Here is a 72,089-nt window from a genome sequence, read left to right on the forward strand (position 1 = left end):
TAGCAGCTTATTAATGAAGAAGCCTGGGACCGGGGGCCAAAAGCTTTGGTTTCCAGTACTGGTTCTACCACAGTCATGCCATGTAATTATAAGGGGGTTTCTTAAACTCTCTGGTTCCTAAGAATGCCCACTTACCAAACACGGTTGCTAGGATGCCCGGGAAGTCAGAGCTTACTGCCAACATTAGAGGGGTTCTGTGTAAGGTAATGACAGCGCAGAGCACAGAGTGGGGGCTGGCGTCCGGTGCGAGAGGAACGTCGTCTGGCCAAGGTCACTGTGCCTGGGCGCTGGGATATGTGAACATCGGCCTAGCAGGAGGCCGTGGAAATTTTCACAAACCAAAATTGGCCTTTGGAACTGAACTGAAAAGCTGTGAACACAGGATGTTGCTGAAAATGGTGCTGGGCAGGGCTGCTACCTGAGGTTTTGGCAGGCTTCACCCCCCTGCCAGTTGATTGCAGAAGGATGTTGGACCATCAGGAAGTAGGGATTTGAAATGATCCCACAGGAAGTGTGAATAGCAACAGAAGCAACAAACAGAGTGAGCTAGGCCAGGTCTGCCGGGGGGATTGGGTGGGGAGACAAGCGAGTTCCCACTCTCTTCAATACTTGAGGAACTCCTAAGGAGGAGCCCATCTGGGATTCAAAGATGGCTTTGTGGTTGGTTCCTCCTCCCCCTCTCCTCTCCTCCATTAACACCTCCTGGAGCAGCTGGAGGGGACAACTCATTTATGGCTCAGGACCCTGGCAGGCCTCCATGTCACAGTTTGTAAAGGACACCTGCTATAGTTTTGGATGCCCAGCACCCACTCCTGTTTTTTTCTGGTAAGATCACGTGGATTCTTTTTTGGGGAATTTCCTCTCCCCGTGGTGTATAATCTTGGTGGAACTGCCAATACAGGTATGCTGCCCTCCTCTGGCCAATTAAAGTCCCCCTCGTGGATTCGGAGTTGAGTTATCAGTAAGAATGGAACCAAGTCTGTGGGAGAGGATCTGACTCCAGGCCCTCTGCCCCGGTTTGTTAACTCTTCTTCTATTTTGTGAGCCCCTGAGATCATCCCAATAAATTCAGTTTTGCTTAGCTGGGGTCTATTTCCATTTCAAAGAACAGACATAGAGCGTGGCAGTGGCTCTTGCTTGGGGCAGTCTTCATGAGGACACACGCCTGGGGAGTACAAAGAGCCCAGCCTCCGTCATCTACCATCAGCCATCCCACTCCAACTCTAACCATCTGGCCACAGGCAAGCTACTAAATCCATCTGAACCTCAGCTTCTTCTGTAGGATGGAAATACTATTACTCTGTAGAACTATTAGGATTAAATGTATTTATTCACTCGTTCATTTAATACTTACTCATAGCCACCATTTTCTTTATATTCTGTGAGGATCCAGAATAGAGAAGTGAACACAACAGTTGTAACACAGTCCCTGTCTTCAGGGAACACACACTTCTAATGGGAAGAGAGACAGTGAACTTGGGTTTACAAGTCTGATGATGTTACTGTATATGGTACAAGGCACTATGGGAGTGGTTAATAAGGGGATTCAAAGAATCCATTAGAAGGCCACATGGAAAAGCCATCGTAAATGTGACTTCCTTTCCCCTTTCTTTCTCCTGTTTTCTTCTTCATCGTGATAACTTCACCACTGAATGATCTTTGTCATGTTCTTGCAGTAGAATTAGGACACTCCAGAGAAGTCCTGATTGGATTCTGCATATTGCGTCTGTGGCAGAAGTTGGAAGCCACTCACCCCAACAGATGGGCTTACCTAGGCATAAAGGGAGGCCTAGGTTAGGAGGATGGGGAGGGATAGGAAGGCACTTACACCTTAGAATTGACTGCTTCTGAGGCCACAAGTTCTGGTAGGAGTGAAGGTGAAAGAGGCGTGTGCCTGAAGGTGATATGGACAAGACAAGAGCGGGCAACTGCCCTGACCTACTAGGTACCTACTTTCTAGCATCACAAAGTCTCAAAATACATACATTTGTTAGAAATGATTCATAAAATGTTAGCACGAGGAAAGCCCTTAGAGAATATCTAGAAAGCCCCTTCCCTGGCAGATGAGGAAGCCAGTGCTCATAGGGATTAAGTTGTTTTATGTGTCCTCAGTGTGTAACCTTGGGACACCTTTGCTAGGCAGTGAAAGAGACTGCTTCCTTGTTCCTGTGGACAAGTCTGGTGAATGTGTTTTCTGACGAATAGTCTAGGTTAACCTCCCAAAGGGCAGGGACAAAGGGAACGAGGCTCTGGGCTATGTGCTGGGGAGGGACAAAGACAGCAAGACACAAGTCCTTTAGTGTTCTTCTGACATAGGTGGGGAATTGAGATACCCAGAGTGCCATATAATCACACAGAGCAGCAGTCCATGGGAACGGCCTGCTGGCTATGGTCACACAGATGTTCTCGTGCCATTCCCCTCTTGACATCTATGAAACTCTTCTCGTCATTTCTGCCCACTTTTCTCCCACGTCTCCTACTGGGGGTACCTTCTCCTCAGACACCTGTATCTGTTAATAGTGATACTATCTTCCAGTCACAAAGGCTTGAAATATTGGAGGTAGTTTTTACTCCTTTCTTCCCCTCTCCTCACATCCGGTTAGTCACCAGGTCCTGTTGATCTGATCCTTAAATGCTACCTCGTCCTGTCCAAAGACATCAGAATAGTATTTCTAATAATCATGTCCCTGCTCAAAGTCCGTCAGGGTGCTGCAGAAGAATTCGTGGAATGAACCCCAGCTCCTTAGCTGATAATGTCTGTGGTGCCTCATGATCTAGTCCCAGCTTCCATTTCCTCCTTCAAGTCTCCTACGAAATGTATCAGCCATGGCTGTTTGCTTTTTGGGGGTTTTTTGTATTGTAATTCTTTGACATCTGGGCCTTGATGACCCTGGAGGGACTGCCCCTCCTAGGGCCAGCCAATTCCTAGAGACAGTAAACGACTAGCCCCAGAATGCACCTTTCAAAGGCAAACTGGGGGCGCCTGGCTGGCTCGGTTGGTGGAACTCGAGGCTCTTGATCTTGGGGTCATGAGTTGGAACCCCACGTTGGATGTAGAGTTTATTTTTAAAAAAATAAGGTAAACCAGCATGCCGGCTGGCTCAGTCAGTAGAGCATGCAACTCTTGATCTTGGGGTTGTGAGTTCAAGCATCACATTGGGCTTAGAGCTTACTTTAAGAAAAAAAAAAAAAGGCATGGGGCGCCTGGGTGGCGCAGTCGTTAAGCGTCTGCCTTCGGCTCAGGGCGTGATCCCGGCGTTCTGGGATCGAGCCCCACATCAGGCTCCTCTGCTATGAGCCTGCTTCTTCCTCTCCCACTCCCCCTGCTTGTGTTCCCTCTCTCACTGGCTGTCTCTCTCTCTGTCAAATAAATAAATAAAATCTTTTTAAAAAAAAAAAAAAGGCAAACCAACCAGTCCAGAGCCCACACCCCAACCACCACCTCTCTCTGTCTCTCACCCTCAAGGCTACTATTCCCCTGCCTGAAACACTCCAAGGCCTATGCCCCTGAGCCCACTAAAATTGTTCCAACTAGCCAGCTCTAAACTTGCTTACCCTGTCTTGCCCGTTCCTCCCCGTGGAAACCACAGTAAAGGCTCTTGCCCATGTTTTGCCCTCCTCCTTCCGCTTGCTGACTGACCTCGATGCTTCCCCACGAGGCCCCCTGTGGCGTGGTGTGCCCTTTCTCCTGGCATTGTGAGAATAACTATCTTTTCAAGGGCAGCCTTCTCCTGATCTTCGGTTGGCCTTGCCATACCTAAATAATAATAAAACTTACACCTTAAAACAAGGAATCCATGCTCCAGAGGAGCTCTCTGCTTCCCAAACGGGCTCCTCCTGCTTTCCGACATACATGGCTTTGCCTGTCCTATTTGTCACTGTCAGAATGAATTCCCCCCGCCATTCCTATGTCTTACAGTTCCATCCTTGCTTCAGTGTACTCTCACCAGCATTGGTCTGGATCACTGGTGAGGAAAGACGAATGTGTGAGTTTGAGAAAGTGCATGACTTGTACTACAACACACAGCCAGTGGAAGGCAGTGGCAGGCCTCAAAGCCCAGCAGGCTTTCTCTGTGCCCTTTCCCATCACTGCATTGGCTCAGGTCCTTTGAGTATGTGCAGTGGAAACTAACCCTAGCCTACTTGTGCACAAAAGGGATTTCCTGGAAGGATACTGGGACAGCTTACATAATGGAAGGAGCTGAAAGATCAGCTTGCAGGTGAAGTGTGATCAAGGGCAGACCTGCGAATATAAGTTTGAATCTTCCCGTAAGATCCCAGTCCTTAATAGGACTCAGCTCAATCCCTTAAAGTTTCAAATATCTGGGAGTAAAAATTTGAGGGACCCTATGTTGTCTGGTGTTAGCCCTGGATCAAATGTGGGGTGTGTTTGGGAGGGGGCAGGGTAACAACACTGATATGATCACTGGGGACCACTCCTGTGTATTGGAGAGGTCCCCAAAAGAAAAGGGAGCTGTTGAGATTTGAGCATATACACCAACTTGAGTCTCCTACAGCCATCTTCCTAGTATTTTAAATACTAAGTTCCTCAAATCAAACTGGGTAATGGAAGGCTTGGATGAAAACAGCTCCAAAGCCACTTAAGAGTAGTCACTGAATGCTGCTCAGTGTAAAGCACTGTGTGAGACCCTGGGTGGGGAAAATGGTGAGGGTGGAATGTGAAAATAAATAAGATATGGCTCCAGGATAAGATAGGCAAATAAACCAGGACAGTGCAAGGCAGGATAAGGGCAGGTCAACGCAAGGCTCTAAAAGAGGGAGAAAGTCCTAGGAGATTCTGCAATATGGAGAGATTCCCTAAAATTTATATGCAGAGGAAAACCAAACAACTAAAGTTCAGATTTTCCTTCCTGTTACAACTTTATCACATGCTGGAGAAACTCCGCGCGGAAAGAAACACAGCGTTCTTCTTTCCACCTATTGCAGCCCGGCCGCCAATCCAAACATCTGGCACACCTGAAACGTGCACTTAGGGAAGCATCAGGTTCGGGGGCTCCTGTGCCACTGCCAAGCCTCAGCTTCGCTGGCCGCGTTATCTGGGAAGGAAAAAAGGCATCGCCAGAGGAGCCCTGCGTAGACTCCTAGCAAGACTGCAGATGCTTGTTCCATCAGGGAGACACGTCAGAAAACCTGTGAGCACGGACAGGGAGAAAGCCCTCTCGCATTCTCACTGCTGGGGTTCAGGGACAGAGCCCTTTGCTGATAACATCTCTGTGCAAGGAGAGTTTGCCATAACATTTCATAACTCAAGAGCCACAGGCCCAAGGCCACGTTGTTGCAACATATCTGGATCCCTCTCACATTGCGGTGGTGAGAGAGTGAGAAGAATGTAAACATCTTGGTCCCATCGGGATCATCAGAACAACCTGGCTTTCCTGAGCGCACCAGGTGCACCTCATGACTCCTGGGGTCAGGGCAAATCGGTTTAGGATCTGCTGTAGGGTGGGGAGCGCCACGGCTGCTGCACTTAGGACCAGGCCTTTGGCTTTTCTCGAGTCCGTGGCTGCAGGAGGAGGCAGGGGCCCTGGAAGCACAGGAAGGGAAGGCTGAAGAAGCAGGTGAGTGGGGAGCCGGTGGCAGGGAGAGGGTGCCTGTTTGGGAGCAGGGGACATTGTCTGGCCGGCCTGCACCTCGGACGTGGGGGCGAGGAAGCAAAACAGAATCGGTGTTACTGCCAGCAGAGAGGCCATCGGGTGAGGGAGACGAGGAGCCGCTGGGACTGCGGCAGGCACGCGACGTGCCAGGCACTGCTGCATTTTCTTCCCCTGGGGAACTTACTAGAAACAGAGAAGCGCCAGCGCTTGTACTTGGAGACTTACAGAAATATATCCGACATCTCCTCACCCTTAATCCACACATAAGCTTCATCTCTCGAACGTGGCTTTATTTTAGCCGGGTGTGCCGTCCCCACCCTCGGTCATAGAGCTGCGCAGGCTTTTGTTTGGAGGCTGAACACACACACTCACTCACTCACTCTTCATTCACTCACTCTGTTATAGGAAAAAAAGCCCAGTATAACTAGTAGCCCGGCTACCAGGTCTCCTCTGCTTCACTGAGCTCCTCAAAGAACAGTTTGCTTCACTGTAGTCCTACTGTGTGCATATGTGTATATTAAAGCTGTGTATGCTCATTTTCCAACAAGTATTTCTTGAGGCCTCACTGTATGCCAGGCACTGAAGATACAGTGGTGCATAATGTAGGCACGGCTCCTGTCAGGAAGTTTGAAACCCAGTAGATGCTACAGATGAGAGACCGATGACCTAAGCTGTAAGTGCCACATAGAAACGACTGGAGGCTACAGGGTGCTGTGGAAGTAGTCGTTCCGTACCATAGGGGTTTTTAAACATTTTTTAAAATTTAAATTCAATTAATATATAGTATATTGGTTTCAGAGGTAGAGGTCAGTGATTCATCCGTTGCAGATAACACCTGGTGCTCATTACAGCAGGCGCCCTCCTTAATTCCCATCACCCAGTTATCCCATTCCCCCACCCCTCTCCCCTCCAGCAACCCAGTTTGTCTCCTAGGATTAAGAATCTCTTATGGCTTGTCTCCCTCTCTGGTTTCATCTTGTTTTATTTTTTCCTCTCTTCTCCTGTGACCCTCTGTTTTGTTTCTTAAATTCCATGCATGAGTGAGAACCATAGGGTTTTGACTATCCACTTGTCCAAAGCACTGTTCTAGACTCTAGAGGAAAAGATGATACTTAAATAAATTGGGAGGCCTGTTTGAGGAGGCAACATTTGAAGGATACAACCAATGAGCAGGACCAGAGGACCAGGGCAGAAGGGTAGGAGGCACGGAACTCAAAAAGAGAGGTCGAAGGCTTCCTAAAGGTAGCGATGTCTGAGCTAAGCCCTGAAGGATGAACGGGAGTTATTCCGGTGACTGAGGCCAGGGTTTAGTGAAGTATTCCAGGCAAAGGAAGGAGGATATGAAAAAGCCCAGTGGAGAAAGAGTAGAACATACGAGAAATTTGTGCCTGGAAAAGGTGAGGGTGTGGTAGGTGATCACTAGCCACCCCACCCCCACCCCACTCCCCTTTGCCTGGCAAAATTTTTTTATTATATAAGAGCCATTATTTTTGCGTATGTTCTTTTCTGTTTTAATAGCCTTACTGATACACTAGTCCAAACATATCTGGACAGCTAATAGAACATGCCAAAGGAACTCCTGCCATCTGGTGGATAGACAGAACATCACCATGCATAGAAAATAAGTATTACTAGTGTCAGGCTCACAGCATTCCAGATTATAGCAATTTTCCACTTAATGGTTTAAAAGCCCTAATAGGAGCTTAAAAAAATGGTTAAGGAAGAAATACATAAGAATATTCTTAGGCCAGTCTCCTGTAGTGGGGGAAATGTAAGGGGAAGAAGGGAAAGGAAACAATTATGTACTGTGTCAACATTATACTTAGGGAGCACGCTCTCTCTTATTCCTCCAAACGATGAAGTAGGTATATAAACCCCATTTTAGAGCTAAGCAAACCAAGGCTCAAAGTACAGGGAAGAGCCAGCCTTGGCTGACTCCTTTGTTATGCTGCCTCTAGGCATGGTTTATTTTTAATCTGTAACAGGTGAGTAAAGGGGCATTGGTTCCCAGTTGTTACATCTATATTTTTAATCTCAATGAAAATATTTAAGGCCCTGTTTGGTGTTTAAAAGACGTTGGAAGACTGTCCATTTTACTCAATAATATATACATCAGTTGGTTCACAAAGCAGAAGAGAGCCTCAAATGCCACATTAATGTGGACATATTTTATTTTATTTTTTTAAGACTATTCATTTGAGAGGGAGAGCACAAGCAGGGGGAGAGGCAGAGGGAGAGGGAGAAGCAGATTCCCCACTGAGCAGGGAGCCCGATGTGGGACTCGATCCCAAAACCTGGAGATCATGACCTTAGCTGAAGGAAGATGCTTAACCATCTGAGCCACCCAGGTGCCGCCAGACATATTTTTAAAGCTAAAACACTAAAACACATTTCTAAAATTTTCACACTACTTCTAGTTGAAAGACATTCTTAAAAATGCAATTTGGATGCAGAAATTTTGGAATTCATAGAACACATCAAGGACTGACATTTTTGGACCTGAAGCAGTCTCAGGAAAATCCGAGATGAACAGGGTCCTACAAGTATGAAAATGAATCATTTTAGCAAAGTATAATCAAGTGAGTACATAATGCTTTCCCATAGTACTTTATGCATACTTACAAGTCCTTAAAACAAATCGATTAGATTGTTATGGTGCCTGGCACATTGTAAGAGGTAAAAACACAACTGTAATAGTTATGAAATTTTTGCTCACTTGCCTCTTATACAAGGATGTGAAAAGTTATTACAGACAGAATGTCCACCAGCTGTTGTCTCTCCACTGAGGTCAAAGCAATGGGAATGAAACACCAGCAAAATGGAGTGGAGGGAAATTAGAACTGATAGGGCTAGGAGGGGGTGGGGCGTTGGGAAATCAGGAGAGGGAAAACAGTGTAATCTTGTAGATGTTTAAGAATAAAAGGGCTGGGGCGCCTGGGTGGCTCAGTTGGTTAAGCATCAGACTTGATTTTGGCCCAGGTCATGATCTTGGGGTCCTGGGATCCCAGCCCTGCGTGGGGCTCTGCAGGGACTCTGTTTCTCCCCTTTCCCCTCCCCCTGCTCATACTCCCTCTCTCTCTCCCTCAAATAAATGAATAAAATCTTTTACAAAGAACTAAAGGGGCTGTCCTTAGGCTGGGATTGTCCTGAAGGGGTTTGGAAATACCTCCTGGTGTCAGGTTCCTAGTCAATCCCCTTGTTTTGACAGTGTACTTGATTCTCTAATGTGGTAAGAAATATGGGGGGATGTAAAAGTCTCTACCTTCCAGAAATTTATCATCTGGTTATAGGAAATCAAGGAAATGATCATTTGGATTGATCAGGAATGGTTTTGTGGAGGGAGGAATGTGACTTCTTACAGCCTACTAAGAACACATCTGGGATAGGCAGAGAGGAGGGAGAGGCATTGCAGGTTATGGCAACTGAAAGTCCAAAGACCCCTTGGGAGGGCTCTTCGGAACCTGAAGTCTGACATCAAAATATTGCTATCATTTAAATTACATATTTGTTGGGGGTGGGCACAGTCTGCTGAAAAGATTATGTAAAAAGGAATGAGGCATTTCATTTTTATGTCACTCCCTATCAAATAAATTGTACCAAACTTAGGAAAATAGGCACCCGTATTAAGAGAGGTTTTTGGCTTAATAACTTGCCAAAGAAGCAAATGAAAGATAACTTAAATATATTCAATTAACAAATATTTATTGAACACTTGCTCAATGAATGCCAGGCCTGGCTGTCACACTGCATAGGGAGAAATATGATACTTCCTCAAAACACAACCAAGAGATGTAAGATGCTGGTGTTTTACACGTAAAAGTGATAATGAGTTTCAATTTTATGAGTACACATTTCGTATGGCCGTTTATCTGTGGAGTTTCAAAATAAGAAATTAAAATGACAGGACACTCACAGACCGCCAGGCATTCATTTCACAAACCTTGGGGGGAAAAGTGTAAAGGAGCATTACGAATACTTGTCCAAAGATTACTCACATACATACATATACATACAGTGGGGCTGGTTTTGTTTTTAATCAGAATATTTGAGCGTAGGAAGACCAGCAACATGCCAGAAAAAATAAAGAAACTTCTACTGGGTGAAAAAGTATTAAACGTATCTAGAAAACTTTGGAGGTGGCTAGATTCCCCAACCCCCTGCTCCTTTTGCTTATGGCCGGAGCTAAAATAACAAAGTGAGGCTACACAGCCATACAGCTGCTTCTGATTTACTGTCTTCATCTTGTCGGAGTTGGAGTCCTTTCTAATCTTCAGAGAAGTTACGGAAGGAATTTATACAAAGGGTGAATACATAATTAAATATACACCTATAAAATCACATCATCAATAGAATGTAGGTAAGAAATATATACAAAAATTCTGTTAGAAAGAAATTATCAGGTGCCGGGGCGCCTGGGTGGCTCAGTCAGTTGAGCAACGAACTCTTATTGTGGCTTAGGTCATGATCTCAGGGTCGTGAGATAGAGCCCGGCGTTGGGGTTCTGCGCTCAGCGTGGAGTCCGCTTGGGTTTCTCTGCCTCTGCCCTCCCCCAGGTCACGCATGCACTCTAAAATAAATCTTAAAAAAAAATTATCAGGTGGCTCTTCTATTTTCTGATTTGTGCCATTCATTTCCCAGCTGATAGGTTAGTGATTTCAGGATCTCAAAGGCCATCCCTTGGTTCATCTCAGTTTCCTACTTGAGGGAGTGACACTTGCCTTCTCTAAATCTAGAATTAGAGATGAATCTAGAAGTTATTCTCTATTTTTTACTTCATAAGATAGTATTAAATTTCCTAGTGCTAAACTGTTACTTTCCTTGAACACTTGCTTCAGTAGGGTCCAAGATGGATCCACTTAGGGCTGGGATGGTGTGTTAAATTTAAAAGGGCATTTTGCACATGATGCACCTTCAATCAGAATCCTAAACCATTTACAACTGTTTTCCAGTCATCTTCCTTATAAAAGCTATGTACACACTCCCCCAATAAGATTTTTGCTTAACCTTTTGAATTATTTACCAGACCTTATTTTTTTAAGATTTTATTTGTAAGACATTAATTTTTTAAAAGCATTCAAAACAGAGTCAAGGGCAATTTATTCTTTTAATTCATTTTCTTCTATTGAGAAAAAATTTACCAGGTCACATTAAGCTTGCACTATTTTGCCATCACTTTTGACTTCATTTTTATAATTTTCTCACCCAACCTGCAATTGCTTTCCTGAGATCAGAGCCTTTTCATTTCAGATATCTAAAATGTCATTATTTAGTAAATACTTGCCTTACCACTGACCTTTGTGGTTACTTTGTCGGAGATCTTGCTGTAATTTGACACAACATTAACTACTTCTGATTACTTATCTACTACATGGGTGATAATATCCACCTTTCAAGAAAGGAAGACAGTTCAAACACAAAATTTGACGAAATTACGAAATGGCAACCTCAGTTCTAAGAACAAAGGAAAAAATCTGAATGGGGAGTTGACATTTCTGCCTCGTGTTGGGTAGTGTTCTTTAAAGACCACAGACAGCACGCACCACGTAGGCGGAAACAATACATCTGCAGATGCTGGCAGACAGCGTTACCCGCCAAATTTGGCCACAGTTTCTTAAGATAAATAACTTTTCGGTGACGCGCAGGGCTGAAATTACATAAACAGCAGAAATTACTAAGACCTAAGCCTACATGTCTTGTGGGTTTCAAGATTTTACGCAATCAATATTCTGACATCTGTAACACCATTTTGTTCCTAAAATGCCGATGCCAGAAACATGAGATTAACATCACTTGATGACTTTTGCTCAGATTTTGAAACAAACGAAGTTTAATTCTTTGGAATAATCATTCTTGAGCCGCATTTTTATTTAGGTCATTAAGACAACCATAATCATCTCCATATAAGGAAAAGTTTCATTAAAAATGCTACAGAGCTACAGCCTGTTTCGAAAACCAATACTTGTAGCTTGTTATATTAATAGTTCTAAACGTCTAAGGCTTAGTAAATGAAAACACCCTTAACAGTTTTATCTCAAGAGTCTGAGCAATAAGAATTTTAAAAAGCTGACAATGAAAAATAGCTGAATATTCTGGGAACTTCCATAATAATAGGAAATGGCATTAACTAGTTACCTTCTTAATCTTTCCCTAAAAATGACCATTTTGGCTAATTAAAATCTTTTAGGCTGATATATGGCATTATAAAATGCTGTTTAGAAGGATGAAAAGCTTGAAGAATATGTGTATGGAAGCTCCTTTCTAATTTCTACCTATGTAGCCCCCAACATTCTCTAATGGGACTGAAATGCCCTGAGAACTAATTTACAACCCTGGATGGCTTTTAAAACACTGGCTCCCTTTAGCACCCACCTCCCCTTGCATATCAGCCAAGTTCTCTTCTGACAGTGATATTAATAAAAACTTTAAACTCAACAACCCTGAATATTAAACTTTCTTAGAGAACATCTCCTGCCCTGCACTTTTGGTAGTTAAATTTTTCTTCCTGTTAATTTTCTTAGAATATGTTAATTGTGAAATACATTGATTGTGAAATCACACCAAGAAAATTTTTTTTAGCTAAGTAGACTTCTTTCTGATTACTGAGATGACTTACTGCTTTTACTGTTTGTTACAAATTTCCCATAGATGAGATCAATGAGCTCCTTTTCTATAACAAAAATCTACTTCAGTCTTTCACATATTAGTTGAGCCAGGTCAATTTTTGTTAATCTACTGCCTACTATTTGCTGGAGCGAGCACTCATCAATCTCAGAAGGAAAATATTTCCAGTGATCAATACTTTTTTTTTCTTAAAGAGTATTTTTCAAATGAGTAGTCAGACATAAAAAAAATATAAAAGAATAACTTTATTAACAAATTTAAGAACATTCAAGTTTTGTTTTTAAAGATTACAGTATGAAAAGACAGCACACCAGTGGTCATGGTTTATGTACGTACTATACTTACCAAAGAGAGTGGGTAGACATACTGACTTGAATGCACAAAATAACAAAATGTATGTTCTATATCCCTAGGCTGTTTTTTTTTTTTTTTAAGATTTTATTTATTTATTCGACAGAGATAGAGACAGCCAGCGAGAGAGGGAACACAAGCAGGGGGAGTGGGAGAGGAAGAAGCAGGCTCACAGCAGAGGAGCCTGATGTGGGGCTCGATCCCAGAACGCCGGGATCACGCCCTAAGCCGAAGGCAGACGCTTAACCACTGTGCCACCCAGGCGCCCCCCCAGGCTGTTTCTATCCTCTGTCTCTACTAAATGGGAAACTTCTCAGCAGACCCATACCCGCAGACGTTTTTCCCACAGAGAGTCTGATATTCTGTCAATGACATCCATCATTTTGGAAGGTAGTAACACGTAAGTCTCCACCTCTGGTCCTCTTCTACTCTGACCACTTAGCTCTCTTCCCAACGCACCCAAGACTCTAGTAGTCAACCTTCTTTGAGCAGGACCAAATTAGCTGTAACAGGACGTAGAGATGCTGATGACTCTACCCAGAGGAAAAAAATCTCCAATACTATTCTTAAGGCTGTATTTATTTCTCCTCTTAGCAGCTACCTAATTACACCTACAATGGTGAGAAAAAGAAAAACATTTTGGACTATCAGTATTCACCTTGGCTCTGCAGCTTCCCTGTAAACAACCAATGTATGCAGTGAGTTCCCAACTGTAAACAAATACAATACTTAACGAAGCACCCGGAAACTTTGTGGAAAGCACCATATTATTTCCAAGAGAATGTGTTAGGTCGGGAAAGAGAAAGTGGAAAAAATCAAGAGAGAAACCATTAAGAAAAACATGGTAATTCACACAAAATATGCTTTTAATAAAATACTTTGAAAAATGGATAAATTAAATTCAATTTTAAGTGATATCATCCCCAACATCTTCTCATTGTTTTAGTGTTCGTAAGTAGAATATATGCCTCTAGAAGAGGAAATGACCTTCTTTACCTACAGAATGGTGAGAGCACCAGGTTGAGTTTTCTAGAAGTACACATAGCTCACAGTTTAAGAAACCAAGTAAGTCTTTTGACTCATTTAGTCCTGATCATATCCATTAATTTTAAGACTTATGCCTTAAACTCCTATGTACTAGGCTAAAACAGCTGCTTTTCTGCATACGGCAGTGACAAGTAACTAGGGAAGCTAAAGACCGGATTCTACTTGGGCAGCTCTAACTCAGAGATCACGTAGTTAGCCCAAAGAACTATCCCAGGCATTTTAAATAATCTTAATCCGTATTTTAGAATCTGCCAAAGAGCAAATACTAACATTTTAAAATAAATTATTCATCCTGCCCTGGTCTCTAATCTAGAAGTTATAGCTATTACGAAGAACTCACCCCCCTCTCATAATACACAACAGCAAACATTACATGTAGAATGATAATCACAAGCTCATATCTTTAAAAAAAGGATGCGACAAAGCTGCTTCTGCTGTTATTCTTGAAGCTGGATTTAGGTCTAGAAGTTTATCGAGCAGGTCGTAAGCTTCATCGGGTACCTCACCCCAGCCTTCTAAATCGGCAGTACCTGTATTCCAACTACCCGCACGGCCACCACTGTCCCCTTTATACAGTGAATCCCCTGAGTGCTGTGCTTGAGGTGTTTGTATAAGGTGAGAAGCTTTATGGTCAGTCTTCTCTGAAAAAGCTGGGTCATGAGAAGCAGGCCCTTGTGTATCACTTGTTAACTGGGGAGTGTTAGAATCGATACCTCTGAGCTTCTCACAGAGTCTTCTCAAGTCTTGTGCTGGGACTTCTTTGCTACACAATATTGATTTGCCTAAAAAAGACAAAATACATGTATTTTATATTATTTGAATATATCAGAAGCCTCTCTCATAAGAATCATGCAAGTCCAACCACGCACCTTATGGATGTATTTACACCGTGTATAAGATAGAGCAGCACATGCTAATATTTGTGTTTTGTACCACAGAGTGGAAGGCCAAATCATCAAGTGGGGCACAGAAAGCAGTGATTTGCTAAGCTACGTAAGGGACTCACCTGACTGCCCAGTTCTTCAGCTTTACCATATCCTCCTGTCATCTGTCATCAGCTGTAGCTCCCATTCCCTCTCCTCCTTCCAAGCTTCTACAGGCCTCTGGCTACATGGTTCCTATCTTTGCCTAGGATCCCCCTGTCCCCCCTGCCCCCTAACTCCATGTGCCTAGGACACTCCAACTTATATCACTCAGCTTAAGAATTACTTCTGTGAGGTCTGATACTCTCAGAGTTGAACATTGTACACTTCTGTTATACCTGTGAAAATTTCTACTTTTACTTTCATTGGCCCTATTGTAACTGTAGCTCTGTCTCACCTACTAGACTATAAGCTCTCTGAAGGTAGGGACTATTTAATTTACCTTGGAATCCCCGAAGCCTAGACAGTGTCTAGTACATAGTAGGCTCTCAATTAATGTCTGCTGGACTGGACAAAAAAGCATTACTCAGCCTCTCGTGTCATTGTTCAGATCTCACATCCTTACAGATGCTGTCCTTGACCAATCTCTGAAGAGTTGAGCCCTCTTCTTCTCCTTTCCCCTTTTATTTTTCTCAATGCCACTCATTTGACAGATTTGTCTCCAGCACTAGAATTTAAGCTCCAGACTCAGCAAAAGTACCTTGGCCACATAAAGTCCTCATAAATGTTTTTGAATGAATTAATAAACCAGATCGCAGTTTGTATTTTTTTTTTCAATTTTTAAAAAGATTTTATTTATTTGAGACAGTGAGCGAGCTAGCACGAGAAGGGGGAGGGTCAGAGGGAAAAACAGACTCACTCCTGAGCAAGGAGCCTGTTGCAGGACTCGATCCTGGGACTCCAGGATCATGACCTGGGCCAAAGGCAGTCGCTTAACCAAATGAACCACCCAAGTACCCAGATCTCAGTTTTTAAACAATATAAATGTCTTTGAAACAATTTACTGAGAGATTATTAGACATGGGCAAAAATAAGCACACAGGCAGTAGTGTATTATCTTGGCCTTGTATTTCCTTATTAAACAGAAATGTGGAGGCACCTGGGTGGCTCATTTGGTTAAGATCTGACTTCAGCTCAGGTCATGATCTTAGGGTCCTGGTATCGAGCCACCTGTGGGATTCCCTGTTCACCTGGGAGTCTACTTGAAATTCTCTCCCTCTGCCCCTCCCCTCACTCTCTCTCAAATAAATCTTTAAAAAATATATTTCGTTACAGACTATGTATCAGACATTTGTTTTAGCTCAAGATTTTTCTTCTGACTTTCTCTGACAGAACTCAGTTAAGTACTTGATGACAATCCACAGTGGGGCCAGCTCTAGGAGTTGAGGACAGTGAGGCAGGTTATACACAATAGAAGTAAAAGTACTCCCACTGCTTATCCCAAACAAGTCATTTCTTTGGGTCTTAAAGGAGAACACTGACTACTGAAGTTTTGAGTCCTTCTGTATTCAGCCCAAAGTTACAGGAAGATATGACTGAAACAGCTGCAGAAGTCCTACTAATAAAACTGAGACAAGTACTACATGGCATTACTATTTTTCTAATATGAGAACAAGCATTACGATGATAAATCTGTAAGAGCCCTTGCCTGCTCTCGCGACACTTACCCTGGAATGTTTCTGTGTCACAGGTTGTGCTTCCATTGCTGATCCTCATTATAACTGACTACAGACAGGGGAGATTTAAGCTCTTCAACAAAACGTTTTGGTGCTCATGCTCTGATAAACTTCATGTTCATAAAGTTCTCATGAAGTTATTCAACAGTAGATGAAAAATTTTCTCAGTTGAGAATAAACATGTAAGAATATAATTTCCAAGGTCTCAATCCTGCCTTCCATTTATGGTCACTTTCCCTTCGTATTGTGTACTATTTCACCCCACTACCTCAGATAAAATTTTCTTATAGTGGGTGCAAGAAAGCTACAAGTTGTGGATTGACTTTGCTGCAGAAACACTTTTTGGTAAGCCTCTATCACAAAGGTTTCTTCACAACCACCACCAAGTTTTTCTGATGGGATTAGACCATAGCAATGGTGTCTAAGTAAAGGGCAATCATTTTTGCAGTGGTTCTTAGAAACTGGTCTTGGTCAAAATCACTTGTTTTTTCAAACAAGCCTGACCTTCCTATGTATCATGTTTTTCTGAATCTTATTTTCCAGGAAGGAGTGAGGTGAGATAGGCCTATGTATTTTTTTAAGTTCCTCAGATAATTCTGATCTGGACCCCTGATGGAAGACCCACTGATCCTGGGGCTGGGCACAAAGCAGCCCAGCTACTTTTGAAGTGGGCTGTGTGAAATTTTGTCCCACAAAGGCGTTCTATACCATGTGGTAGCATGCTGACTCAATCACAGCCACCCACTTTGAAAACATTTAACTATAATTGTACATGGAGAATAAACACAGGGTGGGCATTTGAGTTCAAGTCACTGGCCAGAACAAGGCTAAGATAATTCTCAGGTGCCCTATGAAGTACACTGCATATCCCAGTCTTGGAAGTAAGAACTTGGATAGCTAAGAAGATGATGTCCATGTCCATTACATGCTTATAATAATAACTCCATCAGCTAAAGTGTTCTCATTTCTTCTCCTTGCTACCCTAACCCTAAGGAACCTAACAACTAACACACATTTCATTATCTTCCCTACTATCGTCCTTATTATGCTGTATCATAATTAGCTGTTTACTTGTTAGTATAGACTAAGATCATTTAAGGCAGGCCTGATGCTTAATAAATATACAATAAACAAATTAAAACATACTATTAGAAATATTTACATAATAAAGTCAAACCATAACTACAGGGAGTTATTCCTTATTAAGATTATAAACTTGAATTTTAAATATTTAAATAGCACTCTGTGGTAAGATTAAATGATTATATAGAAGAAAAGTGATGATAAATTATTTTCTTACACAATGCAATTAATTTTAGAGCAACAGAGAAATTTTGTACCTAACATCAGAGAATTTTATGAACACAGAATGTTTATTCGTAAAGAGAATTTCACAGTAATTTGATTTATAGGAGATAATAAAGGCATTTGTTTTGTTCTAGAATATAAAACTGCTTACCAAAAGTTTTAGCAGCTTGGATAGTTTCCCTGGATCCACGAATTGTCATAATTTGAGCCAAAGCAGTTAAATCATCACTTGCTTTATAAAATGGATATCGCCCACTAAGCAAAGAAAGGAATATGACACCTGCAGACCACATGTCAATTGCTGTAACAGAAAACAAACTTTAAAAAAAAATCCCAAATCTGTAATTTTATCAGCAGTAGTCAGTTTACATCAATGTTACATCCATAGTTCTCAACTTTTGCTGTGCAAATTATCTTGAGCCTTACAAAAATCCTGATGCCCAGGCCCACTCCCTGAGATTTTGATTTAATTGTTCTGGAGTAGGGCTCAGGCATCAGTATTTTTTTAAGCTCCTCAGATGCTACAGTGTGATGCCAGGGCTGAGAAACCCTGGTCCAACATCCTTAATACAAAATACAATGTCTTCTTTCTTAAGCAACATGTCAGTAAGTTTAAAGGATATTTCATTATTAGAAAACAATAAGTAGATACGTATTTTATAAGATCAAATCCAAAAATAGCCATGTGGGAAAAATCTGGATGTTCCTCAAGAATTACGCACCACAGTGAAAGTGGTTCATTTCAGCGAAAATTATTGAACATTAGAAGCTCTTCTTCACCCAGGTGCTAACCCTAACTTCTGCTACAGAAACTTGAATCTCCAAAATTCTGGCGGTTAACATCAAGACTAGCCCATGCTCACATTAAGAAACTGATTTTTTTCTTTTAGGGACATCTCTTTTTTTTTTTTTTTTAAAGATTTTATTTATTCGGCAGAGATAGAGACAGCCAGCGAGAGAGGGAACACAAGCAGGGGGAGTGGGAGAGGAAGAAGCAGGCTCCTATCGGAGGAGCCCGATGTGGGGCTCGATTCCATAACGCCGGGATCACGCCCTGAGCCGAAGGCAGACGCCCAACCGCTGTGCCACCCAGGCGCCCCTAGGGACATCTCTCCTAATTGCTGACTTCCTAGCATCACGAAGTTATTTGCCAGCCCCTTGGCCATTGTATCACCTGCCTTTTCTCGTTCCCTCTGTACATCCGCCTCCTCCTTCAACATTCTCCCCAAGCCTTAAGGCTGAGGTTCCCCAGTTACAAACTCTTCTTCCCCGTATCCTCTCCCTGATTGGCTCCATCCATCTCATGGCTTTAACCATCTTTTCTGTACTGATGACATTCAACTGTATTTCCAGCCCAGACCTCCCTGAGCTTGACTTTTATTCTGTTGGATATCTCTGTGTCTCACAAATATCTCAAGCCAATTATGCCCCAATCCACCTTATCTTTCCTTGTAAACCAGCTGTTTATTCTCCACCTTTGTTACTGATACCTATTCAAGTCCCCTAAGCTAGAAATCTGATAAACATCCGGGGTGCCTTTCCCTTCACCACCCCAAACCCAAATCCCATATCTAATTATCTACCAAGTTCTACCTTTCCAATCCTTCACCTTTCTTTTCATTCCTATTAGTGATGCCCTCATTCAGGCTTTCAGTGTCTCTCACCTGGACCACAGTAAGCCACCACTCTCCAAAACCTATCCTCCTCTCTGTACACCTGCCAGAATGATCCAGTTACAACATAATTAATACCATGTCTTTCCCTTGAATAACTTTTCAACACTTAGAGGATACGGCCCAAGCTGTTTAACATGTGTGATCTGACTTGTCTACCTATTATCAGATTTATTTCTCACATTCCTTTACTTCAATCTTACATTCTAGCAACACTAACCTTATTGTTTCCTATACGACTAGACCATTCTGTTTGGGATCCTCTACTCATGTATCAGTGCCAACTGCCCACTCCAATTTACATCTCTTAGAGGTTCCCTCTTCCATGAATTTCCTTCCATTTTCCCTTCAGATAGGAATAGCTAGGTATCCCTAAAATACCTTGTATAAAGATTTATGACCATCCCCAACAGATTATTATTTGAGAGTAAGCAGATACTTTCATTTTTTTGTATCATGAGCAAGTGTAAAATACGCACAACGGGTGAATGTATTGTTTTAAAGTCCATAATCCAAGCGAACGGCAGCATTCATTTACTCAAGATTTCTCCTAGGTTTTGGCTCCATGGTAACTTTTGTAGGTTATAAACCTTTTCCTTTCTCAAAACTCTTTAAAGCTACTATATTATTTTCACAATAACAAAATATAATTTTAAACCTACAATCAAGTGCATTACAGAAGACTTTGGGGTATTGGGCAACCAGATAAAATGTTGCCAAGTATCAAGTTAGCAAAGACTACTAAACACAATTTTTCTTCCACAAACAAAATTCCTGGCAAAAATCATCTTGTAAATGGACAAGCAAGATGTAATCTATAGGAAAAAATGTTACCAACCCCCCCCCAAAAACCCCGCAACACGACAAGTAGAAACTTTCATCAATAGCATGATCTCAAAAATGGGACTGCTACACTGCTAGAACTACTTATATAATTTATTAAAAGCAGAAAAACATTATCTAATATCAGTAAAACATAAAGATCATAAAATAAAACATAGCCGGAATAACCAATTCTAATTGGGTTCTGTATTCCTAGTGCAACGTACCTGTAGTTTGATTGGGGCACTTTGTCAAAACCTCTGGTGCTCTGAATCCCGGTGTACCTGCCCTAGGGGCAACCTGTTGCCGCCTTATGATGATGAAATAAGATTTTTCTAGTTATGTTAAAGTTTATTTAAGACCAAAAAGTAACATTTGTTGATTTATTTCACAGTAACTTCTGCCTTGATATCTATATAAATAAAAGTTATTTATAAAGCAAATGATAATCCAGTGTGGGGAAAACCCTAGACTTTGTTTCTACTGGTCCCTCCCCCCTCTACCCCACAAATCACCAGGCCTTATTCCAGAAGAATTTTAAGGTAACTTCCAGGTATAAAAATAGGTAGTAGATGATAAGAAAAATATAATACAACAGAACTAAATACAACAGAATTCAGAGGTATAAAAATTCATTTCTGTTTTGAGTGATACCAGAAAATTCATTTCCGATATACTTATTCTCTTATATACTTGAGTTAGGAGAGGTTCATGAAAGCTCATGCAACATTTGAAAGAAAGGGAGGAATTTATAAGGCTAAGAGTAGGAATGAGACACTCTTTGGTTCTGGTTATTCTATATAGGTGGGAATAAGGAAAGAAAACAAAAGATTAAATCAGGAAGCAAAATGTGTGATTCTAAGTTTCCAAAATAACTACCCCTGCCCCCACCAAAATTATCTGCATATAAGAGCAAATGTGTTTTTCAAAAACCATATAAATGTCAAATGAACAATACATGACAATGGTTATCAATTGCTCTTCAAGGTATCTGTGTTGTTCCTTTCCTCACACTAAATCAATTGCCCACAAAAATCAATGCAATTTCTAATCCTGTCTGGCAGCATGCTGGTGATTTTACAGCACCATCAAAACACATTACCTTGAAAGGCAAATACTGCAAACTTTATCTGTTGCGTAACAGTCACAGGTCAGGCTAGCTGGGCAAGAACTGGCAGTTTTCCTCATCACACCACTATTCATAACTTTTGTAGAAATAGCCTTCTTTTTTGTTGCTAACTTTCTAGATAGTACATCCACAGTCTTTGACTGCTTCATAAGCTGTAAAAGAAAAGTCATATTTCCTATTTCATGATATTTAACATGATACCTTCAAATGCTGGTAATGGCAAAACATAACGGTAGAAACATAACTTTTAGAACTGCCGGATGTGCTGTTGGATTTTAGGTAAACAGTTGTTTATTAAAGTACTTAAGATCTTTTTAGGTTTTCCTGTTGAGTAAACATATTAAAATTTACTAAATAATCCTCAATTGGTAAATATTTCACTTACACTTTATCAGAACTTTTCCTGATATGTTACAAAAGCATAACAGTTACGTTCTAGTGTCTAACTCCATTTCAGAACTGTAAACTGCACAATTACATTGGCTAAAATCGGAGTTTTAATTTACTGCTCACGCTATCTAGCTGTTACAGGATATCACAAGTCAATTTAAAACCATTTAACATTGATTACAATTTCGTAAACTTTACAAATATCTTTACACTATCACCTATGTGTCAGTTATTAGGAGCTCACATTCTAGCCAATGAAAGAAAAGGCCTTGATGTTCTAAATGTTCCTTTAGAAAAGAGCAACAACAGTCAGCTAACCAAAAATGATGAAAAATTCCACCAGAAAAGTTCAGGAAAAAACTGGAGAAAATAAAAGTGTTGACAAGATGCTCAAAGCAGTAATACCTTCTGCCACAGCAAAACTCTACTTTTAAAAACTTAGTGACAATAAATATTAATCTGCCAATCCCTAAATTCTCTTCAGTGTACGACTGACTGATGATTGCACTATTAAGCTACTTTACTTACTTTCACTGCAGGGCTCTCATGTGAAATGGAGCTGTGTATATTGAAATTTCTTTCTCCAAAAACAGAGCGCTGGACAGAAAGGCCTACAGATCCCTCCTACAATACCAACAAAAACAAGGAAAATAAGGATTATATCTGTAACACTTTCTGCCAGCTGTACTCTGCCAGTTTTGAAAGAGTTAAGTGACATGAAACAAAAACAGCTGCATCCAAGTCATTCTCAGGCACCAAAACACTTCTGTGAAAGGAGAAAATAGTCTAGACAGAACTCTTAACACCCATACAATGTTATCATAATCCACAAATATATATATATAACTAAAAAATTTAAAAACCACCCCAATGGATGTTACATTTTTGCTGTGCAGCTAAAATGGAGATAGACACTTCAGAATTTTTCCCCTATAACTAATGTTTTCTTTTAAAAAGAATAATCTGAACTTTATAACATGCATGGAAAATGTTATTTTCCATATTTGTTACATAACGTAATGACAAGAGACATTATAAATCTACCAAGTAATTTCAGTTTTGAAATGGTAAAACAATCCATTATAAATCTTAGTGGAATCTAATCAATTTAATATGTAACAAATGCAGAAATGTTTTTAATTGCAAGTATTATTCTGGTATTGTATCTCCCTCTGTTGGAGGAAGAAGTACATTTCTAAAACCTTATTAGTATTTACGAAATAAAAGAGGCAGAACCTTTCCATCTTTTCCTTGTTTAATCTGACTCTGCGCATTTGTGTAGGGCCTTTTCACAGAAGTTTTCACGGTGGGCTGCTGATCCGACTCCTTAGGTGCTGCTGGGCCACTCAACGAAATCTTGTTTCCTGTGATTACATGGGATTTATTTTGTGAATAACTTTCCTGCTGAGCTTCAGATTGGACAAATTTGAGAAGCTCTATTTTCGTATCATGGGTTCCTTGTGCCAAACCAAAGTCTACCAACGCGTACCTAAGACAAACAAAAGTAAGCATTTTTACCTCACTGTAACAAAGTTCAATAACATCATAATATGCTCAAGTCATATTCATACAAAAAGTGTAATTCTTTACGGGATCAATTAAGTATAACATTCTTGAAAAAAGACAAGAAAAATGAGTTTATAGACAAGGTAATGATTTAATAGCTAATTAGGCTTGAAAATTAAGGAATGATATATCCCACATACACACAAAAATCTTTCTCCCCTTTCTCCAATGGCCTGTGCTGATAAGGACTCCAGGATAGAAGCCCAATCCTTTGCTCTCTTACGATGATAGAGATGGCATCACAGTAGATAATTTTTAATTAAACAAGCTTAAAAATATTAAAATGGCTTTAATATTTGATTTAATTAAAATTACAGAGAAAGTCAGAAGTATAAAATTCAAGAAAAGAAGTTGTAGCTCTATACTTGCTACCATACTCAGTATGACCCATTGTATACTGAACAGTATTTAAGTTAGGTTTTCAGCTTACAATGCCTCTATCAGCATAAAATAGGTGTGTGTGTACACACACACATACACACAAACATATACAATATATACATAAAAACACAATTTTAGTGTTGAAATAGGAGATTGGCTATCATGTGGGCACTCCCCTTCTTTACTAGAAAAATGAAGCCCAGAGATAAGAAGAAATGTGAAGGTCAAAAAGGCCTAAACCCTTTCTAAGTTTCTTTTAGCTAAGTACTATTTCCACTGAACCATAGTATATCTAATGATGTACACTGCTTTACCAATACAATTTTATCTTTTCTTTCACTGTATTTCCATTCCCCAACCACAATGAAAATTTGAAACAAAAAAAAATCTGTGCATGGCTGTTGCACTATGTTCTGTATCTCCGGGATGAACCCCATAGCACAAATTCATTCAAGTGTAATTATTTTCTGGTAACTTTTCATACTTACTTTTTCAGGCGCCTATTATATAAAAAATTGCTGGGTTTAACATCACGGTGAACAATACCAAACTGATGAATGCGTTTCAAAGCTTTGAACAGATTAAACATATATTCCCGTACTTCTTGAAAGGAAAGAGAATTCAAAATGTCCTAAAATAAAGTTATGAATAAGGTCATAAAATTGTTTTCAATTAAATATTTAGCCAAAAAAATTCAGGAAGTATCAAAACCTACCAAAAAGGACTCATGCTCCAGATACGGCATAGCAATAACCACATGATCATTTTTCCTAAAGCAGTATTTAACTCCCATGACATTGTCTTGCCCCCTAGTGGAAAAATGTATAATGAACTTTAGAGGAAAGGTCAAGTGAATTGAAACTTTATGCTCAGTTTCTTTAAAAATGAAGTTTTTAGCAATGCACAAATAATGCTAGAAAACTACTTAAAACCAACAACTTGTAGGATAGGATACATGTTTAACTGACTTGTACAAGATAAAGTTTTAAAAAAAAGTAGCACCAGTTATGAGGTTACTATAATAATTCAAACATGAGATAATTATAGTTTTAATTGGGGAAGTGACAGAATAAGAAGGACAACATGAATAACAAGAATGAATTAACAAGTCTTAGGGCCAATAAAATGATAATAGTAATAAATAAGTTAATTAAAAAATAGCTAACATTTATTGAGCATTCACTATATGTCAAGCTTTGATCTAAGTAAGCAATACATTTTTTTTTTAAGATTTTATTTATTTATTTGACAGAGATAGAGACAGCCAGCGAGAGAGGGAACACAAGCAGGGGGAGTGGGAGAGGAAGAAGCAGGCTCCTAGCGGAGGAGCCTGATGTGGGGCTCGATCCCAGAACGTCAGGATCACTCCCTGAGCCGAAGGCAGACGCCTATTGACTGCGCCACCCAGGTGCCCCGTAGGTAAGCAATACATTTATTAATTCACTTACTCCTCACAACAGCCCTATCAGAACAATGCTATTATTTCCTTCCACCTTTTGTACAGATAAGGAAATTGAGGCATAGAGAGGTTCAGGAACGTTGCCAAGGACACTAAACTAGTAAGCGATGGAGACAGGATTTGAATCCGGACAGTTTGCTCTCGATCTATGCTCTTAACTGCTATGCTATATTGCATCAAAATAGATGAGAAAATAGGGTAAAGTTGACTTCCATGGTTTTGAGCCCAACTAGTAAAACAACATGGATACCAACAAAATATGTGGAGAAATCAGGAAAAGCACTGAAAACCAAGACATCATTTTGAAAAAAATGTCTGGACACAAAATTACATCTTGTGTGAGAAGTGAGAGATCAGTGGCAGTACTCGTGGAGAAGTGATACCTAAAGCTCTGAGAATGATTTGAGAGAAGAGAAAGCTTGAGTCTTGGAGAAGTCTCAAGGTGGAGGGCAGAGTAAGGAAGAAAAGGCAGAAAGCCCAGAAAGGGATGTCACCCGGATGCGGAGTTTCAAAGGAGGCAGTAATCAGTATGAAGGTCATGAGAATAAGAACTGAAGAGAGTCTTTTAGTTTGGCAAAGAGGAATTAACTGGTAATTTTTCAGAGAGCAATTCGAGTGGAAAGGAAGAGGCCAAATGGGACTTAAGGAGGGAAAACAAGATATAATGGAAGCAGAACATAAAATATGCCTGAAATATCTGGCAAAGAAGAAAAACCAGTGTGGGAGCTAGAAAGGAAACAGGATCAGATAAAGGCTTTTTTTTAACATGCACTTTTTTGAAGTACATTGAAAGGAAAAACGGTAGAGAAAATATTTAAAGTATGGAAAAACGAACAATTTTACTCAAGTGACTAGAACGTACGTAATTATGCCTTAAAAAGACCATCTCATTCTCTTGTCTTCTCTAATAAACAGAGGGGTGACACAAAGAAATAGCTTGTCCATTCATCCAATAAATATTTAGTGGGCACAGTTATTTGGCAGACACTACGTTAAATATTAGGAATGGGAAGGGGAATTAAAATTGACATGATTTCTGCCTTCGTTCAGTTTATTATCTAATGAACAATAACAGATAATAAAACATTAGATTATAAAGGTTTTGAAAGAGATCAAAAGGTGCTGTGACAATAACAAGTGAATCTAATTTAACTCAGAAGATAACTTTGTTTTCCTTTGTTTTTTTTTTAAGATTTTATTTATTTATTTGACAGAGAGAGAGCCAGTGAGAGAGGGAACACAAGCAGGGGGAGTGGGAGAGGAAGAAGCAGGCTCCCAGCATAGGAGCCCGAAGTGGGGCTCGATCCCAGAACTCCGGGATCACGCCCTGAGCAGAAGGCAGAGGCTTAACGACTGAGCCACCCAGGTGCCCCTCCTGTTCGTTTTTAAGCAGGCTCCAGGCCTAGAGTGGAGCCCAACATGAGGCATGAACTCAGGACCCTGAGATCGAGACCTGAAGCGAATCAAGAGTCAGATGCTTAACTGACTGAGCCACCCAGGTGCCCCTCAGAAGACATCTTTGAAGTGGTGCCACTCTTGCTCAGATCAGAAAGAAGAGGGGTCAGCATGCAAAGACTGGGAGAGGTCCTACTGGGGAACAGTATGCGTAGTGACACTAAGATAAGAAAGCTTGAGACAAATTTGAGGAACTAAAGAAACCAGAGCGCAGAGAGAGGGAGGTGGGAAGAGTGGCAGGTGATAAGGCTGGATTTTTTTTTTCCAAAGGAACTGGATTTTAAGTGATGGAACTAACAGTACACAATTTATGCTATATATAGACAAAGTTTTATATTTTAAAGATCAAATCTGGCTGTTTTGTGACAATGGGATTCAGGGGGAAAGAGAAGAAGCAGGCAGGCTATTTTAGTAATCTAAGCTTGGTCTGAGGTAGTGGTTGAGAAGACAGAAAAACATGGATGGGTTTTTAGATATATTTTTGAGGTAAAATGGCCAAGATCTGATGATGGATGCTCAGATGAGCAGATGAAAACAGGCTGTTGCAATAGGGTTTTTTTGCACAAAGAAGTATTAAAATTCACTTTAGAGAATATTAGGTTTGAGATATTTATCAGGTACTCGAGTAGATATGTCAAATATGCAGGTAAGAGGTCTGAGGCAAGATATACACTTACGGGCATCATCACCATACACTTAAAGCCACATGGAAATACATACTACCTAGAGAAGAGTCCAGAGCAAAAAAGCCCAAGATCAGGCACCAAGAAACTCCAACATTTAGATGTCAGGTAGAAGAGGAAGAACAGGCAAAAGGATACTGAAAATAAAAAGCCAAATAAAGCAGGAAGAAAACAAGGAGTATGTAGCAGTACAGAAGTCAGAAGACAATGGTTCAAATCAATTATGTTAAACGCTGCCTACAGTTCATGTAAACAGGAAAAGAAAACTGGAAAAATGGAAGTCATGGCTGACTCTCTCTAAAGTAGCTTCAGTTTAGCACAGAGGACAGCAGACACTGTGAGACGTGAAGGTAGGGTGTGGAAGTGAAAACAGTATATAGATCATTTTTGGGAAGTCTGGCTGGGAAGGGCAGCAAAGACATGACGGAGCAGCTGGAAGAGGGATGGCAGGACAGGGGCACAAGTGATACTAGATCATGTACCTTTGTTGATAGGAATGACCTAGAAGAGAGAGAGAGACCAATGAGAAAGACATGCCAGATATTTCTGTTGTTCAAAATAAAGTATGAAATGAGGCTGTCAATAGCTGAGGAGATATGAAATATGAATTCCCTACATTTTAAAAAATATCTAGACCATGGTTTATGATTTGGCAGGAAGATCAGAAAAATTAGTAAGAGAACAGGGAGTCAAGCTGAGCTTCAAGGGTAATCCACTCTAAAAATATAAATTTAATTAACCATCCCAACATTAGAAGAAAAGTGCTACCAAATTGCAAACACCTGACTGAAAAATGTTTAATTCATGGATAATTTCATCATCCCTGTTAGATATCCCTTTAAAAATCTTAAAAATTATATACAGCCAGTTCAATTAAAATATCTTTAAATTACCTACCCCGCCACTGTTAGGCACTGAAGTTCAGCTGCAATTCTTATAGGATGACTTGTTGGAATTAAGTGTTTTAGAGCAATTTTCTCTTCAGGTCCTACTTGTAACTGTGCTGTGGCCAAATAAACAGAGCTGAAAGTGCCTATAAAATAATTTATTAGATTTTTCAATATGTGGTTTTTAAAAATGTCAATGAAACGATGTTAAAATAGATCCTAAAAACTGTTTCGGATCCATAAAATTATCCTAATTTATCAATATATTTAATGATATTAAACATAAAGAATAACATTTATAAATACAACTAACTTTCAATTTTTAATAAATTCTTAACTGTTCTCAGTTCTTTACAGGGTATATTAATTTACCAAAGCTCTACAGTAAATCTGTTTGCCTGGGTTAAAATAAAAATACTTCCATGGTCACAATCCATTCTAGTAAGTATTTTCTGTAATACTGTCCTTTGAAATTACTTTCTTACGACTTGGATACAGGTCTGGTAGAAGCAGAAATGTTAATAGTCTTTGGGGAAAAAACCCTACAAAACACCTAGGCTTTTAAATTCAGCATTAAACTAAACAAAAAAAGAGTTGGTGGCCAGTTAAATTTGAGAAATACTGAGCTAAAACAAATTGATAAATTTCTTTACTACAAAATTTTCCAGAGCTTTAATGTGTTTTAAGTACTTCACGAATAACCAAAAGGGAGCTATATGTACTATATTTTCCAAGCTTATTTAGCCTTAGAACACCTTCCTCCCCTCCCCTTCTCCAAGAATAGCTATCAATTTGTTAGGAGGACACCACTGGATTCCAGAACAGAGTTTTGAACACTAAGTCAGAACACACTGGGATTCAGTCCTGCATTAGGCTCCCTTCCCTGCTCCGCGGAGAGTCTGCTTCTCCCCCTCCCTTTCCTTCTGCCCCTCCCCCTCCCTGCTCATGCTCTCTCTCTCTCACAAATAAATAAAATCTTTTTAAAAATTTCTTTTAAAAAAACCCAAACAAACAAACTAAAAAAGGCAAAGATGTAAAGATCTACTTATATCCCAAATCATCTCATCTTCTAATTCTTCTGCCCCCAATGACCCAGCCTTTTCTTGTCTGACATTTTTCATTGTGAAAAGCAAACAATGAAGTAAATGGAAGGCTTTTGGGTTTTTGTTTTGTTTTTTTTTAACTATTTAGGCATTTCCCAGTATAGCCACCAAAAACTTCTACTACCTTTTACCTTCTCACTCACTTCACATCTGATAAATTCACCCTTCATTTGGTCAACAACACTGCCAGTCTCTCAATGACATTTATGTTAATACTGACCATCTTTTTTTAAAAATTTATTTATTTGGTGGAGGGAAGGGAAAGAGAGACTCTCAAGCAGACTCCGCACTGAGCATGGAGACCAATGCAGGGCTCAATCCCACGACCCTGAGATCACGACCTGAGCTGAAACCAAGAGTCGGACATTTAACCAACTGAGCCACCCAGGCACCCCAATACTATCTTATAAATATTGTACCACTTTATTTTCATCATTTTGCTACCTTAGGTTTCATACATGTTTCAATGCACAGTTCTACCTAACTATAATGGAAGAAGGAAAAGGAGCTGACTTCCCTTGATCAAATTCTTCCATATGAATTTATAATTTCTCACTTTTAATAATTATTAATGATATATTAGTATATCGATACTTTTAAAGGTATAACAGCATAAAGATTAAAATAGAACTGTTCATTTTACTGTAAATACTTATTCTTTCACTCTTTCCAGGGAAAAAAGAAAACCTAGTGTCATAATTAGTAATACAATCATGGTTTTCATATTTTAAAAAGGATATACTTCTCAATAGGAAATAGTAATGAAAATCAGGATTATACAAAGGAAAATGTAAGGAAAAGAAACTTATAAAGTAGATCTCTAAGTTACCTTCTCCAATTTTGTCCTTAATCTTAAACAAATTACCAAGCTGTGGTACAGCTTCATAAAGCTTCTCGATATCTTTTTTAACACCTATCAAGGAAGAAGAATTTATAGTTATAATTAATGAGTATATTTTATACTTTAAGTTAAAATAAACTCAATGAAATAAATTCTAACAAGAATAATTACAAATTAAAAAATAGCTATGATAAATCTTAAAATCATCACAAAAATATTTAAAGCCCCGTTAGATTGCTCTAACACACACACACCTCTTGAACAAACAGCTAAAACTGGTAAGTTCCAGAATCGCACAAATTCTTACTACTCTGGAATTACATACTAGCAGATACACTGTCACTAAATAGAGTACAACACAATAAAGAAGCTAAATTTAAAAAATAACTAAACAATTTGTCCTGTGATCACTAGATGGCATGACAAGGACACAACGTAATCTTCTTGAAAACTATTTCTCTCCCCCAAAGTCACAAAATCTTACAGGCTTGGAAAGTTTTATATATTGAATATTCATAGCGTACCTTCAGAGAGACAAGTCTACTAAAGCTCTCAGGAATGTTAGAAATATTTTTAAAGACTTGTCCCAATTATCAATAGTATCCTCTGTCCTTGAAAGCAAGTATGTTGCTACTTTTAAATGAATGTAAGTTCTTTACGAAAATATACATGGTTAACATATAGGGAGAGGCAGTAATACCATTTGTGACAAACTACTGGATATAAAACTACATACTTAAGAGCCATCGGATTTTATTACAATATCTAAGCCAACCATCAGCTACTTTTTCAGTTACAGTAATAATCTGAATAGTGTACATAACGGTTTAAGACATTTTCAAACTGTTTTCACATGTATTATCTTTTCAGATCTTCACAATAGCACTCAGATATTGGCAGAACAGGAATCATCCTGATTTTAGGTAAGAAAACCCTACTCAGGGAAGTGAAATCATTTGTCCATTTAACAAACACTGTATTTTTAAAAATGTTCAGCAGTGGGTAAGTTTTAAAAAAATTAACAAATCTGGTGCAGCCTCTGTTGTCTAGGAGCTCAGCTAGTGGAAAAGACAGATTGTAAAAGCTCACTCTGAATACAAGAGAGTAATTGTAATAATACAGGAATGCATACATTACTAGATAGAAGGAGGGGGGGGGCACGAGCATATCTGACGGTACCAGGAAGCTTCAGATGACAGTCAAGCTGTATTTTGAAGCACTCACCAAGTAGAGAAAGTGGATGAAGTATTTTAGGAAGAAGGAACTATGTATGTAAAGACATGGAAAAGGAAAAAGATTATTTTGGGGGGAGAGGTGGGTGAGGGAAGTAATGAAATTCAATGTGGCTGAAGAAGGAAAAGACAGAGAATGCAAGTGAAAGCAGTGGAAAATTTTTAAGCAGGAAGATGATACACAGAGGACGAATTTGAGGGGGAGGAAGAACAACATGAAGAGAACATTTCAGAAACTAGGGGTGCCTGGGTGGCTCAGTTGGTTAAATGGCTTCCTTTGGCTCAGGTCATGATCTGGGGGTCCTGCGATCAGACTAAGCCCCTTATCAGGCTCCCTGCTTAGCGGGGAGTCTGCTTCTCCCTCTCCCTCTCCTCTGACCCTTCCCCCTGCTTTTGCTCTCTAATGAATTAAAAAAAAAAAAAGCTGGAACTACAAAACAGACCAAGATCTAGACCAGTATTCTTTCTACTGTATAAATCCATATAAGGATTACTTTCCCATCTACTTCATTGGTGAAATGGAGAAGCTTCACGGGTTTCAATACAAGAGGCAAGAATATAACCATAATTATGCATACCAGTTTTGGAGATGGGAGGCCTAAATTAAAATCCTGGCTCCAATATTTAACAGGCAGTATGACCTTCCTCGAGCACACAACTTATTGCTTTGAGCCTTTGTCTCCCCATCTACAGAAAAGGGGTAATAATTGTACCCATGCCACTGAGATACTGTGAGAATTAAATGAAATAATATACATAAGAGAAACTTCTAACACAATGCCTGACACATAGTAAATATTAAATAAAAGACAGTGGTAATTCTTACTGTTGTAGTTATTGTTATTATTTCTTTAGCACTTTTGCTTTTATTATTCCCTCTCCTTGAAATATTTTCCCATATAATTTCATGTGGCTGGCTGAATGGTCAGTTTTCTCTGACACCCTATTTAAAATAGCATTCCTCTCATTACTCACATTACCCTGCTTATTGTCTTGAGAGTACTTATCCACTATAAAATCATACTGTTTATCTGTCTGTTTGCTGTCTGCCTCCTCCCACTAGAATATAAGCTTCACCAGCACAGTTCCCTATTTGTATAATTTACCATAGTACTTTCAGCTCCTAGTTAGAAGTACCTGGCATGTTTGTTCAATGAATGAATGATTACTATCATTATGGGCATTCAGAGATAGCTGTAGGAAAAAAAAAGCAAAAGTTCAGAAGTTACAAAAGAGTGAAGCCAAAGGCAGTAGCAGCTACCTCACTATCAGCTACCACACTACTCCACTCTCAAAACCAAAACCAAGGCCTGGGGGAAAGCCAGCTTTCTAGCAGTCATAATTGCCACAGTCAATTACAATCTTTCCTAATGAGTGTCAATTCCAACCAGTTTCCAATTCCAATGTCACAGGAAAGGTACCATGAAAGGTACTAAAATGATATGTTCAATTTTATATTACACTTCCTTGATTCTGAAACACAATTTTTAAAAGTCTGAAATTGGGATGCAACCTACGATTACTGACAGCCAGCATCAAAACTTACAGAACAGGTACCAGTACCTTAAGGTAAATCCAAGAAATCATAAAGGAGCATTCACATTTAACCCTTAAGAGCAAATGGTTGTAGGGAGAAGTGGTAAAGGTGGTGAAGGAGAAATCAAATGTAGGCCAACTACACATAACTGGGCTCTTACAAGTCCATTAACAACAGCTTTAAAAAAATAAACTCTTCAAAGAAATTCTGCATCACTAATGTACACAGAACAATATTGTGAGGGGGAAAAATAGGATGTCAGTGAGTCTGAGTACTAAAATTGACTCGGAAGAGAAAGATGCGAAATGTTTGTTTTCCTTTTTAATTATGTACCAGAGATATACAATTATTTGTCTAATGAGATCTAAAAAATCTTTCAGAAAGTATAAAATAAAAAATTCTAGGTGATAAGAAAGCACTGTGTCATAGTATAACTGGTGTCACAGTATAACTGGTAGCATTTCTGAGCAGTACATGAAATGGTGTATCTAACAACCGATGGTATTTATATATGATGAGATATGTTAGGAAGCCTGTTTGTAGTCTTTTTATTACTAAACGTATTAAAGTGTTTGTGTGCATTTTTTGTTATATGTGTATATATGATTAATAACACCAAAAGCTTTGTAGTAATAGGACAAAGAGTTGTGCTGTCTACCAGTTTCATGTCACTATTTAAATTTAAGTTAAAATTTTTTAATTTCCTCAGTCACACTAGCCACAGGTGACAACATAGAGACGTTTCCATGATCAGAGAAGGTACTACTGGAGCGTTAATATAGAAGAAAGCCTAGATTCAACTCTTATCACTAAACCACGTTATAGTCCAGTTTCTTACCCTGCAAATCAAAGGGGTCAGATTAGATGGACTTTACTTCCAAGTCTATGAGTTCCATATTTTGGAACTTCCCTCTATAGTAGCATGAGCTGGCACTCAGTAGTAGAGATGCTGGCTGACTACAGAAATCACCAGGGAGAAAATATATGTGATAAGGAACTACGGTAACACATAGCCATGTGAATGACTAAGCTCAACGTGCTCCCATACCACCCACTACGAACTTGCTATGTACTTACCTGTTTTTACAAAACTCAAAATATGCTTACTTTCCTGTCACTACACAACAACTCTGACATTTTCAAACAGTAAAACTTTCTGACAACCAAACTGATGCAAAATCCTTAATTCTAAAGTGGAAATGAGAGTAAACAGCAGAAGAGAACATTAATGTTAAACCATGGAAACTACTACTAAAGGCAGAGCTGAATGACTATATACTTTGAGGATTAGGGCAAGACCATGAAAAGTCTACAAACCAAAAAATTATTTAAATGCCCATATTTTAAACATAAAGGTTTAGGCTTCTGTCTTGAAATTTTTAATAAAATTTTTTTCCTGCTACATGATATATCCAAGTGGCTTTAATACAGAGAGAACCTCCTTAACAGTATATACTCACTGTTTTCATCATTGCTGGCCTGTATAATCTATTTGTAACATAGCCAGAGTGATCCTATGAAAGCTAAGTCACCATGTCACTATTCTGCTCAAATCCACTAATCACAACTTGCTTCACGTAAAAGCCAAGGAACTACCTCCTCTCCTCACACCTCTCTGCCATCACTCCCACAACCCTCCAGCTTCCAGTCACAAGGACCTCCTTGCTACTCCTACCTGCTAGGCACACTCCCATCTATGGGCCTTCCCCCTTGCTGTTTCCTCTGCCAGGAATGCTCTCCCCCAGATAGCTACATAGCTCACTCCTTTACCACCTTCAAGTCTTAGTTCAAATGTTATCACATTGAAGTCTTCTCTGACCAATTACACTTTTTAAAATCACAATCTCCTCCTCTAACACTTTCTATCTTCACTTCCCTTCTATATATTCTTCACAGTACTAACCACTTTTGAATATTTCTTTTATTGTCTATCTTTCCCCTAGACTGAGGGCATTGATTTTTGTTTTATGCACGGATTTATCCTAGCACCTAGAGAAGTAACTGCACACAATAAACATTTAATATTCATCATATAAATGAAATGTTTTCAATTACTTACCAAGGAGTAAAACTGACAACCTAGGAATACATGTGATGGTTATTCTGGAGCTTCATGTACTGCCTGACTTGTATGTTTTAAACTAGGAGGATTATACAATTTAGCCCAAACTGAGGCACTCCTGCGAGTGAAAAGGGGCGCTAATAATAATGACATTGTGACAACAGGCATAAACTGGATCTGTGCCAGGCAAATCATACAGCACCTATAACCCATTTTAGTAGTATGAGTAGCTAAGAGCATCCACATAACAGACCAAACCACGGTACAGTTCAACAATACAGAGGAAAATAAACATTTGATACAATATTATGCTCAGTACTTTGTTCACTGGAGCATTTTCCTTAATAGGTAAAAATGGAAAACAATATAAAGGTTCAATAAAAAAGGTAATTAAATTATAGCATACTATGCAATGAAACACTGGGCAGTCAATTTAAATCAAGCTATAGATTTAATTACATAAGAAATGTTCAAGTTACATATTGCTAAGTAAAAAAATAAAGATCAGAAATAAATTGGTTACAATCCTAATTTAGTTTTTTTTTTCCTTAAATGTACTTCTGCATGCACAGGAAGGCTAAAGGACTAACAAAATGTCAACAGTGCCAATATTTGTATAGTGGGATACTATTTCCTTATTTTGGCTTTCTATATTTTCTAAATTTTCTTCAATAAGGATGTATAGTTTTTATTAAAAAAAAGCTATAAAAAGCTGACAAATGTCCCAAAACAAAGGATGCTGTTATTCATCCATTACGCTAAGTATTTTCTTTATATCCTTGCATTAAGCCATTCACTGGGGATGCCTGGGTGGCTCAGGGGCACCTGGCCATCTGTCTTCGGCTCAGGTCATGATCCTGGGGTCCTGGGATGGAGCCCCAAGTCCAGCTCCCTGCTCCGTGGGGAGTCTGCTTCTCCCTTTGCCCCTCCCCTACTTGTGCTCTATTTGATGAATAAATACAATCTTTAAAAGAAAATAGATAAACCATTCATTCAAGTATTTTCAAGCACCTAGTATGTGCTAGACACTATTATGTTCTGGGAATACAAAGATATATAAAAAGTTCCCACCATTCAAAAGTTATTCCATCAAGGGAAAGTAAATTATATTAGATCATGAGACAGTTATGGGCCTGGATCTCATCAGCTTTACTCCTGACTGAAGTTGTTTTTGATATAATCTTAGCTTTTACTAAAAGTCATTAGAAAAAAGGTATGACTAAAATTTTGGCATGTTTTATGAATCATCAAAGGTTCTGCTTATAAGGTTCCATGTTTTGATACATAAAAGCCACAAAACTTTAGAAATTTAGAATAAAATTCATCTCACTCTTTATTTCCCAGATTTTCAGAAGAATACTAGAACAGTAGCTTTCACTTGAACATATTACTAGAACCAAGTCAGATTCATCTGTTCATACACTCTGAGGAGATACTGCCTCAAGGAGCTTACAGTATAACTGAAAAGACAAAATAGAGTGCTAAAAAATACTAAAATGATAATACAATAACTCTGTTATTGTATTATGTGTCCAATGACATAACGAGAAAGCTGAATTGTGAAGAACAGGAAAAATGTAAGAGGGACAGCATCCATGAAACTGGATGAAGTGGCATTTTAAGATTTTTCTAGTAGCAGTGTACCAGATGAACTGAAGGATGGAAAAGAAGTGAAAGCAGGCAGTTTAGGTAAGAAACTTCATTGCAATTCAGGAGCAAGCTGTAAGCGAATGAATTACTGTAGTGGAAGTGGGAATGGAAAGAAGCAATGCCATACGTATTTAAAAGAAGATAAAGTGGGGTAAACGGATATGGGGAGCAAATACAAATCACAAGTGAACACATCTTAAAAGTTTTAAGCATAGGTAACTGGAATAACAATGGCTTTCGTCACCAAAAATAGGGACATCAGAAAAGGTACTCACATTTTGACACCAAAGAAGAGGTTAGTTTCAGTCAAAAAGCAAAAGATGTGATGTCATTCTTCTAGAGTGTTGTTAAAGTCTATTTTGTAGTGGGTAAGTATATATCATGGATAGAAGGTTAAAATATCTTTTGAACAAGCATTAAATATGCTTAAAACAAAGATGGAAAAGATTTCGTTACCTTTTAGGAAAAAAAATGGTCAACTGGAACTACCCTATTTAACAAATATTTATTAAATGCCTATTATGTCCCAGACACTGCTAGAGCAGGAATGAAGGTGCGCATTTCAGTGTACAAGACCAGGTACTGGGGCGCCTGCGTGGCTCAGCTGGTTAAGCGGCTGCCTTCAGCTCAGGTCATGATCCTGATCCCAGGGTCCTGGGATGGAGCCCTGCGTCGGGTTCCTTGCTCAGCCAGGAGTCTGCTTCTCCCTCTGCCCCTTCTTCCCTACTCATGCTCCCTCCCTCTCTCTATCTCAAATAAATAAATAAAATCTTAAAAAAAAAAAAAATCAGGTATTGTTTGTTGCTCTCCTTCTCAATTCAGGGTCTGGGTTAGGGTCAAACAACACTTTGTGATGTACACAGAGATGGAGTGCTTTACTATAGCTACGACCATTTACTTTTGTCAGTAAATTCTGCTTTTCAATATTTTAACTGAAAATCCCTCCAATGTTGACTTCTAAATCCAAGTTTAATGCAATACAGTGAGGAGAGATAAGAACATAGAACTAGGAGAAGAGAAATTCTGGTTTGGGTATCAACAAACTGTGTTCCTGAATAACCACCAATACTTAGACCTTAGCAACTTCATATGTAAAATGACATGGATGGACTATAATCCTAAATAGCAATCCAATCCTAAATCTAGATCTTAGGATGCTTTACTGATTTGTAAAATGCTCCCAGATAAACATACAACTCACTTTACCATTCGGGAAGTTCCTTTTTAAAAAAATAATCGAAATCACAGAGTTGTTGCCTGCACATCCTTGGAATTAACACATACCTGGTAGTTTAAAATTCTGCTCATGTTTTTTTAACGAGCCATCCGCCTGAACCTGGTCACGCTGGGGAGAAAAAGCCATTGGTTCATCCATCTGAATCCCCAAAGACGCCTCCATCACAAAACAACTGGGATGCAAAATGCCAGCTAAGGGGTCATGTCCACAGGGGGAACAAAGCAGCTGTGAAAATTAGAATACTGGAGAAGATGATAAGTTTAAATCACTCACTGAACCAAGCACTAAAAAATGTCACTGTACCCAAAGGGGCAAACATTTAAAAGTGCACCATATGTCTAAATCCCCAAAGGTGGGGAACCTGTGGGCCATTTCTAAGGATTCCATTTACTCCACTTTCACCTTCCAGAAACACAGGCAGGGGAACGAGGGGGAAATGTCTTAGGGGAGCTTCCTCGGCGGCCAGCGGCGGCGGAAAGGGTGTTGGTGGGAACTGGGGTGGCAGCCGACCCTGACACCCGTCAGCTGGAGAATGGGGGAGCAGGGACGGGTGGGGTAGGCCTTGTGGGGAGAGCGGTTTGACCTGAGGGACAGGAATGAGGGAGGAAATCGTTTGACTACTCAAAGGGAGCGCCAGGAGGCTCGTACAAGGCCCCGTGCAAGCTGATGGGGAACTGATCCGATACAGGCCACGAGCGCCGGGGAAAGGAAGAGAAAAGGGAATGAATGGGATCCTTCTAGGAGCACCGGCCGCGAGCTCCGCGGGGAAGGACCTTCCTCCTATAGACCCTAGAGCGAACGGGATGCTTAGTGCGCAGGCGCAGGACTTTCCCGCCGTGGGTCTGCGGGATCCGAAAGGGGTAGGGGAGTTACTGCGCTGCGACAAGACCGAAGTCACGATCCGGAATTCGTTTCTAATCCCTCACAATCCCGCGCCACGGAACAAACCGTCGGAAACTCACAGTTTAAAGGAATACGACCTCTGTGGCTCCCCAGATGCCTGGGTTGCCGCCTCCAAGGGCTCCCCACCTAGCGAGTCTGCCAAAAGCGCCTGCGCAACACTTCCCGCCTCGCTGCTTCTAGTTGCTCATGCGCACTGTAAAGCCCTCGGAGTCGCGGAATTGGCTACTGGGCGCTTGCGCAAGAGGGTTGGGTTTCTCCCGGCAGGCGGTGGTTGGCTGAAAGAACAGTTACAGAAATAAAGCCCGGGAATAATTCTTTGCTTAAAAAAAAAAAGTATACGTGTGTGTGTGTGTGTGTGTGTGTGTGTGTGTGTGTGTGTGTGTGTGTGTGTGTGTTTCAGGAAAGATAATTCAGAGACAGAAGGGTGTCAGGTTCTAGAAGTTCTAGCACACCCTGACATACCGTGGCCACAGAAGACACTGGGCACACTATGGGTAAAAGATGGTCACTTTCCTAACCCCCTGCTTTCCACTTTTTGTTGAGTGCCCTACTAAATTAAAACAAAAAATGCAACTGCTGGTGGTTTATGGTTTTGTCGCAGAAATGAGTCCAGTGACGTTCAAACATTCATTTACTCAGTGAATATTTACTGAGCCCATGTCTGTGAGGCAGGTTTCTAGAGGCTGGGGTTACACCTGTGAACACCACAGAAAAACATCAACCCTGTAGGAAGCAAAATTCCAGTAGGGAGACAACAAGAAAGAAATGAACAAATTTCTTCCAGATATTGATTAGTGCTCTGAACGACATAAAGTGGAAGGATGTATTAGTGACTAGAAAGGAAGCACCATGATGGGAGCCAATAGGGAAAGAGAGTATCAGGCAAAGGATAGAGCAAGTGCAGAGGCAGGAATGAACTTGGTATGTTGGGAGAGGTAGTAAGGGGGAGTGTAAAGTCACAGAAAATCAGCATCTGACAGTCACTCTATGACCATGATAAACCAAAACAAAAATCAAAGTTACTTTTGTAATTATATATGTAACCTAATCTGAACATAGGCAAAACATAAGCATTGTCTGAGCCACAAAAATGAGCAAACATTTTCCTATCCTCATTAATATGAGTGACTGCTGCTGTTTTACCAATTACAGTTTTAGCCTCAGTCCAGTAGCTAATACTCAGTAATTCTAGATAATACTTATTAAAATTTCCAGTTATAAAATTCCTCCTGCCTCCTACAGCTTCCAATCCAGAGCAAAGCCCTTCTTCCTTGAACCCTTCCCTAAACCACCTAACAAGTACAAATTTTTAATACCCTTTTACTGAGATGCCCAAGGTTCTCCATGGTGTGTATTCTCACTTACTAAAACAATAAACCCAGCTTGTTCAACTATAGTTATATTCCCAGTGGTCTTAGATTGGTGGGCATTGACAATAATCAAGTCTGAGAGGCCTATTAGATATCCACATAATAATGTCAAATAAACACATGGATATATTGGTCTGAGTCAAGGCTAAAGACATAAAATTGGTAGTTATGAGTTTATACATGAAACCTAAAACCTTGGAACTACATGAAATTATCTAGGCAGACTATAGACAGAGGAGCTATGAGAACCTCTGACATTTCAAATTTGGGTAGAGGAAGAAGAGCTAGCAAGAGACTGAGAAGGAACAACCTGTGAGTTAAGAAGTTGATGTCATAGAAGTCAAAAGAAGAAAGTTTTACAGTTGAAAGGAAGTGGTCAACTATAGCAAATGCTGCATAGAAATCATGTAGTGAAGACAGAGAAATGACCAATGGATTTGGCAGCATAGCAATCATTAGAGTCTCTGGCAAAGAATAGTTTCAGGGTGTAGGGAGGCAGAAAGACTGAAGTGCACCAAAGAACAAAAGATGAACAAGTGTGGACAAGTCTTAAGGTTTGGTTTCTTTGGTTGGTTTCTCGGAGTTCTTTTTGGTGGGGCGGAAGTGGGGGAATGAAGATCAGAGAAATAGGATGGTGGCTAGAGTGGGTTAAATAGAGCAAGGGAAGTTTTTTGTTAATGTTGTGTTGGCAAATAAATGCTTATATTATGGTGGAAATGATGTGGTACAGAGAGAAATTGTTGATGTTGGAGAAAAAGGGAATACCTAACCGGAATGAAATTATAGGGGAGCATGAAGGAATGGATCCGAAGCATAAGTGGGCCTTTGAAAAGAGCCTAGATAGAATAGAACGGAAAAAACAAAACAACCCCCCCAAAATAATAATAATAATAACAATAACCACCACTACCACCACCACCAGCTAGATTCCCATCCTTTTAACAGGAGGGAAAAACAGAAGATGAATTCAGATGCAGATGGTTTGTGTATGGGTGGGAGGATAAAGTAGTTCCTACCAGATCACATGCATTTACTTAATAAAATGAGATGAGGTCTTCAGCTGAGAGTGAGGCAAAAAGCGGGTAAGAGGATGGAGGGGTGAGACGGCCAGAGATATATTCTGAGAGTGAGAAGTTGAACTGTGGAAAGATTGTGATATTGCCAGCTGGATTGGGTGCCTATTTTCAATTTAAAGTGAGTACAGATGGCGTGGTGGTATGATTTTTCTCAATTAACCTTCAGTCAAGAGAGGGCAGACATGGAAAAGAATGGTTGGATTTAACTGAGGATGAATATCACACAGAGGGTCAAGTGAGGGTGTTTATAAGGAAGTGATTGTAATGCTGCATCATGGAATCTTTGGGAAGCAAGAAGGAAAGGTTATAGGAAGGTGATAGATACTGATACATAGATTGACAGATCAATACATAGATAAAAAGTGCTGGGAACTACGGATTGAAAGTCTCTCTGTAATCTAAGAATTGGTATAATTGAAGAATAAGGATGAGCTAAAAGTATGGAGCTGGTAGATGGTGCACAGAACGGTGAAAATTGGGATTTCAGAGAGAATAGCGTTCAAGAGGGTAGTTAACTTTCCTGGAGAAAAATATCTGTTTTGGTGCGAAAAGATTGTGTTATCCTGAGTCCAAAACCCATGCTCTGGCCACGGAGATTTCAGTTATTTTGCTTTATCCACTTTCTCCCCAAGCAGTAAGTAATATCCCCTCCTCCCAGTTCCATTCGTATTTTATGCGTGCTGCCATTTCAGCACACAGGCATAGGAAAGACATGAAGAATCTGGGCCCTACCACAGACCTACCGGATCAGACTCTTCAGTAAAACAGGCTCCCCAGGTTATTTGTATGATCTCTAAAGCCTCAGAAGCACTGTTCTAGAACACTTGTTCTCAACCTTGCCTGCACATTAGAATCACCTGAGAAGCTGTTAAAATTCTGAAGCCCAGACTATACTTCAGACCAATTACATCAGAATTTCTGGGGGCGAAATCCAAATATCAGATTCCTTTAAAGCTCTGCCATTTGACTCCAATGTGCAACAGGGTGAAAACCACTAATTTAGATTTGGTCATGTTACTCTGTAAAGCTTGTTATTATAATCCTTGCCAAAGTTATTTCCCCTCATTTTAATCATACAATTACTTCTGTGGTCTTTAACCTCTCCTTTGTATCTTTTACATAAGTGCACAGTAATTCCTTATTTGAATGGCTGTATCTTGTGTCTCAAATTGTTGATAAGCTTTATACTAGGTGTGTAGCCCGCATGCCTTAATATCTGAGTAAGAGACACTCAGTCTCTATTTCAGAAATGTAAAATGGACAAAACACGTGCTTGGTTTTGCTGGAGGGATTGAGTTAGATAAAGTGAGATAAGACATGTAAAGTGCTTAGCCTAGTAAGCCTGAGTATGTTAGCTCATTTAATTTATAGTCGGGAGTTTTCCCTCTTTCCCTATGTCCTATCCCCAGTGCTGTCCACAAAGTAGAAACACAATAAGTGGCTATGGAATTAATGAACAATTAGAGTTTCGGTTTTATTAAAATTTTTTAAATTTTTTACTTTTTTTAGAGAGGGAGAGAGACAGAGAGTGAGGACGGAGGGGCAGAGGCAGAGGGAAAGAGGGAATCTTAAGCAGGCTCCATACCCAGCACAGAGCCTGATGCAGGACTTGATCTCACAACTCTGAGATCATGACCTGAGCCAAAATCAAGAATCGGACAGTCAACTGTCTGAGCCACCCAGGTGCCCCTAGAGTTTAGGTTTTAAATAACTGCGTTTTTATCTCCAGGAGCAAATAGAAGATGGGTTGATTTAATGATTGTTGAATTTTACTTATAAAATTCGGTTTAATAATACAAATGGGCATATAACTGACATTTAATTATTAAATAAAAATTTAATAATTGTTGACTTGTGGTTTGAATTCATAGTTGTTACTTAGGGGTGTTGGTAACCATGTAACACAAAGTTTTCTTTAGGGTCAGACCGGTGCCTTCACTATTTTTCCTTCACAGCATGTTTATTTGGCCTCCACAGGTGTGTGTGTGTGTCTCATTTTTATCTTTTGTGTGTATCTATGCATCCTCCAACGTTTGAAGGTTCCGTTTCTCCAGATATCCCAGCTCAGGATCCGTCCCTTTCCTAATTCATGGTTAACTCCTTATGAACCACCTACAAGTAAACTTATCATGTGCTGTTTTGTTTTGTAATTAACTATTGAACAATTTAATTCCTTATTAAATATACTTTCATGGTCTCTGAAGTACACTGCTCTTCTGTGCATTTCATGTTCCGACTTGACTTCGATCTTGTGCAGAAGGACCTTGCCTTATAAGGATCTCTTTTATTCTTCACAGCGCTTAATTCCATACTAGCCACAGGGTAGGTGTCTTACTAATGCTTTCTGCAGTCATCATCAACATGTACTGAGTTTTTTCAGTTTTTATTTTTATTCCAGTTTGTTAACATACAGTGTTATATTCGTTTACGATGTACAATGTATGCACTGAGTTTTTGATCCTATATAAATGAACTCATATTCTGAGGAAGGGAGTGTCTTTATCCAGTAGTAATGAAGGATAGTCAGAAGAAAGGCAGGCAGGGACCAGGGAACCTAGTCACCCTAAGAGGAAACTGCCCTTAAAGGGACTTTATACCACCCTGGAAGGACACACCACCCTTTCCCACGTGATAGATAGATGACAACAACCTGACTGAGTGACAGGCACACAGAAGGTTAATCAGATTAAAACAGCCCTTCAAGCCCATAAAAACCCCTAGACTTAGAAGCTCCGGTGGCGACTCTCTCGGGTCCCCTCCCTCTTCCGGAGCTTTATACTGTCCCTTGATCCTCTTGCTCATTAAACTTTGCTTTGCTGCCCACCACTCTTCATCTGGTCTACCACTTTCATTCTTCAAAGAAGCAGTGGGACCAAGAACCGTGATCTCAAAAGAAAAAGAAATCCTGTAACAGTAGGTTGTTCTCTCTTTCCTCCACTTCCACAGGAGACAGTTAAGGATTACCAAGAAGGGGAAACAGAGAGTTGGGGACTGAGACTTAGAAGAGACAGAAGCAGAAACCATTGGAATAGGAATCTGGAGGTAGTTTTATTTCAAAAGCATGAGAAAGCTCTACAATGATTTTAGGCAACTGATATCAGAACAGGGCTTTTTACATAAATCCTTCTATGGTTCTAAGTTGTGTCTGAGAAAAGACAATGACTATGTAAAATAACTGTTTTGAATTCTTCATCTTCAAAGATAAGAGATAGGGAATGCAAAGAGAAAGTAAGAAAGAAAGCGGAAGTAGGAAAGGGAGTTAACCTGTGAAAGTGCAGACCACTGGGCTGGCTTTAATCTTATTATTCTAGATGTCCTGTAAGAAAGGGGAAAAGTAAATGGGGGAGGGGGTGAGGGCCCTTCAGAGGGGGACAACCGTGTTGGTAGGTCTTATCCACTGGAGAGAGAGGTGGAAGACTTGAGTGGAGAGAACTGAGCAGTGCTTCTAGAAACACCGCTTCCCAGGCCCGGCAAGATGCCCATCCCTGTATCCCTGTTGACAGGAGCAGGGAGGGACCAGATGGGCTGGACGATGGGACAATGGGTGCCTCATCACTAAGAGGTGGTCTCCCCAGTGATTTGGCGCTACATAAGACACCCCCCTGGATGGGGCGCCTGGGTGGCACAGCGGTTAAGCATCTGCCTTCGGTTCAGGGCGTGATCCCGGCATTATGGGATCGAGCCCCACATCAGGCTCTTCCGCTATGAGCCTGCTTCTTCCTCTCCTACTCCCCCTGCTTGTGTCCCCTCTCTCGCTGGCTGTCTCTATCTCTGTCGAATAAATAAATAAAATCTTAAAAAAAAAAAAAAAGACACCCCCCTGGAATCCTTGCATAATTCCTGCCAGGATTAGAGGGGATGCAGAGAATGAATTTCCCACCATCTCAGCAGAATGATGTCCCAGAGGCAAATTAAATTGGATTCAGATAAATAAATGGAGTTTTTTGGACAGCCGAGTTGGAAGTCAAACTTGCTTGATGAGTTCACACAGTAGCAGATAAGTCAGGACTTATAATTCTATTCTTCATGTCCCAAAGCCTGTGCATTTTCCCTTGGAGAAGTAAGCAAGTTAGAGGGACAATTAAGCCATTGTTTACCTGGGCTGGGGCATGGGGTACGGTATGGCCCCAAGTCCTCCTATGTTTATATAGTTGTGTTAAAAATCTTTCCCTGTCAGCAGACCTCTTCTCACCCTCAACCCCTTAACACAGTTCCCTCTCAAAACCTTTTACTCCTGAGTGCTAAGTAAAGCAGAAATTTTTGACAAATAAGCAATCATTTAGGGCTGTCCTCCAAGGTGGCTAAGAGTGAATTCTATCATGTCGGAGTCACACAGTCTGGAAAAAGGAATGAACTTTATTGGGAAAAGTTATTAGCTAACGGTGACCAAGAGAAGCTATGGACCTCTTGTTACGAGTGAGATTGTGGGTCTGTGCTGAAACAAAGGTTATCCTGTCCTCTTGTTGTTCTCCTTATAGGGAACACGTGGGGACACTCGTAGTGGGATTCAAACTACTTGGGCATCAGGCAATCTGTGTTTAGATGCTAAGTGATTATAGACAACTTACTGGGAAAACCTGGTACCTAGCAGGTGGAGACCTCGGGGCTGGTGGAAATTTGAGTCGGGTGCAGCCTCTCCCTCTAGGAAAAGTAGGGAGTCCCTGTCAGTTGTAGAGTCAACTCAGAATAAGTTCCCAGCACAACTTTCAAAGAATTCTGTTCATCTTTCTTTCTCCTCATGGAGGCACCTACTAACAGGAAAAGTTATTGGAAGTCTTACCCCTTCCCACTTCTTCTTTTTTTTTTTACCTCCACTATTAAGCGGAGGCACTCTCTCAGGAAATCTTCAAAGACAGATAACCTAGGATAAAGATAAAGCAATTACATAGTTTTTGAATATGAAGAGAAATTTTCTCTTAGGGCAATAGCTATAGATTTAATGTTTCTGCGCCCCCCCCCTTACATGTTGATTTTGAAATCTAATCCCCATTGTGATGGTATAAAGAGATGATGCCTTTGAGAGGTGATTAGATCCTCGGAGTGAGAGCTGCAATTGGAATTAGTGTCCTATTAAAGAGACCCCACAGAGCTCCTTTGTCCCTTCTGCCAGGCGAGGGCACAACAAAACCAGGAAAATGTTCTTATCTGTCTGGTCTTTGATCTTGGACTTGCCAGCCTCCAGAAATCTGAGAAACAAACGCCGTTGTTTGAGCCACCAATCTGCAGTCGCTTTGTTATAGTAGCCTGAATGGACTAACAAAATAGGTACATGAAATAAACCTCCATATTACAAAATAAAATCCTACATTCATTGTAAAATATATGTGGGACAAAACACTTAGCATTTCACAGGGAAAACTATTTCAAAAATTAAACTATAAGGCTCCTGGGTGGCTCAGTCAGGGAAGCGTCTGCCTTCAGCTCAGGTCATGATCCCAGGGTCCTGGATCGAGTCCCACATTGGGCTCCCTGCTTAGTGGCGAGTCTGCTTCTGCCTGTGTCCCTCCCCTCCACTCATGTTCTGTCTCTGGCTCTCTCTCTATCAGATAAATAAATAAAATCTTTTAAAAAAGTAAACCTATAAATGATTTAAAAGTTAAAGACCTGTCTATGAGTCAATCCTGAAACTGCAGTGGAACAGCAAGGATTTTTGAAATATATAAATGAATGAACGGAAGTTCAGTTTCTCTAGTAATGCAAGAGGGAAAAGTAACTGCCTTGCAAGAATGTTACACAGATTAAATAAAACATTTAAGGCTTTTGGTAAAGTTCACAGAAGACACCTAACATTTCAATTAATTTATTAATCCAATAAATACCTTCTCATACTTGTTGTGCCTAGCCAATAGAATAGGTCCTGTCATATGGCAATGACTAAGAAGAGGACTCCTCTTCTAAGTGGCTTGAAGTCTACCTAGGGGTTGAAGGAGACAGCTTTCATATTCATCCTTCATGACCTGGCTTTCAGCACCTCTTTCTCAAGGACACCTCACCAACTGACCAGGTTAGGTCTCTAGGTGTATGTTTCCATAGCATCCTGTACTCTTTCTTTTACCGATTTTGTTACAATGACTTGTTCATGTTGATCTTCCTCATTAGATTGTTATCTCTTACAATAGGGATGAGGCCTGTCTTGAACGGGTACTCTGCAACCGGACTGTTAGGGTGACCGTGGGAACCGTACTTAACCTCTCCGGGATTCAGCTGCTTCCTTTATACAGTGGTGATCGTAAGAGTATCTACGTCACAAAAGTTGTTGCTCACTCCCATTCAGGCATCCTGAACAGAAATTAGGAAAGTTTGGGGCGCGTGGGTGACTCAGTTGGCTGAGTGTCCACCTCTTGATTTTGGCTCAGGTCATGGTCTCAGGGTCATGAGATAGAGCCCTTAGTGGGGCTGTGTGCTCAGTTGGCTTGAGATTCTCTCCTTCTCCCTCTGTCCCTCTCCCTGCTCGTGCACCCTCTCTCTTTCTCTCTCTCAAAAGAAAGAAAGAAACAAACAAACAAACAAGCAAATACAAATCTTTAAAAAGAAAAAGAAATGATGGGGGCGCCTGGGTGGCACAGCGGTTAAGCGTCTGCCTTCGGCTCAGGGTGTGATCCCAGCGATACGGGATCGAGCCCCACATCAGGCTCCTCCGCTATGAGCCTGCTTCTTCCTCTCCCACTCCCCCTGCTTGTGTTCCCTCTCTCGCTGGCTGTCTCTCTCTGTCTAATAAATAAATAAATCTTTAAAAAAAAATGATGAAAGTTCAATAGCAGTGCATTAAGGGAAACCTCCAAGAATTCCTTCTCAATCCCATTTGCTGTATGCTTGAATTATTGGTATAATGAAAGAAAGAGAAGAGGATACATTTAATGAGCACTGTCATAAGGACTGAATTGGGCACTGAATTAAGACTTTTAATGCTATCTTATTAATTCTTTAATTATTGAACCTTTTTATGGACCAGGAAAATGAGCTTTAGAAGTGGCTGACTTGCTGACAACAAGCCAGTAAGCAGTAGAGCTGGAAGTGGAATTTAGGACTCTTTGGTTACAAAGGTCTTGATTTATATTAGATGTCAATTACATTTTTTAAAAACTTTTTTATTGTGGTAAAATATACAAAATCTTAACCACCTTACCCATTTCTAAGTGTACAGCTCAGTGCTATTAAGCACATTCCTGTTGTCACCGAGCAACATCGCCATCCATCTTCAGAACTCTTTTTAGTCTCCAAAACTGAAACTCTACACCCATGAAACAATTAAGTCCCCATTCCTCACCTCCTCCAACTCCTGGCAACCTTCATTCTATTTTCTGTCTCTATGAATTTGACTATTTTAAACACCACATATAAAGCTGAATCATACAGTATTTGTCTTTTTGCACCCAACTTATTCCACTTAGCATAATATCCTCAAGGTTTATCCGTGTTGTGGCATATGTCAGAATTTTCTTTCTCAGGCTGAATAATATTCGGTTGTATGCTTGTACCACGTTTTGATTATTCGTTCGTCCATTGGTGGACACTTAGGTTGCTTCTACATTTTGGCTGTTGTGAATAATGCTACTATGAATGTGGGTATACAAATACCTCTTAGACACCTTGCTTTCAATTCTTTGGGGTGTATACCCAGAAGTGGAATTACTGTATCATATGGTAATTCTATTTTTAATTTTTTGAGGAACTGCCATACAGTTTTCCACAGCAGCTGTCCCATTTTACATTCCTCTCAACAGTGCTCAAGGGTTCTAATTTCTCTACATTCTTATCAACGCTTGACATTTTCTGTTTTGTTTTGTTTTGAAATAGGAGTCATCCCAGTGGGTGTGAGGTTGTATCTCATTGCGGTTTTGACCTAATCATTAGAGAAGTTGAGCATCTTTCAAGTGCTTGTTGATCGCTTGTATGTCTTCTTTGAAGAAATGTCTATTCACGTTCTTTGTCCATTGTTTGAATTGGATTTTGTTGTTGTTGAATTTTAGGTATTCTCTATATATTCTTTTTTTTTTATTTTAGATTTTATTTATTTATTCGACAGAGATAGAGACAGCCAGCGAGAGAGGGAACACAAGCAGGGGGAGTGGGAGAGGAAGAAGCAGGCTCATAGCAGAGGAGCCTGATGTGGGGCTCGATCCCATAACGCAGGGATCACGCCCTGAGCCAAAGGCAGACGCTTAACCGCTGTGCCACCCAGGCGCCCCTCTCTATATATTCTGGATGTTAATCCCTTGTCAGCTATATGATTTACAAATATTTTCTCCTCTTCTGTGGGTCGTCTTGTTACTCTCTGTTGATTTTTTACTCTTTTGATGCACAATTTTTTTTTCATTCTCATAAAATCCAACCAGTCTATTTTTTTTCTTTTGTTGACCGTGCCTTTGCTGTCCTATCCAAGAAATCTTTGTCAACTCTAATGTTTTAAGACATGCCTTTGTTTTTTTTTTTGAAGAGATATAGTTTTAGCTCTTACGTTTAGGATTTTGGTCCATTTGAATTAATTTTTGCGTATAGTTTTAGGTAAAAGCGCAACTTCATTCTTTTGCATGTGGATATCCAGTAGACATCAACTATATATATATATTTTTTTTAATTCAATTTGAAAGTACAAATAATTCCATACTCCATATTGGAAAGAACATACTGATTTTTATATTATTATTTTGTGGCATTTTTAAAAGAGATATTATTCTCTTAGGATTAGGTTTTTTTAAAAAAAAAAAAAGGAAGCCAAGCTGTTTAGTATAATATCTATCTTGTTGCCTTGTCTGTCTGTTCATCTGTCCATCTTTGTGGTAACTGTGAGTAGTTGTAACCCAGTTTCAAAATTAAAAATATGAAGGGGTGCCTGGCTGCCACGGAGGAACATGTGACTCTCGAGCTTAGGGTTGTGAGTTTGAGCCTCATGTTGGGGGTAGAGATTACTTAAAAAAATAAAATCTTAAAAAATAAAAAAATATGAAGAATGGGATGCTCTGTAAGAAATATCTGGAAATCTAGCAAGGAAGAACAAATATTTATAGGATAAAATAAACATGCTGTACTTGAAGGTAACTGCAGCATACAAAGAAAAAACATATTTTTTCCCCTTGAAACATAGATTTCAAGCACTCTGGAATAAATATTGTCATTACTAAATTCAGAGAGTCATATGACCAAATTCATATTTTTATTATTTATTTATTTTTAAAGATTTTATTTATTCATTTAACAGAGAGAGACAGCGAGAGAGGGAACACAAGCTAGGGGAGTGTGAGAGGGAGAAGCAGGCTTCCCACTGAGCAGGGACCCCAATGTGGGCTCCATCCCAGGACCCTGGGATCATGACCTGAGCCGAAGGCAGACGCTTAACGGCTGAGCCACCCAGGGGCCCCCAAATTAATATTTTTAAAATTTAAATGCAAACTTATAAAAGTTGAGTTTTGTTTTGTTTGTTTTGTCTTTTTTTTTTTTTCTTTTTTAATTCACTGGGCTCCTTTGTAAAGTAAAATACTAGTAGGACTGGGAGGTCAAGGAGCAAATCCTGTGATGTGTCAAGTTTCATCCGCAGACACTGAAACTCTGTGGCATCTGGTACCGCTCTGAAGTAGGCTGACAATTTCAGCTTAGCCATTAATAGGAAGAATATTCACTCCAGTGAAGTCATAATGGTTTGGCTTCCAAACTGCTTGTTATCTTTAAAGAAGATGATTTGACATTTTGAAAAATCCCTGGAAATTCCAAGTTCAGGGCCTTTGTCTTGGTGCCCTTTTGCTGGAAAAGAAATACACATTACAGAGTAAATTTTTAAAATGATATGTCAATATTGTATAGAGCTTTTAATATCCCTGTATGTTTTAAAATTCCAGAATAAGATTATAATTAGTCAACTTTTATTTAAAAAACTCAAAGGGGTAAATGCCCATTAATTTTAAGATAGTTTATCAAGATATAATTTAATACAGTAATGTTAATTGGGGTGCAGTGCTAGTGATTTTTCAGATGTAGAATAATTTTTTTTTTCTTTGCTTTAAGTTTTAAATCCCAAATGTTATCCCAAAAAAGAATTTTACAGTTAGGTTGTAAATTCCTGCCCCTCCCACAAATTACTAAAATGTAATTTAAAATGGAGCCACAGGCAGAATTGACTCTTAAGCATTAAATACAATGATAAACTTTAATAAGTGTGATAAAGGATCATCAGTGGTCTGTGAATTATACGCTGTGTGCCAAATCTAGTTTGCTGCCTGCTTTTGTACACACAGCAAGAATGTATTTTTACATTTTGAAATGATTGAAAAAATTAAATAGTATTTGGTGACATGTGAAATTGTGTAAAAAACAAATTTCAGTGTCCATAAATAAAGTTTCAGTGGTACACAGCCACACTCATTTGTTTATGTACTGCCTGTGGCTACTTTTGCCTTACAATGGCAGGGTTGAGCTGTGTGGCCCACAAAATCTAAAATATTTACTATCGGGCTTTTTATGGAAAAAGTTTGTCAACTCCTGGATTATCAGAAAAGCAGCTTGTATTATCGCATGGATATACAAATTAAACAAATGTAAACAAATATTTCTAAGGAGTGCAGGACAAATTTTTACCATACATTAAATCAGCTATTTAATGTGGGGAAAAAAAGGACACAAATACTTACTTCAGTGTTGTTAATTACAACAATTAAGATTTATGCCTAGTACTTTCTAATGGTAGTTTCTTTTTCTTGACAGGAGAGCCTCAATTTACCCTCTTCATGGGAGAAAAATACAAAAGGCAGAGATGGAGGATAAATGGCATGAATCCACACCCTGAATGTTAACAGCATGATTATGGATGGACAGTGACTTGGGTGTTTAGTGCCTCTTTGAAATGAAGGTAAAAGACTCCACTGAGTCCTTTCTTCCTGTGCTTGCATTGCTGGGAATTGTGGTAAAGTCGTTAAAATTACTTCAACATCCTTCAGTAACAATAACTGTAATCCTTCTGAACGGTTTTAAGTCCTATTTACCTTCTTACTCATACATTCTAGTACATTCTCTCCCCTTAGCCACACGAAAAGGATAGAGTAGCACATGTGTCTTAAAATTTGGAGCGAATTAAAATAAGTTACATCAGGAGCACCTGGGTGGCTCAGTCAGTTAAGTGTCTGCCTTCAACTCAGATCATGATCTCAGGGTCCTGGGATCGAGCCCTGTGTTGGGCTCCCTGCTTCTCTCTCTCCCTCTGCTCCCCTCCCTGCTTCATGTTCTCTCACACATGCACGCTCTCTCTCGAAAATATAAATGAAGTCTTTAAAATAAGTGACATAATAAACTTTTAAAAATGATTTTTATGACACTTCTTTGGAAACCTAGAAGTTCTAGGGTAAGAGTGATCTCAGAATTTGCTGTAGGGAACTGAAGAGGATCCCTTGCCTGCTAGCCATCCCGGAAGACAGTGAGCTATGTGCTGAGAAAGTGGCTGAGGGTGGCAACCAAAAAATAAAAAAGAAGGAAAAACAGAGGCCCAGGAATTAAAATGATTAGTGCCTTCTTACATGTGACGTATAAAGCCTAATATCCCAAATAAACAGCAGTCTTACCAAAAAAGATTAAAATAAAAACTCTATTCTGTTTTTAGATCCTATAAGAAGATAACTGGTTATATAAACACTCATCTTCTACATAGCAAGAAATCACATCTCCATGGTCTATGCTAGGCTCCAGGGTCGCCATAATTCTGGTAAGAGGCAGCACATCTGGACCTTGTCAAAGCGAGTTCACTTTACAAGACAGTTCCTCGTAGCAAGACCCCTGGCCAATGCCTTCTTTCCACCACATTTCCACTGCAGTTTACCCATGGATAGTCACTATGAATATGAAAAATGAAGGATAAGTTCCCTTAAACTTAATATTTTGCTTGAGCAAAGTGAGCACTTTATTGTAAAATTGGTCTAACAACCAGCATTCTAATTTTCCTGCCTTTTTTTTTTAAGTGAAATTTGAGTAAGCAGTTATAAACACTAATGTGTTCATGGGATAAGCGCATTTCTCTCTTCCATGCCATTTTGTGGTTATCATTTTAGAATTTGCTCTTTTTCAATATGAGATTAGGAGGTCCTGTAATAGAAATTAATAGAGGGACTAAACATTCTTTTTAACACACCTGAAAAGCATTGGTATTCTGTTAGAACCCAGGATCCCACGCTCATTACACTAAATAGCTTAGTCCAAACACTGATGCAACAATAACTCTTCAAATATTCTGGACATTAACTTGTGGGAATACAATCATTGCTAAAGCCAAGGCATATAAGGTAGTATCTTGTCTGGGTTCTCCTTAAGGCCAGTAACATTTATTGAACAGTGTGTTTCCAGGGAGCAGGCATAAAAGGCGGGAAAGAGGAGAAGGCAAGGCGAGGATGTGTTAAGGGGTTGGCTACCCCTATGGGTGATTGGTACATGATCCTGCAATGATCCTCCTAGAGGGCTTTTACTGTAGCAATGTATTGCAGAACTTTCCACATGGAGTTAAAAGAGGAAGCAAGTTTATATCCATTGGTTTCTGTTCCCCATTGGTCACCTTCCTCTTCTCTTCCAGGTTGCACATCCCAGAGCACTGAGTGGGATCTTCTGGGTGTTCTACACAGGGGTGTCAGAGGTTCCCTAGAGCAGACAGGTAGAGGGACATATCACAAGTTGAATCGAGGCACTATCAAAGTGCTTCTGCACAAAATTAGCTGAGATCTACCTGAAATGAGTTGCAGCAGGAGTGGCTGAAGTGAGAGTCGTGGCTGACAGGGTTTGTGAAGTAGGTGCTGTCAAGAACTGTAAAGAACCCAAATTTTACCCGAATTGTAAGCTATCAGGTTAGGCTGTCACAGCTTCGTGGAAGCTGGCACAAGACACGAGATTTCTTTTTTTTTTTTTTTAAGATTTTATTTATTTATTTGACAGAAACAGACAGCCAGCGAGAGAGGGAACACAGGCAGGGGGCGTGGGAGAGGAAGAAGCAGGCTCCTAGTGGAGGAGCCTGATGTGGGGCTCGATCCCATAACGCCAGGATCACGCCCTGAGCCGAAGGTAGACGCTTAACCGCTGTGCCACCCAGGCGCCCCAAGACATGAGATTTCTTGGTCAGAGGCAAAGGACTTGATGACTCACTGCACAGCAGACAACATGAAATTCATGTTCATGTTAGTCCCCTTTCCCCCAAGTCCCACTGGGGCACTGAAGAGGTGGGTCCAAGCGGATATGGCATACCCAGGGTGAGGAACAGCTGAGAAACTCAGAGAATCCTCAGTTTTTTCTATGAGGCTTGCAAGCAAACCTGCCCAAACTTTTACTGGTGGGAGACATGACCTTCGTATATTTTGTTTGTTTGTTCAGATAAGTTATACTTCGATTTTTCAGAGGCAAAAATGCAAAGTGGCAACTTGTCTTTGGAAAAGACATTAAACAATACGAGAATAATAAATACAGACAATAGCCTAAGAAAGACTCTATTATCATACAGCTCTCAAAGAAACTCCTTTTATTTATTTTTATTTATTTTTTTAGGATTTTATTTTTAAGTAATTGCCACACCCAATGTGGGGTTTGAAACCACAACCCTGAGATCAAGAGCCCTACATTCCACCAACTGAGCCAGCTAGGCACCCCAAAGAAATTCCTTTTAAATGAATCTCAGAATAATATGCTTTTAACTAAAACAACACAACAAAACCTCAACACCAAGAAAAAAATTGTGTAGAATCCATAAAGTGATACATGAAGAAGGAAAAAGGAAAATCTGGAAATCTACAAACTCAGAGTTCTCTGTGAACATCAAATGGGCTCTCCTTCTATATAATCTCAGAGAGAGCGAGAGGAATCATTTGCAGACTCGGCCCTCCCAGACAACTGAAAGCCCATCTCGATAGTATATTAGACTATCCCATCTGGTTCCAGATTATTCCAGGTGAACTATAGTGGTTTAAAATAAATTGCTTTAAGTATTTCCCTTTTTTATTTAAAAATAAATAATTATGTTACCTTAGTAGCAGGATGAATAATTTATATCCATATAACAATTTTCTGCAAAACTTGAGTACTAACATATAGCTAAGAGTGCTATGTTCAGAAATGAACATCTCACAGGAACAAAATAATCTCAAAGAAACACAGAAAACAAAGAGACTCTGTTATGCCCATGGGTCAATTTTCTATAATTCACTTATGCAAATTAAGTCTATTGCATATGGTCTTGAAGAATAAAAAAATATAGAAATACCCTTTGTTCTTTCTTTACCCTGAGTATAAGATTTTACACAGGAAAACTCAGCATAGGAGGTTTTTGGTTTTTTTGAGAAAATATGTAAGTATAAGTTGTACATGTTAGTAATACTTTATGCAAAATTGTTCAAACTGGAATAACTTTGAGATGAAAGGGGGAATCATTAATAATTATGATGGGACAACAGGTATAAACTGGCATCGTTCGTAGAAAACTAGAGCATATGATCACTCAAGGTACAGCTTATTTAAACTACCACTTCCATATTGTCATGTAAAGTAGGTAGGTAATTTCAAAATGCCTCACTGCTCTCCAAAACACTTTAAAGCTACACAGTACTTTGTTTCAATTTTTTAAATCTTCAAATAACCTCTAATTAAATACACAGCACCAATAATGGGACGAAATTGTGTTAATTTCATTAAGTTCCATTAACTAAAGCTTTCAACATTTAGCTTTGTGGCTGGTCGAGATCAGACCATATATTTTTTTCTCCACTAAAGCACTTGGAGTTCAGGGAGATGAGTAAATAAATATATTATGTTTTTTTTTATTTTGAGAGAGCGTGTGAATAGGGGGAGGGGGCCACGGAGGAAGAGGGAGAGAGCATCTTATGCAGGTTCAACACCCAGCCCCAGCATGAAGTCCAATGAAGGGCTCAATTTGACCATCCTGAGGTCATGATCCGAGCCAAAATCAAGTCTTTTACTTAACCGACTGAGCCACCCAGGTACCCCTAAACATATTATCTGGAATGAATTTTTATTGAAATAGATTAATGATCACATAAATTATGTTGTAATACATTTTAGAATAAACTTTAGGATACAAGTATATGATATTTAATGTTTTATGGAAATCATCCTATAGAATAAGAGTCTACACTCAAAACGAGGCTTTCAAACTACAAGGGAGATGTAGTATAGTCTAATTCTGTGCTGCCCAGTATGGTAGCCCCCAGCCATTTACGGCCACTGAACACTCAAAATGTGCCTTCTGAGCTGAAGATGTGCTGGAAGAATAAATCACACACTTATCTCGAAGACTTAGTACAAAAAAAGTGAAAAATCTCAATTTTTTACATTGAATACATGTTGAAATAATAATATTTTTGATGTACTGGGTTAAATATATTATTAAAATAAATTGCACTTTTAAATTTTATTTTATTTTATTTTATTTTGGGGATGGAGGGGCCGAGGGAGAGGGAGAGAGAGAATCTCAAGCATGCTCCACAGCTATTGCAGAGCCTGAAACAGAGCTTGATTTCACGACCCTGAGATCATGACCTGAGCCAAAATCAAGAGTCGGATGCCCAACCATCTCAGCCACCCAAGTGCCCTTTTTACTTTTTATTTTTATTATTTTTTAATGTTTTATTTATTTATTTGAGAGAAACAGAGATAGTGAGAGAGAGCACGAGTGGGAAGGAGACAGAAGCAGGCTCCCCACTGAGCAGGGAGCCCAACAAGGGGTTCGATCCCAGGACCCTGGGATCATGACCTGAGCCAAAGGCAGACACTCAACCAACTGAGCCACCCAGGCGCCCCTCAGAATCTGCATTTTTAAATGATCCTACATGATTCTCATGTACATTGAAGCTTGAGAAACCCCGCCTTATATAGGATGTATTCTCTCCCTGCAGGCTCCATAGCCCACATTTGGTAGATTTGGCCTGAGAGATTGGCAGACACAACCAGGCAACCCTGAGATTTGCAGGCACAAGCAGGCAACCCTGGTCTAGAGAAGGGCACTGCTTAGAGGGTGCTCCCTGCTACTCCAGTAAAAACCACCACCAACATGACTTTATAATAGACACCAAACCTTGGAAATCAAAGGAATTCCTCTCTGTTTTACATGGAAGTCACTGTCTTTTCTCAGTTGCCTTCCTCTTTCCTCATATGGCTTATTCTCAGGTAGAATGGCCCAGCTCTTTTTATTCTGTGGCACCTCCTCTGTGTTTACACCTTTAACAATAAAGTAAGGGAACTGATACTATGTATATATATGTATATTTTAAATTTTTTTATTTTTTTTAGTAACTCTACATGCAACATGGGGCTCAAACTCACAACCCCAAGATCAGAGTTGCATGCTTTTCTGGCTGAGCCAGCCAGGCACCCTGACATTTTATATTTTTGTCCAATTAGAACAATTCAGCTTATGAATTTGGGGACCGTGAGGAGCCTAGAGAAAGAGAACATGTGGACTTTCTTTTGATTTAGGGTGGTCTGAGCCGCTGGAGCCACTGGAACCTGCTCCTTTAAAAAGCCATACCCTGGGACGCCTGGGTGGCTCAGTCAGTTAAGCGCCTGCCTTGGGCTCGGGACAGGATCCCAGGGTCCTGGGATCGACTGCTGCATCAGCTCCTTGCTCAGCAGGATCCTACTTCTCCCTCTGCCTGCCGCTGCCCCTGCTTGTACTCTCCTCTCTCTCTCTCTCTCTCTGACAAATAAATAAAATAAAATATTTTAAGAAATAAGTAAATAAATATATAAATAAGCCATTCCCTGTTTGCTCTGCCGGATACTCTGCTGTCCTGTCTTTCAGAGAACTTCAGTTGTTGTAGGACGATGTCAAACATATTTGGCAAAATCTGGGGGCAAGGGTAGGACAGGACGCTGTTTCTTAGCAGGGCATGGAAGTCCTTCATTAATCACCGCCCAGAAGTATTTTAAGAAAGGCAAATACCAATTTTTAAATAGTAGCTTTGTGGAAAGCAATTTAGCGAGAAGTATTGTATTGGATATTCTCTCTACATCCACTTTCTACCCTTCTCCACTCTGTTCTATGCTCTGGGAGGCTGACCTTTACTGACTGGGCTGCATCACCTAGTGGAGTCTGGGAGATGCTGGGTAACTGGCAGGTGAGAGGGGAGGAGCACCGAGAGAAAGGTTGGGGTTTTATTTCTCCAGCTCCCTCCTTGCTGGGCCCCACGTGGTCGGGACTGTGTTCCCTACTTAAGGCCTACACCCCCACCCCCAAGGCTCGTCTCCCACAGCCTTCATTCTCACCGTTCCGAGAACAGCTCTCCATTCACCCTTCAGGTCTAGAAAATGCAGAGGCTTCCCCACCCCTCACCCCTGCCTTCTTCTTGTCAGTCCCCAACGGTTTCATAGGCCCTTAATTCTCACTCCTTCTGTAAATCCTCCTTTATTAAACGCTCCTCAGTCCCCTTTAGGTGGGCTTTCCCTTCCTTTTCTTTTCTTTTTTTCTTTTCTTTTCTTTTCTTTCTTTTCTTTTCTTTTCTTTTTTTCTTTTCTTTTCTTTTCTTTTTTTCTCTCCCAAGGATATTAAGCCTTAAAATTTTTGGCACCTTTTTCCCCCCACAGTAATTCTACTTCTAAGATTCTCACAAAATCATCAGAGCTATAAAATATTTATGACCTTACCCCCAGCAGTGGACCCTGCTAGCTACATTCTGTGTCCAGGCCTGCTGATTGTCTGGAAAGTAACCACATGATCCATGCATACCCTATCTGGGTGAATTTCAGCTCTGAATCTCTTGTTTGGAAATTCCCTGTCAGTCGAGGGAGTTCTGTTTTTCAGGCCAGGAAAAACAGTGGAGAAAGGGAAAGAAATTGGATTTCTGAATACAATCACTAGTTTCATCGAAGCCCATCTTTACTTGCCCCTTGCTTCTAAAAACAGTTTTGTTGACAGGTGCAGTGGGTTGAGTGACCGACTCTTGGTTTCAGCTTGGGTCATGATCTCGGGGTCCTGGGGTTGAGCACCGAGTCAGGTTCCCCGCTCAGTGTGCAGTCTGCTTCAGGATTCTCTCTCTCCCTCTCCCTCTGCCCCTTCCCCTGTTTGTACATGTGCTCTTTCTCTCTCTCAAATAAATAAATAAATCTTGGGGAAAAAATAAAATGCTTTATTGAGATATAATGACATACAATAAATTGCACATATTTAAAGTATATAACTTGATGAGTTTTGACATATGCATATCCTCTAAAGCCATCACCACAAACAAGATAGTGAGCCTATCCATTACCTCCAGAAGTTTCTTCAGCCCCTTTGGATTCACTCACTCTCACTCCTTCCCATTCCCCACCAACAGCTGATGTGCTTTCTTTCACTACAGATTAGTTGCATTTTCTGAGTTTTATATGAATAGGATCACACAAATGTACTTTTTTTGGTCTGGCTTCTTTCGTTTAGCATAATTATTTTGAAATTCATGTTATATACATCAAAGATTAATTCCTTTTTATTATCGAGTATTATTCCTTATTATTAGTAGCATGGCATTGTATGGATGCATCATGATTTGCATATAGACAGGTGGGTGATTTCTAGTTTTTGGCTATTACAAATAAAACTGCTATGATCATTTGTATCAAGTCTTTGTAGGGACATGTATTTCTGTTTCTCTTGGGTAAATACCTATGAGTAGAATGGTTGGATAACATGGCGGCTCTATGTTTAACTTTGAAAGAAATTGCCAAACTGTTTTCCAAAGTGGCTGTAGTTTTATGTGCCACCAGCAGTGTGTGAGAGTTCTAGTTCCGCCGCATTCTTGCCAACACTTGGTGTGGTTAGCCTTTTTCGTTTTAGCCATTCTGATAAGTATATGGTAGTATCTCATTGTGCATTTCCCTAATAATTGGTGATGCTGAGCATATTTTCATGTGTTTAATGCCAAATGTATATCTTCTTTTGAAAAGTGTTTAAATCATTTCATTTTTAAAAATTAGGTTGTTTTCTTATCATTGAGTTTTAAGGGTTCTTTATTTGCAAATATCATCTCCCAGTCTGTGACTGGTCTTTCATTTTCTTGACATGAATCACAAGAACCAAACTCCTTTATTGTTTAAGGCACTTTGAGGCCTAAATTTATAGTTTTACTAAAAATCTGGAAACAACTTCCATGTCCAACAGAAGGAGAATAAAGAATGAAACATCAAATGGGTGATTATACAAACTTTTGACAAAAGAGAAAGAAAAATGTGGCCCCTGACCTAAGAGCTAGCCTGGTGCTATTGGCCAGGCATTACTGTTTCCCTGTTGAACATAAACAATTTCATAAAACAGAAGCATCAGTCAAGGCTACTCTGCAACTGGGATGGATCAGGGCAAAAACGGGACCCTCCATACTCAGGCCGGAACAAAATATGAACCTTGTCCAAATCAGAAAAATAAGCAAACAGTCCCTGGTTCTGGCTGATAGGAGTGATTGCTTGAACTTCCCTCCTCTCTCTCCTCCCCTAACCGCCCGCTTCCACCACCCCATCTTTTTTGAGTGTGACTCTTCTGCCTCCCTCTTATAGGGACCCTTGTGATTACATTGGGTCATGAATAATCTGGGCTACTTTCCCTATCTCAAAATCCTTAACTAAATCTCATCTGCATTAACATATTCAGAGGTTTTGGGGATTAGGGCATGGAGATCTTTGAGGGTCCATTATTCTGTCTATGCCACTTAATAGGATTATTGTGGGGATTAAATAAGAGAACACATGTAAAATGCTGAGTGTGATACCATATTATTATTAAACCTAGGCCTAGGCTTTTGAAACTCATAAACCAAGAATTATTATGTGTGGCCTGGTGTGTCATCTTTTCTTTGAGGCAATGCATGCCTCATATTTTATCTGCCGCCTGAGTGAAGAGAGGATTATGAGGTATAAAGAAACTTGGGGTAAAAATGTCAGTGAAATTGCAAAGATCCATTCCTGCCACACCTGTAAACATTTTCATTTTTCCTGAATTCACCCACATGCAAAGAAATTTAATCACTGGTAAACTAGCTGGCTTTGAGGTGCATTCCGCTAACACTAGGATTTTCAAATTTAGGATACTCGTTTCTGAGTATGAGCTGGTGTGGGATCCCTCGTGGATTTTCCTTTACATTCTTTTCCTCTCCCCACCTCCCTTCTCACCATAATCTCCGGGGAGTATCAGGCGGGGCTCAGGCAGTCGGGGTTGGTCATGGTTGGGACTGGCGTGCTAGAAGGGTCGGCTCATTTGTGGGGGGCAGAGTCAGCCCCACTCCACCACGGGAAGTAAATATTGCATGGTACTCCATTAACATTACAGAGCATGAGCATGTCCAGGTGCCAGCGAGAGGGGCTGGAAAGCGAGACCGGCATTCGAGGGAGTCTTGCGTGGTTCATCTGAGAAAAGCCAGCTGGTTCTCTCCCAGCATTCCCTGACTGTACTAGCCTGACTGTGCTTAGGCAAGGCTGCAACTCATCAACTCCCAAATGACAAGGAGCGGGCAGCATTCAGTTTTTTAAAGCCAGGACGGAAATTGTTTTAAAATGCTGGGAAAAATGTAAGAATGTATTCCCCAAAGCGAGGTCAAGAAGTCTCTAGAGGGGAGCTGTGTCTCATTTTGTGGAATGAGCTCTCGAAATTAGACATGTGGACCTTGTGGGAACCAAGGATAGCACCAAGGATTAGAATGAACACCGAGGAAAGGAAGTAATAGCCAATACCCTGAGGAAAGGAAGATGAGACATTAATTTTAAGTTCTGAGCAGCTGTGGGAGACCTGGAGCAGCACTGACATATAATCAGGAGACACTAATAAACCTTGGCACTTACCACTGATAAAAAATTCTAAGGATTACCAGTCATTGAGTTACTCTTATGTTCAGGATCTGGTACTTGATACTTGTGTTATCTTTAATTCTCAAAAAACCCTGCAAGTAATATATTATTATTGCATTCTATTCTTTTTTAAAAAAGTAATCTCTGTGCCCAATGTGGGGCTCAAACTCACAACCCGAAGACCAAGAGTCTCATGCTGCACCAGCTGAGGCAGCCGGGTGCCCCTTGCATCCTAGGCTATACGTACTTCTTAGCTTTCGTTTTCTTTATCTTTGAAACTGGAATGATCACATCTATCTTACACTATTGCTGGGAAAATTGGACTTAAAGTATATGTCAAAGTGCCTGGCAATTAGTAGGTGCACAATTTATATTTGTGAAATTATTATTGAAATAGGCAGAAAAGATGGGGCTATGAAAGGTATTTTGATCGATTATTTCATTTAGTAATTGTATTGGGTACCTGCTACATTCTGGCCCAATTCAAACAAAAAAAGTATATAGACTTGACTTTAGGATACTTAGAGTACAGGGAGCAAAAAATCAAACAAACAAAATCACTGATTAGAGAAAAATGTTTGTGATTAGAATTTAGTACTATATATTTAGGATAGGATGATAAAAGGTGCTTCTAAAACCAGGAAGCACATTAGTGGATTCTTCAAAGGAACAAATAGGAATTGGGGTGTGTGTGTGTGTGTCTTGTCCATTCATTTGGGGCAGGGATTAACTGTCACTGGTTTTATAGTGGCAGGGAAACAGACCCATGGGATGGAGTGGACAAGTAGACAGGAGCTGGATCATGTCAGCTCTTGTACGTTTTTCTAAAACGTTTAATTTTATGCTAAAAGTAATGGGTAGCCATTAAAGGATTTTATTTAAGATGTACTCTGTTCAGATGTATGGTTTAGAAAGAGTACATGGGTAATAATGTGGAGGGGAGACACACAGATGCAGGAACAGTGAGGAAACTAAAGGGAGGGGTGTGGTGCAGTGATTTAAACCTGGGTCCAGACTGCCTGGCTTCATCATTTTTGAGTTGTATGGCTGTGGATAATTTACTTGACTTCTTTATGCCTCAGTTTTCTCATCTGTGAAATGGGGATGAAGATAGACCCTACTTCATAAGATTGATGTGACAGTTGAAAGAAGTAATAGAGAGATATAGCACACAGTACAATGCCTGCCACATAATGAGGCCCAAGTAATGTTAGCTTGTAGTTGTTGTTGTTATTAACATATTGGTGCAAGAGAGAAATGATGAGGGCTGGGGCTAAGGAGGTGGCTGTGGAAATAGAAAGAAGGGGATGATGTCATGGAAGCAGAACGGAAAGGACTTGTTAAAGGAGTGTATTGAGAAGTGTATTAACGTGGCTTTAAAAGGATTGGAAAATGGGTGCCTGGGTGGCTCAGTCAGTTAAGCGTATGACTCTTGGTTTTGGGTCAGGTCATGATCTCAGGGTCCTGGGATGGAGGCCCATGTTGGGCTTCACGCTTGGCAGGGAGTCTGCTTGAGGATTATCTCTCTCCCTCTCCCTCTGCCGGTCTCCCTGCTTGTGCTTGTGTGTGCTCTCTCTCTCTCTCTCTGAAATAAATAAATTAATTTAAAAATATAAAAGGAGTAGAGGAGCAGGGGACTATTTGAATTCATTGGGTGAGCAAAGGAGGTCTAGATTCAGGGCTGTTCTGGTTTATATTCTTCCTCCATTGTTCTTTTTGAGTAGATTGGCACTGTGATTCTGTGACCTGGCGTGTCCTGCTCTATAGGTAGTGGGTTCAAACCTCATCCACAAATACGTATGTACAAGAAATGTAAATGTCTTTCTTTTTCTCTAGCTCAATTTAAGTTCTGTTTTGAGTCTTCTCCTTGGATGGCAAAAACATAATGTCAGTTAAATTGGGGTTTCTCCTCCCCTTTCCCAAGGTGGTACTTATGTTCTAGTCCTAGGGTGTCAGGTTAGGGTTGGACATTAGATCCTTGATGTCATCTGGCCAAACTGATATCCTTTGGAGCTACCATCACCTCATTGGGTCCTCAGTCTGTGATCCATGCGGGCTGTATGTTGTTGACTCAGTTCTCAAGTTCATTCTTATAGCCTTTTGGGTTCAGGTTCCTTGTGGGCAGTAGCACGTACACTGCTTCTCAGTCAGGTGCTCCCATGCATGCCGGGCAGTGGAAAACTGCAAGGTGTTGGGATCATTTGTCACTTCTGTGACCTCTTGAGCACACAGAAGGCATTCTATGGTTTCTGCACCACATTGGGGCATGTGGGTGAGGCTGTCTAAGGTGCTAGTTCTTCTCCAGGGTCTTGTCACCTGCAGAACTTTATGTCTGTTCTTGACTCTACGAGACCTCTCCAGAATTCTGTAGACTCCCACAGGTCTCAATTCAACCCAGGGATGGAGTGAGGAAGTGCAGACGCCCTTTTCTCAAAGACCCCAAGCTTTTAAGCTCTGATTGCTTCCCTCTTCAGACTCTCTTCTCCTTCTACCTTCCAGGCCTGAAGCCAGGTTATCATTGTTTCCTTTCTTCTTTTTCTTTTTTTTTCAAAAAACTGCCAGAGTCTGTTCAATTTCCCTCAGGGCCAAGGTTTTGAAACTCAAAAGCTAGGAAGAGGCTCTTTTAAAATCTGCTTTCTTCTGTAACACCCCTTCCCTAAGGCAATGAAGGAGGAGAATGCTAAAAGATGAGAAAGTGTCAAAGAAAAATAATCTATTAATACTTCATCGATATTATGCCACCACATTTTAAACAAAGTCATCAGGTGATAACCTGCAATCTCTTTTGTCTTTAGTCTTTGATAGTCTTTTATCTTTTCTCCAGTTGACAGGTGTGTTGTGTGTAATTTTGATATGCTTTTGATTTATTGATGCTGGACCTGCAGGCAGTGCTGAATGTTACGGATGCAGAAACGTCTCAAAGACAAGATGAAGCCAGCCTCTTTGAACTGGGGGAAAATTAGGGTCAAAAATGGACTTCTCCCTCAATATTACCTTAGTGCCCTGGGGTGGGACAGGCCGAAATTGAGAAATACCTATAGAAGCCTGAGATGGGAGAAGGGATTTGTCTCTAGCTAGACTAGAAGGAGCGGGTTTTCCTGGGACATTCCTACTTGATGCTTCATTGTCTCATGTGCCATCTGATTAGTGCCCCTTTCTCAGAACTGTCATGGCTTAGACAATAAATTATGTGGTCACCCTCTTTTTTACTTGTATAAGCCTGTTAAAATACTCCCATTTGCAGCTAAGCTAAAGACACCAAAAACCTTAGTTGCTAAGACTTTTCCTGATGTAAAGAAATCAACAAAATCACCCAAGAGTCTGAGATTGAAAAAGGTCTTTGTTTTTAATTCTAGGACTATGTAAGTCAACAGTTACTTTGATATAAAAAATCATAATTTCAGTATAAATAAATAAGGGTATACTATTTAGGCATTTCCCCATTGTTTCATTATTCACATAAATCACTGTGGTTTCATAAATCTTTTTGCCCATTCAATTTGTAGTGGCCAAGAGAATCTCAAATCATCTGCGGTTCTATGTTTCATACCATCAGTTTTGGAGTTTTTAATTATCTATGAGTAAAATAAAAATATATGCTGCCTATAAAATGTTCTACTTTCAACTGTTGAGGTGCTCTTCCACTAACTAGGATGGTTTCTAGAGAAATCGTCAAATTTGCACATGTTATCTATAGATGGCATGCATGTGTATGTGTTTGATGCCCTATGAAGTTGATTAGATTCTGAAGACCAAAAATAAGATACCTGAAGCCATGATGATTTCCAGTAAACACAAATTCCCTGCTTCAGTCCACTTTCCTGATCCTCTGTAGTACCTCTCGGCTTCTTAGGACATCACGTTGTCAAGAGTGGTCAGAGAGTCAGGAGGTCAATAGGCAACCTAGAACTTGTTGAACTAACTCTAGTGTTTCGAACAACCCCCTTTCTTCTTTCATTTTTGTGTACATGGCATTATAGTTCCTCTTTCAAATGTCTCACTCGACTTGTACAGTATATTTAAAGATCACTCTTTCTAAAAAGTTTTTATTTAAATTTAATTTAATTAACATATACTATATTATTAGTTTCAGAGGTAGAATTCAGTGATCCATCAGTTGCATATAACAACCAGTGCTCATTACATCACGTGCCCTTAATGCCCGTCACCTAGTTACCCATCTCCCCAACAACCTCCCCTCCAGCAACCCTCAGTTTGTTCCCTATAATTAAGAGTCTCTTATGGTTTGCTTCTCTCTCTGCTTTCCTCTTATTTTATTTTTCCTTCCCTTCCCCTATGTTCATCTGTTTTGTTTCTTAAACTCCACATATGAGTGAAATCATATTGTATTTGTCTTTCTCTGAGTGACTTATTTCGCTTAACATAATACCCTCTAGGTCCATCCACATCATTGTAAATGGCCAGTTTTCATTCTTAAATGACCAGGTAATATTCTATTATCTATCTATCATCTATCTATCTATCTATCTATCTATCTATCTATCTATCTATCTCATGTCTTCTTTATCCATTCATCTTCTGAAGGACATCTGGGCTCTTTTCCATATTTTGGCAATTAGTAACATTGCTGCTCTAAACATTGGGGTACATGTGCCCTTTTGAATCACTCTGTATCCTTTGGATAAATATCTAGTAGTGTAATTGCTGGATCAAAGGGTAGCTCTATTTTTAACTTTCTGAGGAACTTCCATACTGTATTCCAGAGTGGCTCCACCAGTTTGCATTCTCACCAGCAGTGTGAGAGGGTTCCCCTTTCTCCACATCCTCATCAACATCTGTTGCTTCCTGAGTTGTTAATTTTAGCCATTCTGACCAGCGTGAGGTGGTATCTCATTGTGGTTTTCATTTGTATATCCCTGATGCTGAGTGACGTTGAGCATTTTTTCATGTGTCTGTTGGCTATTTGTAGTACCATACTGTCTTGATGATTACAGCTTTGTAATACAGCTTGAAGTCTGGAATTGTGAAGCCTCCAGCACTGGTTTTCTTTTTCAACATTCCTTTGGCGATTCAGGGTCTTTTCTGGTTCCAACAAATTTTAGCATTGTTTGTTCCAGCTCTGTGAAAAATGTCGATGGTATTTTGATAGGGATTGCATTGAATGTGTAGATTGCTTTGAGTAGCATAGACATTTTTGTTTTGTTTTGTTTTAAAGATTTATTTGAAAAAGAGAGCACACACAAGAAAGCACGAGTTGGGGGGGGGAAGGGGCAGAAGGAGAAGCAGACTCCCTGCTGAGCAGGGAGCCTGATGTGGGGCTCAATCCCAGGAACCTGAGATCATGATCTGAGCCAAAGGCAGCTGCTTAACCAACTGAGCCACCCAGGTACCTGGGGAGCATAGACATTTTAACAATACTTGTTCTTCCAATCTGTGAGCATGGAATGCTTTTCCATTTCTTTGTGTCTTCCTCAATTTCTTCTGTAAGTGTTCTATAGTTTTCAGAGTACAGATCCTTTACCTTTTTGGTTAGGTTTATTCCTAGGTATCTTATGGTGCAGTCGTAAATGGGACTGAGTCCTTGATTTCTCTTTCTTCTGCTTCATTGTTAGTGTATAGAAATGCAACTGACATCTGTGCATTGATTTTATATCCTGCGACTTTGTTGAATTCCTGTATCAGTTCTAGCAATTTTTTGGAAGAGTATTTTGGGTTTTCTACACAGAGTAAAGATCACTCTTGATGGAAAAATATATTGACTCTACTTCTGTCAAATTTATGTAGGCCTAATATCCAAACAATTTTAAGAGATTCTGTAAACATTATGGAATAATTAATTTTTAAATAATTTATAACATTTCAAAAATAAAATGTAATTGTTCTTTGCTTTGGGGAACTTGTAGAACATGGCCAAGTTGATAAATATTTTAAAATTGTGAACAATATAGTGAAACTGGATAGTGTAACTTGTAATCAAACTGTTATCAGGACAAGCATATAAGAATAATATGAGCTTTATTTTTTTTTAAATGAAGTATACTCCAGTACTTTGTTATCTTTTGGTTGTTAAGTTATCACTAGCGGCCATTAGAAACATGAAGGAACTCGATTATTTCCACAGGTCATGTGTGGAGTAAATAAAATACTTCAATTTCCTACTGAAGAGACAGGAAAAGTGAAGATCTGACGAGGCCCTCCTTAAATTATTATTGCCAGAGTTTCGAGGTTTGGTGGAAACTCTCAGGGTTAGAAGATTCTGCCTGGGGGAAAGGGGTAAGAAATTAGACGGCATATTTTCCATTGCAAAAAAAGACCGGAAGGGTTGTTTTATAGGCTAAGTGAAGTGAATTTCTGTTGGACTTCTCTGATGCATTGCAACATTGGGATCTGGGACAGGAGAAAGAATAACGTAGGGGGCACATGGGGTCCACAAATGGGCAGGAAGGCAAAAGAAGCCTGGACTTTTGGTTGAATTATTTAGAATGAGGTAAACACTGGCAATGAAAGGTAAAGCCTAATGCTTATAAAAAGTAAGTGGAAGGAAGATTATGTGACAAAGTCTTTGTGAGGATTAGTTTTAATCATAATGACAGCCTACTGGTGACAGCGATACTAGTCGTCTTTTCTGAGTCTCTACAGAGTGCCTATGAAGTACCTACAAGGGGCCAGGCACTCTGTAAGGTGCTTTTCCATGCATTACCTTGAATCCTCCCAACTGTCCACGATAATGTAACCTGAGGTTTTCCAGCTCTTGGTCTTACCTACTACTGTTCTTCAAAGCTCCCTCCTTCTCCTGAACTATTTTGGGGGTTCTCGGATAGGGCCTTGCATGCACTCACAGACCAGCTCAGCCTGCCACCGTCTTCGCTGGGTTCCCCTGTGTCTGCCACGCACATGCTGCTGCGGCTTGTGGATCACTCGTCCTCCTTCCTCTGGGCATTGGTGAGAGCCCTGTCATTGTCCTCCACTGCCGCTTCTCATAGGAACCACTAACTGTGCTGGGCATCACTGTTAATTCCATTGGCTACCACTGCCAATGCCCGAGTCTTGAGGGTTTCCACGTTACATGATGTTCTGTGGGAAATTGATAGAGAATGCATCTGCCACACACTGATAAAGGGGTTGCAATGAGTGGTACCATTTTAAACGAGAATAGTTCTCTGTTTTTGACTTCCTGTCTCTGCTCCCTTCCTGACAAGTAAGTTCCATTTGACAAATTAGGAAACTGAGTCTCAAAGAGCAAAGTAACTTGAGTAAGTGACTTGCTAGAGTCACAGCTTGGTAGTTATGGTGACTTGCTGGAGGAACGGAGGGCTGGATTTTGGTTTGCTTCAAGCCTGGGCTTTCTCAACACACTATGCTGTTCCACCATCTCTGGTCTTTCTAGGGCATCTGATGGTCCTGAGTGTCCCTTCTTTGGAACTTGACACTCTCTGTTCTCTTTGCCTCTGAGACTGTATAAATTGCAAATTCTCCTCCAAATTGGTTCTCTGTTTCCTTCACAGATCCTTCTCTCACCTGTTAATTGTTCAGTACTCACGCTCTTTCCTTTTCTTTACACTGTCCTTTATAAGGTCTAGTTTGTTGAAAAACAAACTTTTTCAACAGCATTTACTTAACAAATATTTATTCGGCTCTATTATATAGCAGACATCATGCTAAGCAATGGAAATTCAAATCTATCAAGGAATTTATCATCTAGTGTGGAAAGGAAGTTAATCGTTACCTATACCACAGTACAATAGGGTACTGTGAAAGGGCAGACATAGGGTACGATGGGGGCATTAAAAGTCAGATTACAAACGTTAAACATTATAGAGAAGGGGCAAAGTAATGAACCTGGAAACAAAGGGAAGTTAGAGAGGGAGCCCTTCTACTGAGTCTTGAAGGAAAAGTTGGGGTTAGATAGGTAAAGGATGGGTTGGGGTAAAAGCAGAATGTTCCAAAGGGAGGGAGGAGATGCTGGGAGGGTATCCACAGGTCACAAACAAAAATGGATGCAGAGGCTGCTAGGCAGACGAGGTCAGCGAGTGAAGAGGTAAGCAAAATACAACATGGAGAGTGGAGACTGTGACAAACCAGAGGGCACAGACAGGGTCCAAATGAGCAACTATTCCTTACTGTAGCCTGATGTTGCCACTGTGAAGGCAGGCCCATATATTGCCAGATGTTTTTTATTTTTTGAGAGAAGCCTAACATATAGATTTTGATGTGAGTTTTCCCAGATGTATTAAAATACTATGTGGCCAAAAAAAAAAAAATACATTTGCCTGCAACATCTGGGCCACATTGTGATAACCTTGTATGTTAAGATAAAGAGACTGAACTTCATCCTAAACACATTTAGTAGGAAATTATTGAATGTTTTGAAGTGGGAATTGACATAATAGGAGTTGTGTTTTACAGAGATTATCTGTTCATTGATAGAAGTGTGGTGGATGGATTGGAAAGAGGCCAGACTGGAAGATGGATGACTTTCTAGATGTCTATGGCAGGAACCCAAATGCATCAATGAAAACAGAAGCGGTGGAGATGGAGTAAAGGGAACATACGAGGAAGGTTTGGGATCTGCAGGGCTTGGTGACTGATGATATATGAAAGACAAAGAGAGAGGAGGAGCCAGGATAATTTCCTTGCCCAATGGGCCAACAATTTTCTAGAAGCCCAGAAATCTTTCTTTTGCAAAAAGTTCTGTAGCTCAGATAGGGAACAGCAAAATGTTCCAGAATCAAGGCTTGTGTGATGAAATGAAACCAAGGAGTGTGTTTAGGAATATGTTTTATGGACCCCACCAAGATATTCATGGTGCTGGGCCTGCACTATCTCTTCTGCATGACAGCTGGTTATAACTGTGGGTTGGGTTATTTTCCACTACACCGTTTTCCTTTCAGAATGCCTCTCTTTCTTACAGCAATCAGTTTAGTTCACATCCTCAGGCCCTGGTTGTTACAATAGTCACCTGGTTGGTCTTCCTGACTCTTGATCTCTTTCCAGATTAAACTCCTCTTCCTGGCTCTCCCGGCCCTGTACGATCTGCTACTAAACCCCTGTTTGAATTGTATTCCTGAGGGCCTGATTTGTGCACTCTGCCCTCTGCAGGCTGGTCTCTTCAAAGCTCATTGATGTGGTCAAGCCTTGTCTCCTGGAATGCCCTACCTTCTCAACTCTTGCAATCAGGGAAGGCTGAAGACCTCTGTCTATTTTTACCTCATTGCTTCTCATCTTTCTAAATTCCTAAAGCAGTTTGTATTCTCTGCTGGATGAGCCACTGGAGGAGTCCCTGAAGCCTTCAAATGTCTGCTATACACAGAGCCCGACTAATTCTTTCCTGCATAAGCTCCAATGATTCTAGCAGCATGCTTTCTGTGAGCCCAATGTGGTGTCCTAGCCATGGCGCCCTGGACTGGATAGGCACTGCATGTGCCAGAGGTAACTGTATTTGGGCTGTGTCATCTCAGAGATGACTTGTCACAAACCTGACCCCAAAGGCATGTTTCATAGGGCGGTTATTCCTTTTTGGGGGAAGGACAAGATTTTAGATGATTTCATTAGATTTTCTTCATTCCTCCCTTCTTTCCTTCCTTTACTTTTTCTCTCTTTCTTTCTTTTAGAGAAAGAGAGAGAAAGTGTGTGGGGGCAGGGGGTAGGGAGGAGTGGAAGAGGAGTAGAGGAAGATGGAGAGAGAGAACCTTACGCAGGTTCCACGCCCAGCATGGGGCTCAATCTCATGACCCTGAGATCATGACCTGAGCCAAAAATCAAGAGTCAGATGTTTAACTGACTGAGCCACCCAGGCACCCCAACAAAGGCATTTATATTTAGGTTACTATTACGAGAAACACCACATTCTTAAATCTGTGTAGCCACTATGTTTATTTATTTTTATTTTTAAAAATATTTATTTATTTAAGAGAGAGAGAATGAGAGAGAGAAAGAGAGAGAGAGAGCATGAGAGGGGGGAGGGTCAGAGGGAGAAGCAGAATTCCAGCTGAGCATGGAGCCTGATGGGGGACTTGATCCTGGGACTCCAGGATCATGACCTGAGCCGATGGCAGTCACTTAACCAACTGAGCCACCCTGGCACCCCACTATGATTAATAGTATAGGAGGGACACCAGATCCAGGTGCTCTAAATGGCTGGTGAAGCAGCTCCCTTTGCTACCCCAGACTTCAGCATATTTTTGTAAATAATCCCCATCACTAAAGGAAGTCTGTGCATGTCTTATACTAAGTCAAGAAGTTTTGTATTTTTTTTCAACTAATGTTTCATGGGCTTTAGGCATCTTCCCAAGAAGACCTCAGAGACATTTCAAATGGAAAGCACATGGGTATCTCCAGGCAAGATCAATTGGCTAC

At 40.2% G+C, this 72,089-nt stretch overlaps 1 protein-coding gene across 2 annotated transcripts; it reads right to left on the reverse strand.

The window, feature by feature from the left end:
• Positions 1–12,459: 12,459 nt before the first annotated feature.
• CDC7 (cell division cycle 7) lies at positions 12,460–38,733 on the reverse strand. Of its 2 annotated transcripts, XM_026497624.4 has the most exons (12): positions 38,611–38,733; positions 37,696–37,890; positions 29,919–30,002; positions 27,997–28,132; positions 24,218–24,311; positions 23,991–24,133; positions 22,792–23,044; positions 22,084–22,179; positions 21,139–21,317; positions 20,264–20,346; positions 17,693–17,842; positions 12,460–14,416 (listed from the first exon to the last, which is right to left on the reverse strand). In XM_026497624.4, exons 2-12 carry the CDS (start codon positions 37,808–37,810, stop codon positions 14,022–14,024), a joined length of 1,728 nt encoding a protein of 575 aa, XP_026353409.2. In that variant the 5' UTR covers positions 37,811–37,890; positions 38,611–38,733; the 3' UTR covers positions 12,460–14,021. The 2 variants fall into 2 exon arrangements, with proteins under 2 accessions (XP_026353409.2, XP_057166457.1); XM_057310474.1 differs by lacking the exon at positions 22,084–22,179 and having other exon boundaries at positions 38,611–38,709.
• Between the last annotated feature and the right edge of the window lie 33,356 nt (positions 38,734–72,089).

Source organism: Ursus arctos, unplaced genomic scaffold (genome assembly GCF_023065955.2).
Source record: "Ursus arctos isolate Adak ecotype North America unplaced genomic scaffold, UrsArc2.0 scaffold_12, whole genome shotgun sequence".
Taxonomy (NCBI): Eukaryota; Metazoa; Chordata; class Mammalia; order Carnivora; family Ursidae; genus Ursus; species Ursus arctos.

Bases quoted from the DNA above. Each gene is read 5' to 3' on its own strand.
- CDC7 (XM_026497624.4), bottom strand. From the start codon at position 37,810: ATGGAGGCGTCTTTGGGGATTCAGATGGATGAACCAATGGCTTTTTCT. The intron at 23,045-23,990 runs GTAAGTATGAAA...TGTTTGTCTTAG, and splicing joins TATAATAGGCGCCTGAAAAA to GTACGCGTTGGTAGACTTTG. The intron at 22,180-22,791 runs GTTCTGCCTCTT...TTGGTATTGTAG, and splicing joins AACAAGGAAAAGATGGAAAG to GAGGGATCTGTAGGCCTTTC.